The sequence below is a fragment of the Engystomops pustulosus genome, chromosome 7 (assembly GCF_040894005.1).
Source record: "Engystomops pustulosus chromosome 7, aEngPut4.maternal, whole genome shotgun sequence".
In the NCBI taxonomy this organism is placed as follows: Eukaryota; Metazoa; Chordata; class Amphibia; order Anura; family Leptodactylidae; genus Engystomops; species Engystomops pustulosus.
This window is the reverse complement of record NC_092417.1, coordinates 56,476,573-56,537,520: the sequence shown is the minus strand read 5'-3', so window position 1 is coordinate 56,537,520 and position 60,948 is coordinate 56,476,573. Positions and strand designations below refer to the sequence as shown.

The following is a 60,948-nucleotide window of genomic DNA, read 5'->3' as shown; positions in this document are numbered from 1 at the left end:
ATATATCCCACTACAAATGTAGTAAAAAACTGCCAGCTCACCCAAACACGATACCTCAAAGATGGCACTCCGACCTCGGCTCCCCTTCGGTGCACGGAAAGATAATCCACAGCCGTCTAACAGGTAGGTTATGATTAAGACGCTCAGCGTCGAAACGCGTCAACCTTATTCTCTCCTCACGTGAACTCGTGCATCTTTTTATTGAACAAAGGATAATTCAAGACTCGGCGAGGATTCCCTTTGTATAGTGCTGGAGTGCTCTTCTTTTCATTCCCAGACGCTCTCACACAGTGTATTACAATGAGACACTGACGTCCAAGAATTGGTTCAATAAATAAAAGTTGCATTTATTAAAATTATCTTTAAAATCTTCCATTTTACATAAAAATAAACAATTACATATCCAGACAGTGTCAGGTTTCATGCTCCAAGAACATTTTACGTAAAGACCAGTTGCCCAATACAAATTTCTGAAAGACACCACTTGGCACTGCCTCTGTGCGCCTCATCATTTTGGGGTTTGCTTTTTTGGAATCCATCCATCATTTTGAAATGTATGGTCGCCATACCTGGGGAAGGGGGGTGATTGCTTCACCATAAACAGTAACACAGCACATGGGCACAGACCCATAGTACTTTACGACTGGTCCTCTTCTAATGGTTTAGATGAGGCAAACATTCACACTTCACATTCCCATACAAAGGCTAAGGCACATTTACTAAAATGTAGGCTAAAATTAAGGTGGACTGAACCCTGAAGAGATTTCTTATGTTAGAGTTGAGTAACTATAAGACACTAGTACTGGTCTACTGTGGGACTTCGGATCAATAAATACTTACCTTTCTTACTTGCAAAACAGCATCTCCAAACTGTAATGGTTATTATATTAGGGAAGAGGGACTCAATCACAGGTCACTATGATACATGGAGTCCCATCCTCTGCACGGTGGTTGATCTCTGAAATTCAGCCATTTAGGTCCAGAATTCACAAACCAACTACAGTGGTCTGAATTAAGTCTTCCAGTCTTGACCTGGTATTTTCAGTGTGTCAGTAAGAGGGGTAACTAGTATTTTGTTGGCACATTGTAAAAATAAAAAAAATCACTTCACACTTAACGCTTCTAGTTGTATAGTGCCTGCGTTACCTGTATAGGAATGGTATAATGCACCTATTATGCTACATGCATCCCCTGGGTGAAGACACCTGTTAAGTCATGGTAATACAATGGGTTGTCAATCAATGCTGCTGCAAAAGTCTAGAAAAAGGTAAAAGGGCATAGATAATACACCACAATGTTCCAAATGCAGGGCTTATAGATGTAAAACAAGAAGCCCTGGATCAGGATCTACACACTAACACCAGGTACTACCTATATCAGTGTGCAAGATTTGTCTGGAGTGTTCCTTTAACACTAACCGCATCACAAGTTCTTGTAGGAGACAGATGAATTCTTGTATATATTAGATATTTTGAGTGACAGAAACAGGACAGAAATACACTTGGACGCCATAATAAATAATTATTCCATTCTGCACAATAAAGGTGCATCCTATTCTGAGAACTGTAATACTACGCCAGCTGGATAGCTAAGGGTTACACATCACTGCTCCAATGCACGGTGCAGCTAGTTTGTCTTCTGAATTGGTACTGAAAAGGCGACCTGCATATTCATTATGAATCAGGGACACTGCCAAGGCAGAAGGCGCTGTGATATAAGATTGTGAAGAGGGTGCCAGGACTTTACACCCTGGTGCTCTGCAAGTATTTATCAAGGAACATGGAGTAGCAGGTGAGAGAACAGAAGTAACAGATGATGGGGGCCTCGGTGCCCCCCATAGAGTCCACAAGGACAACTGTCTGAGACACCTGGTGTAGATTCATTACAACAATCGTCTGGATAAAGGAAGACAAGCACGGCCCTCCGCAGTCACACGTTTTAGCCACTGACAGATCCTGGCAGAGGTGCTTGGGTATCACTTGTGGTCCATATGAGATTCTAGAGGGAAAAGAATAAAATAAGTTTTATTGCCAAACTCGTCCCATTATCCATCACATTTAACAAGCTTACTGGCAGATGAAAATCTACAAACACATCATTACATTGTTAGAATTTGGTTATTACCCTGAAAATAAAAAGCAGAATCAAAAACGTTTTTTATTTTAGGAAACTAGGGCTGGTTATGGTGCTCACCCTTCATGCCATTCATACAAGTACATAATAAATGAAGGAAGAGACCCAGCAGTAATAACTGTTCAGGTTTCACAAGCAGCAGAAAATGAGGTCAGAGAACAATTACAGGAGAGGAAAGGAGGTAAAAAAAAATAAAAATCTATTTAATCTCATTAATTGAAACGCTTAATAACACCTTTGGGAGTCTGTCATTATCTTTCTGCCTATTAAACTAAACATAGACTGGGTTGAAAGATATGAAAATCTGCAAACGAGATGGCAAATGCCCTGTAGGGTTCTCCTCCCCGAACCCTGCCCTGTGCCTGGCCTTAGTCTTCGCCTATTACTGACATTGCTACACAGACGCGTGCCTGCTACAGTCCGGAGAACAGACCAGAGAGGGATAAAAGAAATGTCAGAATTGGGCAAAGAGGAGAAGTAAGGGGAACATTTATTACTGCTCATGTAACACAGCACCTCCCGAAATAATGAAAACATTTGAGAATATGTCATAGGACACAGGCAACAAACACTTCTACAAGTTGGAAGTTTTTTCATAATATTTTTTTTTTTATGTCATTGTGTCCGAAGTCTTTTTTTTTTTTTAATATAAGGAAGTGTCATCTCTGCATTGATTCACACAAGTTGTCAGCATAGGGAAGACCAGAGCCAACACAGAAACTCTTACTTCTCACTTCCCTCTGGATAAATGCCATGAGATGATTGATCACGGAGACTGGAGGCCAAACACTTATGTACTAACATAGGCTCTGTGTAAACAGGCATAGCCGTGCTGGCTGACATAAGTAACAGGAACAACACACAAAGGGGGAGATTTATCAGAAGCGTCAGATGTGGTGTCAAATGGTCTAGTAGCCCATGGCAACAAATCAAAGCTCAGCTTTCTGTGGAAGGATTAAAACTGAGCTCTTATTGGTTGCCATGGGCAACTAGAACAGTTCTGCTCTCACACACTTCTGATAAATCTCCCCCTTTAAAGTGTCAGAATAGACTGCGCTAAGGAAAAATGTGTCACCTTTCTTATAAGGTGATTTAAAAAAAAAAAAAAAAAAAACCCTCTCACCTGCTTATGTGACAGCTATAACCATGAAATAAAGAGGCTTTGCCTTAAATGGGTTTTCCATTAATTCACAAGAAAAGAAGGAATAAGGAAAAATAAAATAAAGTGTCTCCTAATGAATCTTCACCAAAATGGGTCATTATTCACAGGACACACTGCAGTCAGTGACCCCAGTGTCACCCAGAAATGCCCTGTGACCTTCAACACTTCCCTCCCAGCTGGCAGTGCCAGTGAAGAGCCAGCAGGAGAAACACTGGCACTGGGAGCAGGAGAATGGGAAGTGCACCTGTGGACATTTTTTTTTTATTTCTGGAGCACCTCTTTAATTAAGATTTATCCTCTTATTAAAAAAAAAAAAAAAAAAAGGATACCCCCCCCACAATAAGCTGTAGAATATGGGTATGAAAGTCCCAATGAACTTCCCCATTGTAAATATTACTTCCAGGATAGCCATCCGTATATCTCATAGAGGTGCAAAGTACCTACCAATACAGAAATGTCAGGAAAACAGACGGATCCCCTTTGAACCATAAATATGACTATTAGAGCAGAGGTCTTTGGACCTGGAGAACCACCGATGATCAATACTGGGAAATGTAGTACAAACAAGGATGATGTTGTATTTGTGTATTATATAGTCTCTCCTGTAAGGGTCTGTATGAGGTAACTACATAAACCTCCAGGACTCTCAGTATGAGAGCTGCACAGTCACTGCGGAGGACACCCTCCCTCTTTACTTCTGCAATGAATAGAGAATAACCACTAAATGACAGAAAATCAATCACCGAGGAAGCTATGAAGGAGGATGCTGGCTCCTTCCCGATGCATTACGGATCTTCCATATGTAACAGCAGATTCCCTATAATTCACGTGCAGTCTGCTGCTACTTATAAAGGACCTAAATCACATCTACCTATGGCATCATTAATGAAATGAGAGAGGCCATATTTCACATGATGCTTTAAAAGATTGAATTGTATTCCCAACCTTTGCTAGCCTGAAGCTAAATATAACAAATTGAGTCACACCACAAACCGACATAATAGCAGCCCTCTCCGTACAGACTAACCCATACCTGCGGCACAAAAGCGCGGCCACCTTGGCCATTATTGTCGATGAACCTTCGCCATGACAGTTGGAGTTTGTACGAGACTCCAGGCATTGTCACTTCTGAAAATCTGTTACAATGTGCTAGTGTGACATTGTAACAGACCATCAGTAACTCCACCATATACTGCAATTCAGCTGTATTGCAACATAAAAGCCCTAACACTGAAAAATAAAGAGTTGTGGATTTTCAAATAAAGGGAGTTAAAAAAAAAACAACACACAAAACAAAACCTAGGTATTCTCATTTGGAAACTGAACCACAACTCTCCGTGGGTTATGCCTGGTATTGCAACTAAGCTTTACTAAAGTAATTTGAGCGGAGCTACAATGCAAATACAACCTTTGGGCAGGAGTGCAGTCCTTTTTGGAGGAAGCTGCCACAGGACAAAGAACTAGATTTCCAAAGTAAAGATAGTCATAAAATTGTATCTCTAGTTATCTTGGATAATTGGATAAAGGTGCGATCACAGGTACCGCTCTGACTATGTTTAGAAACAAAATCAAAGCACATGGTTTCGGTAACCAGCACCAGGTTTCTTGTATTGTTTAAATGCAAGACACTGGTTATCAGTCGCATGCGTTTCCATAGAAATGAATATGCGATTTGGCCGAGGTATATCCCCGTGCATTTTGAGTCGGTTTCTAAAAGGAGTCATAGCGGTTCCCGTGTCCGCACCGCAAGCTTCTCTGCATGCAGATATCCTCCACGGTCACAGCTGTGATCTCTGGTCTGATAAAACTCACTAGAAAAACACCCCACACAATACGCTACCTGTAAGTAAGAGTAGCCCTTGAAGCGGTTTCCAGTAATGTAAGTGGGATCTTTAGTTGGATGTCAGGTACCATTGGATTTGCTTTGGCAAATGGATTACCGAATAGATCCAGATTCTCAAGTACTAATGTTTTGAAGCTGTTGGGAAGATAAGGAAGTTTATTTTTGGTGGCAGAAAGAAAACGCAGTTTACTCAACTTGCCAATGGCAAAAGGCAACTGGACAAGCTCGTTGCCGTCAAGCTTCAGGCTGACAAGTTCTCTGAAGTTGCATAACTGAAAAGGAAGAGCCTTTAGTTTATTTTCACTCAGGTCCAAAGACTTCAGAGAGTTCCTCAATGTAGAGTTACACAACTCTACCTCAAACGTCTCCAGAAAGTTATTGTGCAGGATGAGCTCCTGGAGACACACCAGGTCACCAATGGTCTTTGGCAGCTTCTTGATATGGTTACTGCTTAGATCGAGTTTCTGAAGTCTCTTCAAGCAAAGCATCCGCATGTCCACTCGAGCGAGCTTGCAGAAGGAGACCTGAAGATGCTCCAATGAATAGGGGAAGCTCTTTGTTAGAGGATAGTCTTTTTTGCAAGTAATAATCATTTTAGCTCTTGGCTTTTCAATTTCAGAGGTCTTTGCCGGTGTCAAACGTGACAGTGGTACAGGACTGGCATCTGTGCCCTTGTGTGCTAAACTCACTGCGGAAATAAAGTTCTTCAGGTTGGAGACATCAGCCTAAGGATAATATAAAAAAAAATTATAAAGGGCGAGGAATGAAGAATTTAGATAAGTTTAGAGAGAATTTTTTTTTTCCAAGAAGGGTAAGAGCTTTGTCTGGTTATGCAACAGAACTATATTCTACTGACACACAAAATAACATTTTTCCCCCTAAACTCAGCAAACTTATAATGGCAGTCCAATGGTTTAACCAGTGCAGATAGTAGACAAGCCTTCTTGTCCAGCTATTCCTCTGCCTCCATAAAAAGAAAGTAGAGATAGCTGCAACACAAAATGGGAGTCAGGGAACCCCTATTACTGAGAGAATACAAAACTGCAGATGTGGAACTTACAACTATCAGACATTTATATTATAGAAAGGCATATTCTGTGGACATGTACCAGAGGAGAAAAGTCCTTTAAAAAAACACAATGTTTTTCCAGCAATAGTTGTGTCGCACCATTCTGAGGGCCATGTTTTGGGAACTTCTGAGAAAGCAGCTAATAGGGTGACAGCATAACAGAATTAACACCCTTGATTAAACATGTCAGTTTCCCAATCCACATACATAAAGTGAACAGGGGTGACACATCAATCTTAGCAGGTAGTGTGTACGTTGGTCATATGGATGTATTAGGATGTAATAAACTGTGTGTATAGGTCACTGTAACTACAATGCCTATTAGAATGGAAGTGAGGATGTAAAACTCACATTGAATGTGCTTTCTATTTAGGGTTGCACAGCTGTAACACTGAGGCTGCGTTTAGACATTCAACCAGGATTGGGTTTTGAGACAGGGAGGAGGTTGAGCCAATGGCAGATGCGTGCAAATAGTTACATGCGTCAGTGTTTTGCACATTTTAATATGCAAAAAAAAACAGCACCTGTTACAGATAGCATGTGTGTCTGTTAAAACATATTTACAATTAGGCCAAACCCTCCCAGTCTGGTTTGCATTTTGAAACACAATTCAGACGCAACGTGTGAACAATGCCTCAGCCTGAGAATCTGTGTCCTGATTGGCTAGGCTACTAGTGCATGTGTGGAGAGCTCTGCATTATGGGAAGAGGAGGAAACTGCTCTGGCCTCAGTGCCCTTGGCTGATGTCACAATCAGGAAGTGCCTGCCCACTTCAGGAAAAGATGGAAATGATTTTTCAAGGCCTGATTGATATACCAGGATGGTTTGCAGGATAGGAAGATGCCAGAAGCATGATGAAGGTACTGTTGGAATTGTTGCCAATTGCTCTCCAAAACTATTTTTGGCCTGTTATGCTTTAAAGTAAACCTCAGCGGATGTACTGCCCAGGCATCTTAACGTACCTTACTGAGACATATATCCAACGCTGGCTCTCTAAGTCGTATTGTGGCCTTTCCTTCACTTATAAACTTGGAAAACAAATTCTCAATATTCTCCTGTAGCTGCAAGAAAGAATCAGGTGATCAGCATGAATGATGCAAAAAGAACATGATACTGCGAGATGGAAAGAAGCAAAAGTTGTCCGAGTGCCCCAGCATGTAACTGATCACAACTGCACATCTTTCATTAGCCTCCATAGCTCAATGGTTGTTAGTAATACAGTGGTTAGTAATAGTCTACACATCTGACATCTACCTTATCAGTCATAGAAACAAAGAAATAGGAATGGGTAAAGAGATTAAATACCACTATTGATCATGTACCCGCTTCAACAGATAAAGCAGAGCACATACAGTCCAGTGTGTTCCCTCCATGGTGAATATGTGCGCTGGTCAGAAGGGAAGATTCTGCATAACAAATGTCAACATATGACTAGAGCTTCAGGCAAGTGGAATGTTTTTCATGCAGGATTCTGGGGCACAGACGCCATCTAGTGGTAAAGCGAGGATAATACCAGAACAAGGGTCAAAGATGTTTTTACTTGTGAAGTGCATACATTTTGGTATCTTCAGGTATCCCTTCATTCATTTAACACTATACAGGTCCAACCAGAGGAAACTAATGCACAGTGCACAGTACATTTATGGATCTGCAGAATGTTCATTTATGCTAATTTGCAATATATGGGTTAAAATCTGCAGCAAAAATCTCAAGTAGACTTTTTGCACATATTTACAGATTCAAGCTATTGCAGTGGGGATTTCAAAGGCACTCACCATTCTATTTTTCCTTCACTTTGAAATGGACATTACCTTATGTTTTGAATAGAGCACCACCACGGATGCTACAGATGAAGGTGGAGCCTTTGAAACGCGTTTAGCGACATAGCAATAACAAATGGTGATATGCCAATATAAAGTTGTTGCTTGCTTTCAATGCCATATATTGCTTTAAATCCGAGACAGAGAGAAGTGGTGTTCTAAAGCTACAGAACCTTGAGAACAAACTTGCAACAGAAACTCTACTAAAGTGCTGCCAGAGGTCACAATGATTCACCACGCATCATAGTAGTGTGATGAGACGCAATTACCCCCAAAAATAATTGCCATGCGTAAAAGTACGCTTGGCTATTATTCCCGGTAGCGTGCAGGCTGAGCGCTGGATCGCTCACCAGGACACGTGGCAAAGTGATCTGTGTCAGCAGCGCGCTGTAGAGACCCGGAGCAAGATCGCAGGCCCAGGGGAGACGTGGACAGCGGGGCCAAAGCCAATGCCACACACCGCCCACACTGTGCTCACTACACTCTATGTGTAGTGAATGTGTATTGGGTGTGTGTGTGCGGCGAGCGTGCGTGCAGGGAAGATGATTTTCATGTATAAATGGCGTCTGCTAACATTATATACAGCTAAGAGTTAAATATTTTTATAACAGAAAATTTAAAACTCCTATTCTGCTAAAAAATACTCCCCAAAAATAGTAAGAGGAGTATTATTACCCTTCTGTAAAAATGCTAGTGCGACCTCTGAGTGCTGCCATATTTACACTTGTGGTGCATCCGGGACTTTTTAGTATGCATGCGCAGGAAAAGAAACCAGATTATCCATGTAAGTAAATAAGAGACGCCAAAACAAGTTCTACCCCTGGTCAGATTTTTATCTCCCGGAAGTAAACAATGAAGCTTCCTATAGAATGATAGCAAACAGAGGTCTAGGAAACTGTGCGGAATTTATACAGAAAGTAAATTGGTAAAACTGTAGAACTTTTCATTATACAAACAATATTTAAATGGATGAAACTGGACAGCCCCTTTAAATTCGCTCCAGCCCCATGGCATATGTCCATTGTTCTGGTGAAGCTGATATAATTATACCCTGACTTTAAAGCGTATGAGCTCCATGTTCAGTTTTACAAGGCACAATACACAAGCTGTGGGGGGCAACGCAGAGTTTACTACTTCACCTTTACCTTCTATCCTCTCAAAAACCTGATGAATGTTGGTGGGAAAACGATTAGTGACCCTTAAAGGAAACCTACCATAGTCATTCTGACCCACACATTTCTGCACATAGCACAAGACCTCTGTGATAGTACGCGCAGTCCCCTTGGGAGCCTGCGGTGTGCATGCCCTAATGCTCCTGAGGATTCGCCACCAACTCTCAGGACCGAGGAAGGGAGGGTGGGGGGAGGCGGGATGCTACATAGCTGCCCTATTATGCTAATGCCAAAGTCCTGTGATGCACACAGAAGCGCCAAGTGGGTTATTAACGAAGACAAGAATCTATAGTTATAACGAAACGGATGGATTATATGCTTAACCAAAATATGTTCCTGCATCATCTCAGCTACACTAATGTGCAGGTATGTGTGGGTCAGAACGAGCATTTCCTTTAACCAGAGCTTTACAATGGCTCGCTGGCGTTATGGTGGTCCAGTACAGCTTAATTAATACAGGCTTAGGGTGCGTTCACACGTTCAGCTTTTCAGATGCAGTTTTTGATGTCCAAACCAGGAGTGTAGTGGAAAATAAGGAGGAACAGCACATCTCAATGATACGTTCTTAACAATTATGATCACCACCTTGGCTTCAAAAACTGCAAGTGAAAAACCTGAACGTGTGAACGCACCCTTAATTATCTGTGCTTTAACAATTCAATTAAAAGGGGTTTTCAGAGATTTTAGAAAAACCCTGTAGGAGAAGGAGTGGGGTGGCTTACCTGGTGCTGGGACACTCGGATACTTCTGGTCTTTGGCAGATGAGCGCCCTCCTCAGATCATGGGGCATCACATGTGACTCAGAGGAATTGAGGACTTGTGGTCCAAGAAGGCCAGTCATTCACCAAAGTGGGTCCTGCGACCCCCAGGTCAGGCAAAGAAGGCCAAAAGTACGTAGTGGTGCAGGAAGCAGGTAAGTGTTCTGTATACTTGCCACCACTGCACCCAGAATTCCTAGAAAATCCCTCAAACCCCTAAACGCTCTGCGCCGTAGCTCTATGGCACAGAGGTGTATGAAGAGGTCTCACGGGCTGCATATTGCAGCAAACCCCCACTGCTAATAACTGCGGTCGGTTCTTGCACCGATTGTGGCTATTAACCCCTCCGATGCTGCCGGCGGCATTTAATCTGATCTGATCTTGGATCTGATTGTAGCTCCCCTGAACGTCATCGAGTCTGCATGGTTTCTGCAGTTTCGGTACAATGAGCCAGTGGCTCATTGTAACGTATACTGTGCAGAAATGCCATGTACTGCAATACAGTAGTATAACAGTATATGGTAGGAATGATCAGACCATCAAGGGTTAATGTACCATAGAACAGTGATGGCTAACCTATGGCACTGGCACCAGAGGTGGTACTCAGAGCCCTTTCTGTGGGCACCCAGGCCATCACCAGAGATGAGTCCAGGTATCTTCCTGCAGTCCCAGACAGCCCAGGACTTGCTGTGCACAGAGCTATTTTAAAGTGACAGCGCTACCTGGGACTATTTCCTGCTTTATTGGTGTCCTCAGGGGCTGATATCAATGAAAACTGTGACAGAGAAGGGAGTATAAATCACAAATTACATTTCTGTGTTGGCACTTTGCGATAAATAAGCGGGTCTTTGTTGTAGTTTGGGCACTCGGCCTCTAAAAGGTTTGCCATCACTGCACTAAAGGGTGTTAAGGAGGTCGCACTGGTTTCGGACGCCATCTTGACTACTGTCCGCCATCTTAGATACAGCGGCCATGTTCCCTGACCATTGTCAAGTTAATGTCATGATTCAAACTTCATTTTATGTAACCTGTTTGCTGGCCTGTCAGCTAATACCCTTTGACATTTAATGAGAAGCCAATCTGTCCTCGAAGCTGCATAATAATATGATTCTGGAGCCACTTATCATCTTCTTAGTATAAACAATATCTGTGTACAAGGTCTCTGAGAACTGCGCACAATTAATTAACTTTCTTTTCCCAGAATTTGCTGATGACCAATAGCTTTGCAGTATACTATTCACGCCCCTTTGATGATTCTTCTGTTTGTTATATATTATGCATTTTCATTATTAAAGGGGAGAAGATCTTGACTAAGAAATTGACGTATGTCTTGGTCCTTATGTTCAATCATGAAAGGGTTAATTAGGACTCACCTTACAAAAGTCAAGAGGGCTGTTGGGGCCCTGCATAAAAATCCCTGACAAGGGTTTAAAAAAGTTTTTAAATCAATTTAAAAATGTTAAAAACCTAAAAGTTCAAATCAACCCCCTTTCCCTGAACTGACATAAAACGTAAGTTATTAGCTTCAGAAGATAGCAATTTTTTTTTTTTTTACACATTTGTTTAATTTTTTTAAATGTATGAAAACCCACTAAACTTACCTTATATACTCGAGTATAAGCCTAGTTTTTCAGCACAAAAAATGTGCTGAAAAACCCAAACTCGGCTTATACTCGAGTCAAAAAATAAATATATCTAAACTGACCTTTCTGGCGACCCCTGTATATCTTCTGTGCGATCTGTCCGGCAGCGGCGGCAGGCTATATACACTGGGGCAGGGTCTGGCAGGCTATATACACTGGGGCAGGGTCTGGCAGGCTATATACACTGGGGCAGGGTCTGGCAGGCTATATACACTGGGGCAGGGTCTGGCAGGCTATATACACTGGGGCAGGGTCTGGCAGGCTATATACACTGGGGCAGGGTCTGGCAGGCTATATACACTGGGGCAGGGTCTGGCAGGCTATATACACTGGGGCAGGGTCTGGCAGGCTATATACACTGGGGCAGGGTCTGGCAGGCTATATACACTGGGGCAGGGTCTGGCAGGCTATATACACTGGGGCAGGGTCTGGCAGGCTATATACACTGGGGCAGGGTCTGGCAGGCTATATACACTGGGGCAGGGTCTGGCAGGCTATATACACTGGGGCAGGGTCTGGCAGGCTATATACACTGGGGCAGGGTCTGGCAGGCTATATACACTGGGGCAGGGTCTGGCAGGCTATATACACTGGGGCAGGGGCTGGCTGGCTATATACACTGGGGCAGGGTCTGGCTGGCTATATACACTGGGGCAGAGCCTGGCTGGCTATATACTGTGGAGGCTGTGACCAATGCATTTCCCACCCTCGGCTTATACTTGAGTCAATAGGTTTTCCCAGTATTTTGTGGTAAAATTAGGGGCCTCGGCTTATACTCAGGTCGGCTTATACTCGAGTATATACGGTATATGAATTTGACATCACCGCGATCGTACCAAACCAAAGTATAAAACAGGGGTGTTATATGGAGCGCACGGCGAAAGTCGTAACTGAGCCCACAAGAATGTGATGCGAACATGGGATTTTGTCCAATTTTTCCACATTTAGAATTTTTTTCCAGCTTCCCAATACATGGCATGGAATAATAAATAACGTGACATAGAAGTCAAAGTAAAATTTGTTACGCAAAAAAAAGCCCCCACACAGCTCTGTACACAGAAAAATTAAAAAGTTATGGATCTTTGAAGGTAAAGAGCGAGAAATTTGCGAAATAAAACCCTGCGTCCTTAAGGGGATAATGACCACTGTATCATTTTTTTACGCCGGTCATAAAGGGTACTTTTCCGGACACAATGAGCTTACCAGGTGACCCGATCCCATCCTCCAGCAACCTAAAGTTCTAAGCCCAACTACAAATGAAAATGAGGATGCATAAAACCCATGACATCATAAAGCAGACATTTCAGAAACGTCACTTTATTTGGGTGGTTTGACCATCTGCCTGGAAAGCAGAACATTTCAAACTTTGAAAAAAAAAAAAAGAATTTTTCTTAACTTTTGCTAAATTAAACTTATTTTCAGAACGAAACGCAAAAAAAATATTACAACCCCTTAAGGATGCAGCCATTTTGTAGCTTAAAGGGGTTATCCGGGTTTAATTTTTTTTTTATGGCCGGGCTGGGGAGGGATAGTTAAACATAATAAACATTGACTTACCTTCTCCGGCGCCGCCGATGTCCCGCGCCGCGGTCACTTCGTTCCGTGCCCCTGTAAACAAACAGGGGCACGGAAGCCGCGCACAGGGAGCTTCCGGTCCGCGTTGTGGACGGCTCCTCCCATCCGTCTCTATCTCTCAGCGTTGTAAGCGCTGGGAGATGGTGCGCATGGGAGCTTCCAGCCGGCCGGCCACTCCCTGTGCGCCGGTGTAATGAAACCGGCGCACGGAGAAGACGGGCTGCGGCGCGGGACATCGGCAGCACCGGAGGAGGTAAGTACATGTTTATTATGTTTAAATAGCCCTCCCCAGCCCGGCCATAAAAAAAAATTTAAACCCGGATAACCCCTTTAAGGCTCAGCCCCATTTTTTGTATTCTGACCTGCGTCTCTTTATATGGTTATAACTTTTGAACACTGTTACTTATCAAAGCGATTCTGAGATAGTTTTTTTCCCCACATGTTGTACTTCATTTTAGTGCTAAATGTTGGCTGATAAGTTTTGCGTTTATTTTCCAAAAAAAAGAAAGATTATGAATTTTTTGAAAATTTTCACTTTTTTGAAATTCTAAATCATTACATTTTCAGGCAGATAGATTTACCACCTAAATAACTTGCCGAATAACATTTCCCATTTGTCTACTTTACATTTTCATAATTTTTGAAATGTCTGGATAATATATTTTGATGTCGCGCAGCCTACAAATCGAATAGCGATTTTCAGAATTGACTATTTTGGGGATAAATACTGTTCTGAATGAAATTTTACATATTTAGCATAAAACCCCCTACCTATCAACCCATTTTCAAATGTGCACCCCTTAAGCTATCAGAAACAGCTTTTAGGAAGATCGTTAACCCCTTGAGATCTTCTTAGTTTCCTCATTGGCCCCTTTTGTAGGCTATAAAATTTAAGTTTTTTCGTTATTGGGGCCATGTGATGGCATTTTTTTTGCGGGATGAGATGCTTTTTCCAGTGTTACCATTTTGGGGTTGGTATCACCTATTGTTGAAAATTTAGGAACTCGTTTTTGAGGGCAGGAGTAGAAAAGCATCAATTCTGTACTGGATTTTTTCCAGTGTTCTCCGTATATCCTAATAATCCTGTTATCTTTATTCTATGGGTCGATACGATTCCAGACTTGAATATATTTTCTTACTTTTTACTAAATTTGTCAAATAAAACCGTAATGTGGTGAACAAACCATAAAGTGGCATAACATTTTTACTTTTTTGGCTACAGAGCTGGTTGATGGCTTGTTTTTTGCAGGACATGTTGTACTTTGCCACAGTATCATTATGAAGTACATATGATTTTGATCACTTTTTATTGCATTTTTTGTAAGATTGGATAGGTAAAAATGATAATTTTTGGTGGGTTTTCAACATTTTTTTTTTTTACGGCGTTCATCGTACGGATTCAATAATGATTTACTTTTATTCTACGGGTTGTTACGGACGCGGTGATACTATATATATATGTGGGGTTTTTGTTATGATTTAGACTTTTTTTGGGGGGTTATATGTTTCTTTATATGTTATGGGGCTTATGGGCATTTTTATTGATTTATTACTTTATTTTTTATTGAATAACATTTTTGTTTTACTTTCTCCACCATGGAACATGAACAAGCAATCATCTGATTGCTTGTTCATGATAATATTCTGCAATACTGATCGTGGGGGAATGACCCCCCAGAGGCATGTTAGATGCCGCGTTCACGCTGACCGCGGCATTTAACGGGTTACACACCCGCCATCGGAGCGTTGGTGATAAGGGGTTAATGGATGGTCTCATGATTCATTTTTCTGTCTTTGGAGTGTAAAGTTTTGTGCTAAATGTTGGCACAGATTGTATCATCTGTATTATAAGAGGTTATGTTATCCCATCAATAATCTGCACCCTATAAAGATGGGTCCTGCAGAGCACAGGTTCCAGCTGCTGCAGAACTTCTTCCTCCGCTCTATTTAGCATCACACCCTAAGGATAAGGAGTAGGCACTCGCCTTGTATCTGGAGCCAGCCTTGTCCTTGATGGTACAGATCATGAGGTAGATGGGTCCTCTCTGCCCGGAGCCCTTCTCCTCCTGCCTCCCCACTGACAGCACGGCGCGGGTCCCTCTGCCTCTATTCCTCATGCCGAATGTAGGGAGCATGCGGTTTATCACCTCCACCTCACACTGCAGCTTCATGGCGCCGGTAACGTCTGTGTCTGCCTTATTCCGCCGCAGAATCCGCCGCGCCGCTCTATCCCACCATGACAATGACAACTTTGTGTTCCCGCTCAGCAGCTCGGTGACGTCACTGCACCGCCGACTCCTCCAGGGTGATAGAGAGGACGGGCAGGAAAGCCGCCTATGTGGCGTTGTTGTGTTATCCATGCTGCTAAAATATGCACAAGAGTTTGGAACTTGTAATAAAAGAACAAAGCTTATACCGGGTGCATAAATGCGCTAGAGAAAATATAACAGCTCCTTGTAGGAAGTTTGTCTCCTAATAAGAGGTTATCCAGGGTGTACAAAGATGGTGGCACTAAATGTTGTTTGGAAAGAAAGAGGATGATGAGGTGACATAAGAAACCTTGTTTATTTCTGTCTAACCAATCAAAAGTCACTTATTTAATATATACATACATTTATATACATATATAAATGGTTCATACAAAACAAAATATGGTGGAAAGTTGTTCCAGGTCTAATCAAAAGACAAGGGGGCAATGTCTGCGTCTTGAGAAAACAAGGTTTAATCACCAGAAGTAACAAGGGTTTTTTACTATGAGAACTGTCGATATGTGGAATAGCCTGCCTCAGGCGATGGTCACAGCAGGGACAGCGGAGAGCTTCAGGAAGGGTCTAGATCCCTTTTTACACCCAAATAAGATTGACGGTTATGTTATATAGAATTGTTTCCCCTAAACCCCTTCCTCATTCAATCCCTTCCCTTTGTTGTTTGAAGTTGATGGAGAAGTGTCTTTTTTCAACCATAAAAACTATGTAGCATTTGGTGCTGACTGCAGCATCTAAAAAGTTGAATGGCCTTGACTATAGTCACATGTAAGGCTACATTCACTTCACCTCCTTTTCTGGACAGATTGGAAGATGCATATTTACATAATCATGATGTAAACGTATTGCACTAATGTATATACAATGTCATACCTTTCAAATTTTAAAGAAGAAAAAGTGGGTCAGAAGATGCGGCACAGTATGTATGTTGTGACGCCATGCACTTTGCTCTGCTTCCTACTCCAACCCATACAGTATAATTTCACCCTTAGGCCCGTTCCACACTTGCGAGTGTGATGCGATGAATTCGCATCACACTCGGAACGCACGGCCCGAACGCTGCACACCGGGAGTGAACTCAGCATGTTAGTTCACTCCCGCGGTGCAGCGTTCGGGCCGTGCATTCCAGGCAGCATGCATTGCGAGTGTGATGCGAGTTCATCGCATCACACTCGCAAGTGTGGAACGGGCCTTAGAGCCCTCCATCTCCCCCTCACATTGTGTCCTCCCAGCTCCCTATGCAGCCCTTCATATTAAAGCCCCATCTGATTGTGTCCCCATCAGCTCCGCCTCATACACATTGGATTAACCATACACTATATCTTCCAGTCCATGACAATACTAAAGAATACATTTGATTCATATAAAAGATGATTCCTCAGTCAGAGCCTCCTGTTCTCCAGAAAATAGGTCTTCATCTTCCTGCACCAATTCCCCAGAACCTTGAAGAACATCTCTCAACCTGTTAGGGATTTTTATGCAGGGCCCCAACAGCCCTCTTGACTTTTGTAAGGTGAGTCCTAATTAACCCTTTGAGGGAGGATGAGATAGCTGCCGGCAGCGAGCTGACAGAGTAAATGCAAGACACAGTCGGTCTTCCGATGCACTCAAACTGTTTATTTCAAACAGCTACAGCTATATTTTAGCACATACAGATCAGCATTTGGGGTGTTGATAAGGACTTAGATTCTATTGGCCATTATGTTTTTGTACCAGCACATTCTGGGAAAAATGACTAGGCCTTGTTTACAGCCATGCTTATCTACACAATGGCTCCTAGAAGCTTCTTCATAACCAAAATAGGCAAACAACAGTTTAAATGAGAAAAATAGCTGAATTAAAACATTTAACTCTATAGCTTCTAAAAGGGAAGCATACCCCCCCCCCCAAGGTGGCTGCTGTATCTAAGATGGCGGACAGTAGTCAAGATGGCGTCCGAAACCAGTGCGACCTCCTTAACACAACCCCTGCCTTCTTAGGCCGCGGTCACACGTACCGCTAGACGTCCGTTCATAACGCGACGCTAGCGCACAGGGGGAGGTCCTCGGCCCGAACGCACATGCTTTTCCAGAGAAACATTTGTTATGAACATGATAAAGAAAAGAAGGATATGGATAGGAAGCTGGGAAAGGAATATGTAAATACATATGCTGGATGGAAACAACAAAACTTTGACTCCTATGCTTCCAAAAAAGAGGAATTGTAAAAAATGTTTTCCTTTTTCCATGCACAATTTATTAGCATATGTGAACCCCTTACCCCAACTGGATACACTATTACTGTGTCCTGCAGAAAGAGGTTTATGGAGAGGGCTCTCAGGCTGAGGATGAAGGCTCATGGATGAGGGTGGGTGTTTACTCTTCACCCAATAATAGCCAGCCAAAGCCACCTCTTAATTTCTCACACAACCAACATAGCATTTGGAGGTATTACTATAATGGCTGATTGTTTACTGGTAGCTGGTCATATCATGCATGGCATGAAATCTTGTTACCAGTATAAAAATATCAGAATACAAATATAGACATATGTCTATTTTAGAGTTGGTCTTGTGGCTTTGACTACATACTACAAATTGCTGTAGTCCTTAGGATGCAGATCTTTGTCATGATGGATGTTCTGGACAATGCGGTGGTAGTGAGGGCTCTTCCAGTACCCAATCTTCTGCCAAGTAGCTTCAGTGCTACACATAGCCGAAGGAGAGGAGAGAGAATTAGAATGCTGCGGGGGAACGGGGAGATGTGAGTATCTGTGTTTATTTTTTTTTTTACTAAGCAGCAATAATGTAAGAAGGAGGTGAAGGGGGCACTACATGAGGTGGAGCAGTTGGGGAGTAAAATATTGCTATTGGGAGGGGCACAATAATGGGGAGCTGCTGGGGGGGGGAATAAAATGGAGAGCTGCTGGGAGGGGGGCAATAAATGGGGGGGGGGCAGTGGGGTCACAATATGATGGGGAGCTATTGGGTGGGTCACAATATAGGGGGGGGGGTCAATACAATAAGATGGGTGGGCTGTGGCTGCTCTATTATAGTGTCTCTCTCTTCCAGGTGTCTACTAGTGTCACTGTGGTCCTCCCCTATTCGCTGCAGTACTACCTGGTATATTATAACGGGGCACAGTATGTAAGAATGTCAGATTTATCACAGTTACAGAATTTAGAAGACAACATATTTTCTTCAACTTAATTACAATATGAATAAAGATTTCAGTATTTTGAACGTCGCTAGTGCTGTCCATCTGTACAGGTACAATAATAAATGCAGCAGGCAACGCTTAGGTTACCATGGCAGCCTGGGAGCCGCAGTGCAGGCTGGGATACACAGGTTCCTTCGCTCGCAGTGCATGCCGGGAAGCCTGCTGTGGGTTGATTAGCGCCTGCGCAGCTCCGCCTCTTCCTTTTCGCAAGCAGAGAGACGGACACGATGGGTCACCAGCAGCTGTACTGGAGCCACCCGAGGAAGTTTGGCCAGGGATCCCGCTCCTGGTGCGTGTGTGGCGGCTCGCTTAGTTGTGGAGGGTGCCCTGGGGCCCGGCGGAGGAGGTTACCTGCCGTGGCGGGCGGGGTAGAGAGGATGGGAGTAGGCCGCATGGAGCGCATCATGGCGGCTTCTCGATTCTACTCCTTACAATGGGCTCGCACGCAGTCACACCCGGAAGGATGGGTTCTCAGACGTGTATGCGATGATCGGCCTTCTAGCTCCAACTGTTATAGGAGAATGTAGTCACGTGATGGGTGACACCTAGACCTTTGCTTGCAGTCAGTGAATGGAATTTTTCAGACAGTTTCTAAACACATGATCTGCTCAGGTCCTGAGGGGTTTGCACTGCAGACTTTGGTTACTCAGTTCTGCCTCCTGCACGGCGCTGCTTCAGTATCTAATCCTGATTATTGTGGAATCGGTTTGGTTACTCTCTACCCTCTGGCATTAGGATTGTACTGGGTTTTAACTATTTGGGGGATTCTATTCAATACTTGCACAATTAGATGTTGGTTTGTAGTAAACTTCACCTTATCATAACGAAAATGTAATATTGGGGTCACCACCAAGAAAACTCCCTGCAGCCCCCCTCTAAGCGGTGTTTAGTGCTGTCACATCCAATCAAATAAGGGTGGCCACTGCTGCAGTAAATAGAATTGGGGGCTTAGTACTGCCTTCTGATCTTTACCTGAGGGATGATGATTTTTTTAATAAATAAAAATTCTGTTATACTTTTTTTTTTTTTGTTGCCTAAACAATTAACCCTTTTAGTTTAAATATATATTTAGTTTCCCTTTTGGTTTAGGGAACTAATCAAGATCACCTTTGTCTAAAATAACACAATTCCATATCTAGCTGTGTCATATCCATCTATCTTTATTGTAGCATAGTATTAAAATCCAAAGCATGAAACTTGGTCTACGCGTTTCAAACAGACTGTTCTTAATCTTGGCCCTGGTTAAGAGCTGTGTCCGTGTGAAACGTGTTGGCAAAGATTCACGCTTTGGATTTTAATACTGTGCTACAATAAAGCATATGGATTGTGCTAAAAGCTTTGTACTCCAATATTTCTTGTGGCTACTGACTTTTTGGGTACTTTGTATCATTGCTCTAATCTCACTTATTTGAGGACTTGTTACCTGGAAAGCTATATAATGAATGTCAGATGTTTAGTAATTTCATCCCTCTTTATTTCCCCAGCCGTGTGTGCTCTAACAGACATGGGCTGATCCGCAAATATGGGCTGAACATGTGCCGTCAGTGCTTCAGGCAGTATGCCAAGGATATTGGCTTTGTTAAGGTAAGCATGTCGTGTGGTAGAGCACTGCCTGGTATCGGTCTCTTGCAACCCTGAATGGAGTGTCTTATGAATGGCTGATAAATACATTCTCCTTGGAACTACTCAATTAAGGAAGCTGTGTACATATCCTGCTGCCTTTTACGGATGCTCATGTGGGTACCAGAAGTGTTGAGTCCTGTGACATTCACGGGCTTTGACTTGTGTCATCAGGAGCTGCTTATTGTCTATCCTGAGCCTGGTGACTGCTGATGCTTCTGTATTAGCTGCGAGTGTCAGTGAATGGGGTTGCAGTCACAGCCATTTCTCTCATTGTTTTGTGGCATAACAGCCCACCACCAGCTTCCTCTGAACAGCTTAGAGGATCTGTCATGGTGATTTGAAATGCTATACCTCCCACTGGTCCTTACAGAGCAGTGGTTCAGTGTCCCAAATAGCCCTTTAGCTAGGCCTTCTTTTCCCTCTTAAAACATTGCTGCATTTGGGAACTAGCACAATAACACAGGGTTGTAGTGATCAAGTTTGATTGAATTGCTGCTAGGGAGCACCTGAGATGGGTCCATTGTGGCACATCAGACCCATCTCTTGGGAAGTATAAATGTTTATAGGACTAGCTAGAGGGCATTTTAGGACACTAAACCATTTGCCCATAAGGGTGGTGTGGGTGGTCTTAGTCTCCCAAATCATGCTGTCATGTCAACTTTAAAAGGGTGTAGATGAACAGGGTTGTCTTGGATGGGGGCCCCCCCCAATTTTGTATTGGCTTTACTGACTTCATATTTCTTTTGCCTTCCAGTTGGATTAAGATTCCAGACTAGAACAGATCTGGCCATGTTATGCTGACCTTTAACTTCACATCAACACCATGAAGACTTGTGTGAACTGAACACCTTGATTTGTACATTAATAAATTTGTGCAGTCTTCACTATGTCTTGTATTAAGTTGTTTTTCTCTTTAGCAGTGGTAGGCAACATGCAGAGAATTTTTAGTCATGTCAGAGCTATAATTTCTTGTAAAAAAAAATATATATATATATTTCCATTAAAGTGGTAGAGCCCAACATGGGTTAAAGTCCTGGTTTAGGTCATAGCCTGGACTATCTGACAACTGGGGTTTATGGTTTTCTTGAGCAGAAACTACTGGATGGAACCTTTTCAGGGCCTTATGGACAGGGACTGCAGTAAGTTAATGGGGTTGTCAGTTACCTGCTGCATAACCTATAAAAATATACTATATTATTGACTCTACAAATATACTATATGGATATCCAGGTCTTCCCAGTTGCATGTCCAGAAGACTTGTAACTTCTGCTACACTATACACTAGGGCAGAGGTGGCACTCGGAGCCCTGTTTGTGGGCACCCAGCCCATCTCCAAAAGGAGGACTTTCTGCACTCAGTTCTGTCTTAAAGCGACAGTGCTGCTTGAGCCTACTGGAGGAATGGGAAGGTGTGGGCAGATCTGGATTATCATTGTAGCTCTAGCTCCAGGCCTGAAAATTCTTCCTGTTCAAGAGAAGCTGAATTTGTCACCCTTTCTACTGTATTGGTGTTCTTAGGATACTGATTGAAAGCTATAACAGAGAAGGGAGCAAGAAGTTACTGCTTAAATTGTACTTAAAGGAAACCTACCACTTGTAGTGGCAGGTTTCTGATGGAAATACCGGGCACCAGCTCAGGGTGAGCTGGTGCCAGAGCTTATTTTTGTTAGTGTTTTAAACCGCGGTATCGCGGTTTAAAACTTCTTAAACTTTATAGCCGGCGCAGGCAGGTACGCGCTCGGCGCTTACCGTGCGCGTGGCTACATAGGAAGTGAATGAGAGCCGCGCGCATGGTAAGCGCCGAGCGCATACCTCCCTGCGCCGGCTATAAAGTTTAAAAAGTGTTTTAAACCGCGATACCGCGGTTTAAAACACTAACAAAAATAAGCTCCGGCACCAGCTCACCCTGAGCTGGTGCCTGGTATTTCCATCAGAAACCTGCCACTACAAGTGGTAGGTTTCCTTTAAGTGTTGACACTTTGGGATAAATAAGTGGGTTTTGGTTGTAGTCTGGGGACTCGGTGTCTAAAAGGTTCGCCATCACTCCAATACTCTCCTTGCTCCCTGCTGTACATGCTGTTACATGTGATATGATGGGGAGCGCTGAAGTAAAGTGGCTGCTGGTGCTGCATTGCAGGAGCAAGGAAAGGTGGTAACCTCCCCCTACCCACATTGGAACAGGGGGCAATGTGGTTGCCTGTATAATTAATGCTGTATAAATCTAACTGCTAAATTTGAATAAATAAAATAACCCCTTGCACTAGGAATTAACTTAAAATTAAGGAAATCTATATCATACATTACAAAATATTTAACTTCCTCTCCCTCCCAACAAAGCTTCAAATGATAGAAAAACCCTTTTAAAATCCCTGTGTCTAAATAAAAAGATGCTGCAAAAATGTTTTAGCGCACAAAAAGCTCAAACAAATGTACAAAAATCCACTACAAATTTCCAAGCTATTAACCAAGGGTCCCCATACTTTTTACATATGGGGCCATTCACTGTCCCCCTCAGACTGTTGGAGGGCCGGACTAAAGTTTAAAAATAAATAGCGGTACATGTGACTGCATCTGTAATACACTGGTACCCCCCTCAATTATTTAATATACTGCACCCCCTAGTGAACTATTTTATATATTGGGCCAATTAATTATCAAATATACTGGGACCCCTCTCCATTAATTGAATATGCCTTCCCCCCCATTAATTACTTATTTCATAATTATTTCCTATACCCCCACCATTAATTATTTCCTATGCTGCCCCTCATAACCACCTATTGTCCCCCAGTTGCCACAATCTTTTTACTGCCCTTTTTGATAAAAAAATAAAAACCCTGTACTCTCCTAAGTCTTCTATCTTTTTGCTGCGGCCGCGCAGCCTATTTCATGGAGCGATGTGCGCTGGGGTTGTCTTCCGGCCACATCGCTCCAGTAATAGTGCTCGAGCGGCTGTTTCCGGCCGCACCGAGCACTATACAGTGGCAGGCAGGAGCTTCCTGTCCGGATGGAGGCTCCTGCCCGACTGTCGAAGGCCATGGGGGCCCGGTGCCGAACATAGGGGGCTGGATCGAAGCGGGCTGCATGTGGCCTGTGGGCCGTAGTTAGGGGAACCGTGCTATTAACCCCTTCAGGAATTAGCCAGTTTGTAGATTAAGACTCGGCCCCAGTTTTTGTATTCTGACTTGCGTCACTTTATATGGTTATAACTTTTGACATCTTTTACATATCAGAAATTTTAACCCCATAGCACAAAAAGATGTACCCTTGTGTCTTGTTGTGTAGTGGGGAGTATGAAGAGGGCTCACGGGCTGAGCCCTCTTCATACTCATCGGGTGTTTGCTTCAAAATGAAGCAGACACCTACGATCGGTACTGTATTATGGCAGCATATGGTAGGATCAATCCGACAACCTAGGGTTGAAGTACCCTAGGGAGTCTAAATTTTTTACCATTTTTCAAAGTAAAAATCATAACCATTAGCTATTGCCTCGCCCCAAAAGTGCCCGATCTATTAAAACATTTTTCACTGCGTTTAACCCTGTAATGGAAAATGGTATCCAAAGTCGCAAATGGCACTTTTTGCCATTTTGAAAAAAATTAAATGCAATAAAGTGATCAAAACATTGCACAGTTCTAAAAATAAAGCATTCAAAACTTCATCAAAAGTTGCTAAAAATTACACCACCCATAGCTCTGTACACCAAAGCATGAAAAAGTTATTGGTGCCAGAAGATGGCAAAGTTATTTATTTTATTTTTTTTGCACAGTCGGTTTTTCCATGTACTTCCGTTTAGTGGTAAATTTTGGCTGAAGTTTTGCATTTGCATTTATAAGAATTCAAATATGGACAAATTTTTTTTTAAATTTCCATTTTCAAAGTTCAAAATAATTACATTTTCAAGCAGATAGTTTTATCACCTAAATTAGTTGCTGTTCCCATATGTCTGCTTTACATTTCCATAATTTTTGAAATGTCTGCCAAATTTATTTTGTCACATGGCTTACAAATCAAACATTGGTTTTCCTTATTTTCAAGGGGATTCCATAATTGATTTTTTTTTTTTGGGGGGGGGGGCTTATTGTTAATGTGGACGTTACTTGTATGGGCGAACAGGGGAAGCAGGGCCCCTTGCTAGGCTATAAAATGTAAGTTTTTTCCATTAGTGGGGCCATGTGTGGGCAATGTTTTTGCAGGATGAGATATATTTTCTAGTGATAACATATTTGGGGCTGGTTTGCAGTTTTGTTGAAAATATAAACCTTTTTCTGAGTCTGGAGGAGTAGAAAAACATCAATTGTAATTGATTTCTTTTTGTGTTCACCATATAGCCTAATATTTATTCTATGGGTCAATAAGATTACCTGGATATGCCCAAACTACAACCAAAACCCACATATTTTTTTTGCAAAGCGCCAATGCGACAATTTAGGCAGTAAGTTATGACTCCCTGCTCTGTCATAGGTTTAAATCGTATAGGCACCTGAGGACACCAATACAGTAGAAAGAAGGAGAAGTTCGGATTATCATTGTAGCTTCCTTCCAGTGTCCTGGGCTGCCTGGGACTGCAATAGGCCTTGAGTCCTGTCTGGTGAACTCAGCACTTGGATGAACCTGTGTGCCCATAGAAAGGACTCTGAGTGCCACTTCTGGCACCCGTGCCATAGGTTCGCCATCACTGATCTAGTACTTTATACTAGTAACATTCCGGAGTAGATGATTTGTTTTATCACTTTTATTTTGTGGGATGAACTAGGTAAAACACTTAGCAGGTTCAATAATTTTTATCCTACGGGTTGTTACGGACACAGTGATACTATGTGTGTGGGGATCTTTTCACGTGTCATTTTATGTATTATTAGGGATTTTGGGCAACTTTTTATTTCTTCCACCATGGCACATGAGCAAGCAATCATCATGATAGTACCTTGCAATACTGATGTATTTCAGGGTATTAGCTCAGTCAGCCTATGCACATGCCGACACTGAGCCTTTAAGATGCCGTCACATACGGGATCTTACAGGCACTACCTGCGGACAGGCCCGGGGGTTGTGATCAACGCCCCCCGCAAACACTGCATGGAATCTTAAATGGCGCCACTAAAAATTAGAATTTGTCCCACACATAACAAGCTCACACACATCTCTGTAAATGAAAAACTTGTCACTTCTAGAATGAGGGGAGTAAAAAAACAAAATAGGACACCATTGAAGAATGGTGTTTCAAGTTGCCATTGTTCAGGACATATGCCCATACAAAGTGTGACCCCTCCTCCCAGCCTGTAGATAGAAAGCATATTTTGGTAAAGGTTTATATAATTTGTCACTTTTAATGAAAAAACCCCCACATTTTTATTTGTCTCCGAGAGGAGACATGGCTGTGTCTTGCAGGATGTTACCGAAGAAAGAAGACAGGTACTGTATTGACTCGTGTCTAAGCAGAGTTGGAGTTTTTCAGCACATTCTTTGTGCTGAAAAACTCTGTGTATATTGATATACAATGTAAGAATTCTTATTTCCCCGATATGTAGCAGAGCTGACTGTTGTCAGCAGTTGTCACGAACGTGATCACCCACTGATCATTAAATAATGTGAAAGGGGCCTCAAAATCTCTGATGTCATAAAACAGACAATATATTTAGAACCACCTTACATAGGAGCTGAACTGTCAAAGATGACCTGGACGTTCAGGCACCAATGACCCCGAGTCATGAAAGAGGCGGAGGGTCCATGTAGGCACAGATGTTCCCAAGCTTCCAGACACAATAAATAGTACCTAATCTGTGCACGTAGCAGGACACTGGAACATTAGACTGTTCACTTAGGAGGGTTTCAGAGAGGAAATTTACCTTTTGTTTATTTCAAATAGAGGAAGTTTTGGGATACTTCCATTTATAGATCGAGGTACAATATCTTATTCTAATTACATTTGGCACCTCTTTGTGTGAACACAACCTAATTTGTCTAAACACATATACTGAAATTATCCAACCTTCAAGGATTCTTCAATTCTGCCTCTTGAAGAAAGAAACCAAGATAATTTTAACAATAGGGATGTATTAAAAATGTCCGACTCTGTATTCCGGATCTGTGCTGTCACAGAAGGCAGATTTATTTTTATTTTTTTCCAATTTTGCTAAATTAGGAAGTTTCCTAGAAAAACATGCTCTACAGAGGATATTCAGCATATCAGTAGGTCCTTCAGACAAACCAGGAGGTATTTGGAGATGGATATAAGTGGAAATCTGGGACCATTGTGTGCCTAGCAGCTGCACAACTCCACAGGTAGCGGGTTACATTGTTATTGTTAATTAGGGGAAAGAAAAATTAAAAAAAAAAAATCACAGCAGAAAATACCAAAACAAACAAACAAACAAAAAAAAAGGGACACAAATCCAGGCTAAAAAGGTACACGTGCCCTGTTGTCTGGTTTCTTGTATTACTTTTTAGCTTAAACAAGTAGTGCAAGAAAGCAGACCACATGGTGATGAGTGTCCCCCACAGTTTATGGGCACATACGATCAGCTATTTAACTCACTGAGATGCCAACCTTACCAGGGTGTCTGATTGTGCACCCAGCTCCCTGGTACCAGATTTCTATCCACAAGTAGGTTGTCTGGTAGGAGAGAACTCGCCCGAGCACTGCCTTTTCACATCCCAGTCTTCATTTGACTTGCCAATTGAAATATGGAAAGGGAATGCAGTTGAGGCTTAGAAAAAGGTACACAATACACAACTCAATGGTTAAAACCCTTCTCTAGCCTGGTGAATGATACATCTGCCTATTCATGCAGTGGCTTCACTATTTTATAAAATATAGAGAAAAGTTGGGTCATTTACCTTGTAGAGCGTTATAGCAGTGGCAGTGCTGTTCTTATGCAGCGTTGTGTGTGTAATTGTTTTGGGGAAATACTTTAATAGACTTAATACAGGAAGCTTCTGAGCTTCAAGAAGAAAGGGTCCTGATCGTGCATGTATAGTATATATTATATACATATACCATGTCCTGCAACATTTGCTCCTCCTGAAAGGTCAGCACATTATGACTAGAGCAGCAGCAAGACCAGTGGATAAAGAGCAGGGATTCCTCTCATTCACAACTCTATGGTGATCTGGCACACAGGTAGTCATTTTCCTATGCCACTGAGGCACAGTGACCATGAGAAGTGTGGTACTGTATTTGTATCATATGGTTAATTTGACCTCAATGAAAGTTACTGTACAGATCAAGCATGGATAAACCAGGGACACTTACTCGTAGATGCAGACACTGACTGTGGTAATCGTCTTATATTTGTTATCCATGGTCTCTTTCCTTCTAAAATCAACTTGTAAAATTATGTCAATGTGCCTGAAGTGCTACCTTTACAGCCTGTTATACTTCTCCCTACCACCGGCAGAGGGAAGGGGGAGGGACAGTGTAACAACCTGTGAAGTTTCAGCACAGAGGGGCTCCGGTAACACCTTGCAAAGCTCTTCTGGCTTTTCCATGTCCTCGTTCCTTCTAAAATCAGCTTTAAAAATTTTAATAAAAACAAATATAAGAAGAAATATAACAAATATAGGAAGAAATATAACCAATATATGAAGATTATAAGAAGAGCAGTCACAGTCCCTTGTTTATCATGCTTGATTCAGATGGTAGATTTCCTTTAATCTACTCTACTATGCTAAGAATTCATAGGTGCATCTTCTGGTCAAATGCGTCCATAAAATATGCTGTGCAAGTATTTTTTCTGTCGCTGTATGAATAATCCATAAGCTGCAATCGCATGGAGCCACCGGTAGTACCATAGTTGGTGCTGTCTACTTTGTGATCATGTAGTGTTTAATCCTCTAAACCTCCTTTGATCAGAAGGAGAGAAAACATGGCTGCCTTTACTGAAACACTAATACCTCATTTTTTTTTTTTAAATTCTTTGCAATTAAAGAAAATAAACAAAATGCAAATGTGGGGTTGTGCGGTTTTTATTGTTTTTTTTTTTATTTTTTCTTTCAATTGAGAAATACATCATCTGTTTACAAAATAGCTTTTGAAAAATACAAGGAGAACGGGTACTATAAAACAAAGCAAACTCCAGTCATGAGACGATACATACATCATGCGGAAGCAACAGTCTGATCTTCAGGATGTGGAAACTAGAGTTAAAAGTTACAACACAGAAGGTGGTCAAGAAAAAAAAAAAAAGGCCAACATTATCATGGGGGGGGGGGGGGGGGGTACAGGGATGGTGGAGGGGCATAAAAACAAAAATATAAACATCTGAGGTTTTCTATAAAGCTGTGGACAATGAATGGGGGGGTTGGGAGGGACCTTATCTAGTGGTGTAAACAAGCGACTATTTTCACCTGGTGGCGCCGTATCTACATGAAACACACACATAGGCCCTTGTTTGTTCTGTCATATGTTTTACTACAGAGAAGGTGGGAGAAAAATGGGGAAGCAACATACACCTAGGCCAAACTCTGAAAAAGAATAGGAGTTTTCCAGGCTTCCAGAAAGGCTTCAGCCTCCAGAAATAGCGCCCACCTTGTTCACAGGCGGAGCCTGGTAGTAAAGAGCCCTTGTCTGAGGGTAGATAAGCTCAAACACTAGACCCCGACCTAAAGTGGTGCCATTTTTGAGAAAAAAAACTTTTGCGCAAATCCAGGACTAACCGCCATTAAAGCAAAAAGACTCAGAATGATTGCGTCAGAAACAGTACAAAGAAGGTCAACATCCAAGTCTCAGGAAAATGTGGGGAATCGCCATAGTGCCCGCTACTCCAGCAATCACACCTTAAGGAAAACAAAAGCTTGATCTGCCCTTTGATTTATTATCCCCTTAATGTACCCATTTTGTCAAACTCCCTGTACCCTACGTAGCTTAGAGGATAAATCACAGTTCAAGTCCTCAATGGATCACAGTAGGATAAATGTAAAAAAAAAAAAAAAAAGTTGGATGACGCAATAGTTTCAACATTTGCTCCATGACTTCTGCACTTTGCAGCAAAACAAAAATTAAAAAAAAAAAAAAATCAACAAACAAAAGAAAACCCTAGCTCAAACCCGATATTACCGAAGGAATCACACTTCTCACGGGCCATTGTGTCTCGTATGACAAAGGCATACATCTCCTCCTCTGGATAGGATTCCACGCCTTCCCAAGAGCTTGTGTGAGCAGGAAACTAAGAGTACAAGTTATAGGACCTGTAATAATTATGTTAAGGGGGGAATAATAGACCCTTGAAATTGCCCTATCCTGTAGCTTTAGCACTCACACAAAGGACTCCCTAATGATTTTAGGAAAAAAAACCATCAAAGTTTCTCTTTTTTTTTTCATTTTTTTTTTGTTGCAAGGTGAAAGGAGGTTTGGGGAGGGAGGGGGGTTAACCTATCAAAACCACATGTCCAGTGTTGGGGTCCAACATGCAAAATATTCTAGCACATGAATGAAACCGAAAGGACAATAAAAAGAAACCCATCTAAAAGTTCCTCACTACGGTTAAAAGAAACAAAAAACATAAAAGTGCGTCTGCTGAGAGATTTTAGGCCAGTTGTATTGTCAATTTTGCAAAAGATACATGAACTATCATTGAGCACAGATACAGTTATCAGTTTTATCAGTTTGTTTTTTCTCTCCCAAGACTTCAGTCCTTAAGGATAAATCATTATGGAACAGATGGTTACCAGTTACTCATGGTCATCGTACTAACCTGGACTTCCAGACAGGGTGCTTACAGGCCAATACAATTATCTAAACTGTTTTTTTTTTACTTTTTTTTTAAATTTTAAATCACCACTCTTCACATACTCTTCTTCTCCAGCACTTCCAGGAGACCACTGTTCATCTGGCGGAGAGATTCTATATGGACCCTGAGGTACTAAGACTGGGGGGAAACTTTTACCGGTTCAGTCTCAGTTTTATAGAATTCTTGATAACTGGGATAGGGTTAGCCGGTAGTGCGGGGATATCAGACAGATCGGCACTGGACGATCGCTAAGGATAGAAGACAGGATCAAAAGAGGTGAGACACAAGAATAAAAATTTTAAAACATAACCTTCTTAATTAATGAGTAATGGATAGTGTACAAGTGTCTTAAAAAAGGTTGTACCAAGTGTGCACAACAATTTGATCGGTGGGGACTGCTGCTGAAGGGGGATGACGTTCTGACCAATTGATGGAATAGCCGGTTGAGCATGGGAGTGTCATCAACTGCTCAACAGTACTGAATGTAGTGGCAATAGGTATGCTTGATCTGTTACTCCATCAGTTAGTGAGAGTGGGACCCTCTGTGAATAGGGAGCAACAAACTTGGTAAAACCCCTATAAATTAATCTTCATTATATGCATAGGGGCAACTACAGCTTAGCTCTTATTCAAGTGAAAAAAAAAGCTGACCTGCCATTTCCAAGGCTGGTCATTATACAGAAAACCTCAACGACCTGATATTGATGACCTATTCCTATTAAAAAGGTCATCAATATCAACCTTTAAAACGATACCAAAGTGAACATATATTGGACTAGATCCAGGAGAACACCCATTTTTTTTTTGGTAATGTATGACTGGATTTAAATAGTGTTTTTATATTGAAAGTTTTCAAAATTGTTACTTTTATCTAAATTGTAAAATTATAAACATGTGAAGGAGATCTAACACCTTTAACATAACTGCATTCTCAGCAAAAACAGACGGGGCCATGACTGTCAGAATAGCAAAAAAGTCAATTTTTATTTATACAGCCCATCTCCTACCAAAATAGCAAAGCTTGTAGGTGTAGGGGGGTGGATTTGGGAGCAATAGAGACAAGAAAATAGTGCTGTAGTTCCTCTATGATAGATTGTAACAGCCAACATATGGTACCTGAGTAGATGGCAGAGCTCCAGGGACAGGAGATGATGATTTCATCTCACCATCTTGTTCCTGTAAAAGCAAAGATTATAGAACATGATCCGTACAGTCCATGATAAATGGGAATATGCCATCAGACCATAATACATCAGGGATTCAGATGCAACGTATTAAAAATTAATGCAGATACACATTTTACCTTTACAACTTCCATTTCCACTTTCTGTGATTCGTCCACCTCACTGGCAGCAGCACAGGCATCAAGTTCATCCTATAAGAGGGCCAAAATTATCACATTTCTACTTCATCCACCTGTTCTTCCTACAGTCAAACCTCATACACATCTATGTTTGTTTACAATTAAAACATTTTAATTTATTGAGATTGACACATATGTACCTGATAAAGTAAAAAAATATATATCACAATCTATAACCTATGAGAAAGCTAAACAAAAAGTTCATCACTACTAAATGCATACAGTCATATTAGAAAATGTTGTAGGCAATCTATATATTACAAAGACCTCTTCTGACTAGTGCTGCGCATGTGATGATCAAATGCTTTCCGACAACACCGGGGAGCCGCTAGCGCATATTGGGTAGGTAGGTTGGTGGCAGGCAGGAAAAGAAGAGGGCAGCTGCACAACACAACTGAGCGTACAATGCTATTTAATCAGCGCTTCTCCTGTATCATTTGGGAAGTGGTCGAACACTGCTGGATAACCTTGACCGGATTATAAGGGTATCTGAAATTCTACAGTAGCACTGTAGAAAATGAGATAGAGAACAATCCCATGCACGCTGTGGCAAAAACTCATGCTGGAAACAAACTGCAGATCTGTCATCATCTGCAGCACAAAAGTGATCTGTCAGTTATTGCTGTGGATGGCGGTGCAGAAAACAACCTTTGCTAAACACAAGTGCTGACCCTGACCAAAGCAGTATACGCATTACAAACAAGCAGATTGTGTGGAATGGAAACGGGATTACAGCTGCTGAAAACCCACCAGCCATTCCGCAATTATTTACAGATACCCCAACAAGTGCTAGCATCTTTGAGTACCTGCACATGATCCTGGAATGGCTTCTAGTAACAAGAAATATACTGTAAGTATAATAGTAAATTTATATTTTTGCATTGTCCCTTCACAACATTTCATTACAAATACCTCTTCGATTTTGGTTTTCTTGGGACTCTCCTCTTTTGGTGATGAAGACGACCGCTTTACACCAGAGACAGGACTGGGCAATTTTGTAGCTACGTTTGCTAAAGGCTTTGAGACTTGGTTCACCAAGCGGGTTGCGGTCACAACTCTCGACACCACAGGCTTTGGTGTTGAAGAATTGGCTGGCTGCATGGCAGTTTCAGCGGGAATGCTTTCATTGAGGTTGCCTGCAGGAAACACATCTAATTAGATAAAAACTAAATGTGTGAAGAGCCAAGGCTGTATATATAGAAAGAATTCTTACCCCAAGATGTATCGCAGGGATTGCTCGGTGATGCAGTGACATCTGCAGCAGCTGTGGTGGTGGATGAAGAGTTTAATGGTACTGCTGGACTGTTTCTACTAGACAGAAAACAAAAGAACAATGTACGTGGTTAGAAGATGAGCATCCAAGCAGTAAAGTAGATTATATTATATATATAAGTAACAAGATGTTGCTGCTTTTACCCCTGAGACAATCCTGAGACATTCAATGGACTACTCTTTGTGGCGTTGGTGGGAGAAGGCACAGACATACTGTTGTCACTGTCCATTGATAAGTCCAAGCTGTTGTCATTGATGGAGACCAGCTTAACACCTTCCACTGAATGCTGAAAATACAAAGTAAAAATTATGCTGAAATATGGTTAGGTGTCTCTTATGAGATACAAGTGCAGAATAGCACAACCTGGTCCTTAAAAGGGGTTTTGGATTTCTAAATCACAATTGGAAGTTTTATTAGATGGAGTCTGCCAGAAAGAAAACCTAGACTTATCTCTGGCAGCTCCCGATGGCTGAGTTTTGCACTACTGAATACGAGGACAGTACACCGTATACTGTCCTGCACTAACAGGATTACAGAGATGCTAAAGGGTGTTTTATAGATTGTCGTTGACTGTGCATCCATTGACAGAGAAGGTGTATTCACAGCCACATCCAAACTACTGCTGCAATACAAGGTATAGTATAGAACAGCAGATAATACATTGGCTGGCTTCATATTCATTACACTATGCTCAGCAAAAATGAGGGAAGATTACAATAAGGGCCGGCGCCAGCACTGGGCATACCCGGGCAAGTATAGAAGCCCAAGCTTGCTGGAGGCAAGGCTCTACATAAGGAATCCATGGAGATGAGGGGGGCTGTATATAAAATATCCATGAGGGGGCTTTTTGGTATGATAAACTAGGGAATATTTTAGGGAACAGGAGACTTATAGTTTCTGAATTTTTAATGCCACCAAATGAGATCACTGCAAAGGGGCCCAGAGGCTCTGCCGCCAGGGGCCTACTGGAATAGAGCCAGCCATGATTACAATACACACATGGACATCCAGCAGGACAAAGATGCTGTAAAAATAAAAGAAAAGCTTTGCATTCTGGAATCAGGAAGTGACCAGCCAAAATTCCAGCGTATGTAAAATGTTCAAAGCTATTGGTTTGTGAATACTTCTACATCAGTTAGCAGTACACATAATTCTACATGCAACCCCTCCTCCCCCCCCCCCCCAAAAAAAAAAAAAATTAAAAAGGCACCTCTGACAAGTTTAGGCCCACAAGTCATCGGAATAAAGGGGGCGATTGAGACTAGAATGTACGGCACTTGTGTGCGTTAAACACAGCGCTATATAATATGGGTGTGGCTCTTCCTGGTACTGCGGCACAACACAGTTCACCTAAACAGGTAAAGCTGCAGTATGGGGGGAAACCACTAGATCATTCATGGGGGCAGTGATGGTTATCTCATTATTTGGATAACCCAACAAAAAAGTCCTGGACAATACAAACTAAAGAGACAAATCTAGAAGCAGGAAAACAATTACCTTTTTCTTTTTGGGCAATACATGTGTTGGGAGCAGCTGATGTAGGCGCTTTCTTTTCACATGCATTGCTGCGATTTTCATGTCCATTTCAAACATTTTGCTATTTATTGCCTGCCTGTAAACTATACACAACATGTACAACATAAGTTCTAGAACAGAGAAACTATAAAACCACCAATCTCCTCGTATCTAGATGGAGGAAGAGTTACCAGTGTCTGTGAAGGCCTGGATGTCATATGTGAGGTCCACACTGAGATTTTCTGAGTTTTCCATCTTTTTGAACACTAATCCAATAACCCACATGGTACGAAATTCCTCCCTGTAATAAAAGAACAATTTGTAGATGTAGCAGAACTACTGGAGGCTGCTACACCTCACCCGAGGACATGTAATAACTTACTTTTCTGGGTTTTCTCCTGGAGCTGGGAATGACTGCGGGTTCACATGAGCTAGTGTGATAAATTCATTCTTCTCTAGGCTTCCAACAAGGATACGGATCTTTGACTCTACCAAACCCACCCTGCAAGAGCAGAACAACACCAATAAATACAAAAAATAAAGTGGTGGTGATTTTAAAAAACTTTATTAGAAAACACCATATATGCTACTACTAGTAGTCATCAATCATTAAGAAAGATTGTATGTAATACAGTAACTAGGCCAATCTGTTTCCATTCACAGACCGCAAGTAAATCATGGAAAGGTGACTATATAGGCATTGTGGAAGGAGTTGAAAGTCAGCAGTACTCAATGTTTAAAAGCAAACAATAAGGGCGAGGAATGAGAGCAGATACAAACAAATTCCATGCCACATGGTCAGTTTGGATAGACTTTCGGCCTACACCTGCTTTACATGACTGGCTGTCTGCAGGCGGCGACCTATACAAATCAAGAGCGTAGGCAAGGGACAGGAAATGCTTTCCTAATGCACCACCCCTACCCTTCCCTGCTCTTCATTCCCTAGACCCCACCACCGTTCATCATCTTCTCGTCTTATCGTTTGGAATTCATCCCATAGTTTATATATGGTCTTTAACAAGTTAAACTGTTGTTTTGTTTCTTTCAATGTTTATTTGTTATATCGATTGCAATGTATCATATCCTAAAATGCACACACACTCAAATAGCTCCTGTATAAATACATATTTGAATGTTTGCAAGTCATATATATTAGGGCTTATTCCCATGGCCATCTGCGGGGACATACACGCGGCCGCATGTACGTCCCCATAGACGGCAATAGCGGCACGGCGGGAATACGGTGCCACAGATCCAGGCCGCACACCGCAAAGATAGAGCATGCTCCATCTTTCGGCGTGTGTGCGGCCGTGTGCCTCTGTTTTCTATGGAGGGAGGAGTGGTCGCCTCCTCCAGCACACGGCGGTATGCCCGCACATCGAGCATACCGCGTGTGAATGTACCCTTATTGTACTTTATGCCATAACGTAGTGCAACAATCTATAAAGTTTGTTGTTGAACTATAAAAAAAAACAAACAAAAAAAATTAGACAGCACTTCACGTAAAGAAAAAAAGCGGCCCAGTTAGCCCTACACAGAGGTGCATCCAGACGCAGTACACATCACACACAAAATAACAGGTTTGTAAAAATCCCTCCCTCCCAAACTTCCTACTTCTTATATCTCTGTCCCAGCTGAGCACCAGACTGCTCATTCGGGTTATATAGCTACTGCCAAAGAGGCAAACTCCAGCTTCCACCATGTGTATTTACCTTGAATCAGGAGAGCAGGTATCCTCATTCCATTTTGAGGGTAAAGCAATCAAGTAAAAAGTGGTTCTCCAGCTCAAATCCCGCAGACCAAGGAGTTGTTTAAGAAATCTTTGTCTTTATTCAATTCATGTTAAAATCATGTACAGACACATCAGTATTTCTTTAACAACTCTGCGAGATGTGAGCTGGAGAAGCACTTTTTACTTGATTGCTCATTTGGGCTGCCTCTATTCATCAATGATATGGACAGTGCTTGAAGGGATATCTCTGTAAAATCTATGATTAGCATCCTTTTAATAGGAAACGGCCAACATTTGGAGATATAACGAGAGAAACATACCGTATGTAGAAAGCCAAACTTCACTTCTAGGGTGAGGATTGTACTTACCACTCAAGATGCTGTTTCTCAGTCGGAGCACTTGCGAGAAGAATAATATAATGCCTTTGAAGATAAAGACAATGGCTTTTTATTGCAAAGAGTGTAAAACCTGTTAGCTCATCTAACTAGCATGTACTAGGAAGTGGATCCCACAAAAAAAAAAAAGAAAAAAAAAAAGAAAAAGGAAAATTTAAAATAAAAGTGCTTATATAACACAGGTATTACCCAAAGTGACCCAACTGACTTCAACAAGCAACTAGATTTTATAAGTGTATATGAATAGCACTACACTTGCAAAGTCAAGTATTTCATGCTTGATATTATCCAATTACCACCCCACTGAGGAAAATCCAACACGGCACACAGAAGCCTGGCAGATTGTCACATTGGGGCAGCATACAATATATGGCAAAGCCTGAGTTGCAGACTTCCTTACCTGGACAGAAGTCTGTCTGCTGCAACAGATTCCTGCTGAGGAAACTAGTTATAATTTGCTCATTACGTATATAAATCGATGATCCTGTAAAAGTTTGGTCTACCACTAAAAATAGAACAATGCAAAACGTAGGTCTGTACATAAAAAGAGGATGGAGCAGCAGTTTTCTTCTCATGTCACTTACAAACCATGACCTAGTAGTCGCCAAAACCATCACTAAAGTCTACCTAACTTGAAATCCATAGAAAACTGTATGGTTTATTGGTATCCATTTTTTCATCCATGTCAAAATCCTAACTCTTCTGCAAAAAATATGCAGATCCTCACCGGTCTATTTAAGGTAAGGTGGCTTATTTGGATATCCACTTACAATGAAGTGTCTCGTAATTTGGCACTGAAGGCAATAGTCAATCAGTAGTAATCCACCTCCATAGTCTACATCCTATGCATTTCCGAGCTGTCATTACAAAACGTTAACAGTTCAACTTTAGAGAATGTTAAAAACTAAGGGTGTGAAGCTTAGATTCTACTCCTCTTGACATAATGACACTGTCTTTCAAAGGCTGCATCTGGGGTGGCAGCTGTGCCCAAAGACAAGACAATAAAGCGGAGCTACAAAGCAACATATACAAAGAAGCATTTGCATGTTCTAGACTTACTCTGTCTATTTCAGAGATTGTCTGAATGACTTTTTTGTAAAGAAGGAACAGGGCATACTATTTTAAAAGAACCCCCTTCTTATTTCTGGCAGTAGGCGCTCCAGCACCTTATTCAGCAGTAGAATGATCTCCCATGGTCAGCTTCTGGCATGGACACTTTGTACAGGGAACATTCACCAAACAAACCATTTGTACATTTCACTGGGCCTAAATTCTGGATATACGTTTTCTCTATTCAAGAAGAAACAAATGACGCTTTACCTTATGTGATAACACAAATCAAGTTTTTGACTTCTTGGAATGGATTTTGGATGGCATCAGCTAGATGTCATATTGACAGGATGCTGCTCTAATGTCCAAGGCAATATACTTAGATTGGTTTTTATAGTGACAACATATCTTAAATGAAACACAAGTACTATTTTATTAATTATGAGCCGAGCGATTTATAGATTTTTGAAAGGAAAAAGATTTTGTCAAAGGCCTAATTCAGACAAACGTATACTTGTCTGGGCATACAGCCATGCACAGGAGAGAGGAGCAGGTTCTGCTCACCCCTCCCCTCACCATAGAGAAGTGAGCAGCCAGCGCAGTAATACGGCGAAATATAGAACATGTCCTTTATTTCTCCGTGCATGGTCATGGTGGGTGAGACAACATGTGCTTACCACACAGCGACCGGGAGCCACAGGCATCGATGGGGACCAATATCTGTCTCCAAATGGTGCGGTCAGATATCTGTCATTCGTTACATCCATTACATTCGTCCGAACGAGGCCTAACTTGTATTTTATACATGTTGAGAAGTCAAGTAAGCAGACTCATCAGTGACTCTCAGCTTACTCTGCACGTACAGTCAGAGAAAAGGATGTCAGACATTGTGTAATACAAGAGGCTATAAATACTGATTTAAATCTCAGAGCCATGAAGCGACCTGTACAATATACATAAAGGGTCACATTTACTGGATTGTTCCATTAAATAATGTAGGCTTTCCTTGAAACTGTTTTGAGGTTACATGAGTTTTAGCAGATGTAGCGAAAATGAATTGTTAGGTAATGTTACTCATCTCAACTTTCCAAGACCTAAGACTCTTAAATACCAGCTCTCCAGTATCACATAATCGATGAAGCTACAATACACTACACTCCACCACTGCTGTCACTGTGACATTATGAAGAAAGATGGACTCCAACTAATCAAATATTATGAAAATAGAAAACCCCCAATAAATAAGATGTACAGTAAAGCAGATTTCCTAATCTGCAAGGGCCTAAGTCTCTAAAGGGTATCTGTCAGTATCTGTGACCGTATAAATCTGCAGACTGTTAGGCTTTAGGTCCTGGAGATGTGTGTAACCTTTGTGTGTGTTAGTAGCATTCAGGACTGTGAGAAATGCATGTCATATCCCAAGATTGTAGCTTCTCCAGTTGAAAGGAGGGTGTTGTGCTCCGAGCGGCTCCACAACCTCTCCTGTAGCAGGCTTCTGTTTGAATACTAAAGCAGTCACTCAGCAGAATGTAGGGGCTAAAGAGTAGTTCAACGCAATGCTTAGAGAAAAGAAGAAAGTATATGCCCATCCACAATACAATCCTGGAATATGAATCAATTTATGAAATGACTGCTGCGACTAACAAAATACATTATATGATTCAACAGCTTTCCAGGCCTGCTAGCCAAGGGCTAAACACATGACTGTGGTTGGTCCGTGAATAACAGACCAAAAAGTGCTGAGCACGAGACACCGAGCATCATAGTCATATGAAGAATTCCCTGCTTCCCCAGTTATCATTACAGTTTGGCACTGCCATTTTGCAGGCGAGATGGGAAATCATGAATCATAACTAACTATAATGCACCTGTCCCATCCTATACATTTTTGGTCTGAAATCCAAACACTGCACGTTCTGCAATTCACAGACCAATCACAGACTCGGGTTAGCACAAAACCCCATATTAAGTTCAAATCTGCTGACAGGTTTCCAGACGAGTTTTCAGCAATATATAAGCAAATAGCAAAATACAATTTACTGTACATCAAAATTAAGAGTTTAAAATTAAAACACAGACACTTGCACCTGTTTTTTTTCTTTTTTTTGTGGCTTTTTTTTTTTTTTTTAAAATATATATTTATTGGCTAAAAACATACAGAGATAAAAGAACAACAGTACAAGCTCACTCACACAAACCAACCCAAACCTAGTACATGGGATCTGGCATGTAGAATTAAAAAAAAAAAAAAAAAGTTGTGAACAATAGAATATAACAGAAAAAAAGGATTGTTAAAGCGTTATGTAAATTATACTAAATCTTGCCTGCTAGGGGCCTTTCCATGATGGATACGAAGGACTGGCTGAAGGGGATCAAACTAAATTGGTCAGTAAAAATCTGGTACAAGTCTCCCCCAACTTAAGGACACCCGACTTACAGATGACCCCTAGTAACATATGGACCTCTCTGCCCACTGTGCCCCCTGGTGAAGCTCTCTGGATACTTTACTTAAGTCCCAGGCTGCAGTGATCAGATGTAAGGAGTCTATGGAAGTTTTATTGATAATCCTCATTCCATGACGGCACAAAATTTTAAAAATCTGGTCACCGGGACAATTTTTTTTTTTTGTCTGGAGTTACAATTTAATTACAAATCTAAAGAACCCATCTTGTACACAACCTGGGGACTAGGGACTACCTATATTGGAAGGGATTTTGGTGTGTTTTGCAGCACAAGGTCATTTCTATCTATGGGTCCATGAAAATGAGCTGAGCACTTGCTACATTCATGTGTAGTCTGTTTTATACTGATCAAAGACAATGAAAGCAGACATCAAGGGTCTATACAATGTGAATATGTAGAAGGCAATGGCTGCACAGAAAGATACGGTGCCTCTCTAATGCACCTGAAGTACGTGTGAATTTGGCCCAAGACTTTAAATAAAAACACTAAATACCACTACATCCTACATGTAATCCATTAGTCTTGTCGCTTGGCCCTTGCACAGCTCCAGGAAACAAGCAGGGAGTTTAATAGTTGCATTATATGTTTTCATGTGACCAGGTTGATGGTAAGGAAAAGGTACAAAATGTTATGGAAAATAATTAAACTCCACACATACCTCATTAAAGAATTTTTTTTTGGTTTTATTTTTAATTCCTCCCCCACCAAACAGTGCAGACAAATTATTATATACATACTTGTATTTCTGAAAGAAGTTTGGAGCTTCAAAAAGTTTGGACCAATCTGCTTTACCCAGTAAGATCTCATCTGTGATGGCCAATCCTATGAGGAAATATAAAACTCATCTGGATTACAATTCATTCAGTGTCATAGATGAGGGAAAATATATTGTCTGGGAAAGACATGGATTAGACAGTATTCACACAATGCAAATGTACCTTGTTTGAATTCTTCTACCATAACCATTCGAGTCGAAACAGATACATTGTAGGTAGAATTCTGCTGTGGGTAGGCTGGTGTGATGATGGGCATGAGGTGGTATCTGTCACTGGGATTTACCTTTAAAAATAATTGAATAGAAAAAAAGTTACATTTTTGCTTCTGTAAGCAATTAAGGAGCTCTTAAAGTGAGCCTCTCAGCAGTAACTAATCTAATAAACCACTTTATAAAGCAGATGAAGCCCAACAATCAATGTTTCTTTTATGGCTCAGTGTGGTTGCATCATCCAGAAAATACAATTTTGAAGTAATATACAAATGAGCTGTATAGAGTCACGGGAGCAGAGAACATCACCTTTAAGAGCTCTCCGCCGCTTTGACTTCATACACATTGATTTTCTGAATGACATTGGGTCAAAATATAAACAGGATCTGGAATTTGTTAATCTCCTTGTAGTTTGTGAGGTTGCTTTCTGCACACATTTTCCCTTTAACATTTACAGACCAAATAATTAAAGCAATAGAATAACCTATGGGTGCAGCAACAGTTCAATGTCAATGGAAAGGTGACAGCACTACAGCCATGGGGAGAGCCTGTCAGCTTTTTTCACCATCTGTTCCTGGTGTCTGCCACAATATTTTTTCCTCAAGATGTGAAAAATATTTTCTGACCTCTGTTCCAATTGTTAATCAGTAATAGTAGCCAGACATTACAGTACTAAATCATGCAGCGAGCCAATGCCATGACTATAACTGGTAGTTACTTCCAGGTCAGTATCACATAATAGTCATTTATTACTTCACATCTCCCACACAGAAGCTTCCCGCTTTCATCTTTTATCAGCACTTGTCAAAGTGTTTCTGCCCCATGTTATTTGCTTTGATGAATTTCAATATAGAGTGTGATCTAATCTTGTGACCTCCCCACCAAATATTTATTTATACCATTACATTTGAACATGGCTGTTTTTTTTTTTTTTTTTTTTTTTTTTAACTATAACCACTTTTTGACAAGGCCTTAAAAGGCTTTAACCCCTTATCACCGACACAAGTTTTCAGCTCAATGACCAGACTCGATGTTTCAAATCTGACATGTCTCACAATAATTGGTTATAACTTCGGAACGCTTTAACATATCCGGGTGATTTTGAGAATGTTTTCTCGTCACACATTGTACTTCATGTTAGTTATAAAATTTAAGTGATAAGTTTTGCGTTTCGTTCTGAAAAAAAGTGAAAATTTGGCAAAAGTTTGTAAACATTCTTCATTTTCCAAGTTTGAAATGTTCTGGTTTCCAGACAAGATGTAAAACTACCCAAAAAGTTTGATAATTAACATTTACAGAATATCTGCTTTATGTTGGGATGATATTTTATGCTTCCGGTCATTTTTCTAGGATGTTATGAGGTGCAGAAATATAGGTGCGATTTTTCTTATTTTCATGAAAATTGCCAAAACTCACATTTTGAGGGAAAACTCAGCTTTCAAGTGACTTTGAGAGGCCTAAATAATAGTAAAACCACATAAATTACCCCACTATAGAAACTTCACCCCTCAACATATGTAAAACAACTTCTATTAAGTCTATTAACCCTTTAAGTGTTTCACATGGGTTAAAAAATATGGACCTGCGATTTAGAAACTATAGAATTTTTTTGGAAAATACATTCATTTAGGCCAAAACTGACATTTTCAGAATAAATGAAATGATGAAACGCACTGCCGAGCATAGAATGAATGGAGGCACCATTCACAGCAGATTTGTATTGTCACATTGTACGACCTATAAATTTTTTTTTTTTTTGGTAATGCGAACATATGAGGGCTTATTATGTACGAGATGAGATACAATGTATAGATAATTCATTTTGGGAGTCTAGAGCTTATTCATGAGATTTTATTAACTATTTCAAGGGGGACACAAACAAAATCATCAATTTTTATTTTGGATTGTTAGCATTCCCCCCCCCCCCCCCGCTCACCGTAACGTAAAAATAATATTTTATCTTTATTCTCTGGTTCACTACGATTGCGGTGATACCTCATTTATATAGTTTTTCTTATTTTTGCTAAATTTTCCTGAGCAAAACCAATATTGGAGAAAATCACATTGTTTTTACTATTGACAAATTTTCAGGGCCATAAGTTCTGTATTTTTCTGTTGTCAGACCTGGTTGAGGGCTTATTTTTTGCGAAAACAGTTCTTTTCAGTCGTATCATATTAGGGAACGTAACTTTTTTTAATCACTTTTTTGGACAATTTTTGCGATGGTGTTTGATGGAAAATTGTATATTATGGGAAGTTTTTCGAGTTTTTTTTTAACGTAGTTCACCGAGCGGGTTCAATATTGATTTAGTTTTATTGTACAGATTAATACGGACGCGGTGATACCAAATATGTACGTGTTTTTGTGTTTTATTTACTTTATTTGCATTTTATGTGTTACTGGGGAGATTATGGGACTTTTATTTAATTATATTATAAAAAGATTTAATTTTTTTTTTTAACTTTTTTTTACACTTTCTACTTCTTGGCTTGAATAAGCGATCATCCGATCGCTTATTCAAGCCTTTACACTGCAATACACTTGTATTGCAGTGCATAGTGTAAGTAACTGAGCATGCTGAGCATGCTCAGTTACACACAGTCGGGTCCTGCCAGGAGGCGGAACCCGACACAGAGAGGAGCCGACAGCCCCGGGTCACTCGTCGGAACCCGGGGCTGAGGCAGGAGGGATCGGATCCCCCGGTAAGCACACCGGGGGGGGTCCGATCCACGGGGGTCATGCTTGACCGCGGCGTGTAAGGGGTTAAACACCCGGGATCGGAGTTTTTCCGATCCCGGGTGTTAGTGCCGGGTCTGGGCTGTGATATCACAGCCCGACACCGGCACTATACTGACCCGGTGTCCCGAAATCTTCTTCTGATACGCCGCCGTAGAAAGGCGTACACGTCAGAAGAAGTACCCTTAATGACCGCCGTAAAAAAGCCGATACGGCGGTCATTAAGGGGTTAAAGAGGAGTGCTTGATCAAACGCCGCAGTGTTAGAGTGAGAGGTTTCCGGTAATGCTATCAAACACTGTGGCGGGGTACAGTGTAATCATCGGACAGCTTGCAAAGCGGTCCGATGTATACATAAGGGGGCGGTCCGAGGCGCTGCCTATTCCCTGGACCGCCCCGCTAGCTCCATAGGCCGGCAGTGACGGCCATGCGCTAGGTGGCAGTCACCGCCCCTAGCCACGCCTCCTCAGGAATATGTCGGACAGCTTTGCGAGCTGTCCAACAATTACATCCTACCCCGCCGCAGTATTTGATAGCGCTACCGGAGGTTTCCGGTAACGCCATCACTCTAACATTGGGGCGTTTGATCGAGCACTAGGAGCTGCTTACTTTAGTAAGCAGCTCCTAGTGCCGATAAATTGGGTGACAGGTCCTCTATAGTGAATTAGGGAATTTTCATTCTCAATGGTCTAAAGGCCATAACTTTTTTTATGCAATACCTTGACCCCTTAACCACCTGGCCCTTTTTTGTTTTCTTTTCCATTTTTCACTAAAATCTATAACTTTTTTATTTTTACACGCAAAGAGCTCTGTAAGGGCTTGTTTTCTGTGTAACAAATTGTACTTCAAAGTGATGGTATTTAATATTCCATGCCGTGTACTGGGAAGCAGGGAAAAAAAAAAGCCAAATACAGTGATATTGGTGGAAAAAATCGCGCTGTTTTCTTGTAGCCTTGGATTTTACGGCTTTCACTGTGTGCCCCAAATGACATCTCCGTGCGGTCACAGGGATAACAAATTTGTATAGGTTTTATTATATTTTCATACATTTTCAAAAATTAAAACCTCCTTTATAAATAGTTTTTTGATTTTGCCATCTTTTGGCGCTTATAACTTTTTCATACTTTAATTTACAGAGCTGTGGATGGTGTCATTGTTTGCGACTTTTGATGAGATTTTTAATGCTTCCATTTTTATGCTTCTCCATGCACCAGCCGCGCGCCGTACTATTAAGGCGTGTGTAGAAATCATGACACATAAGGAATGTAAAAAATTAAAAAAGTTAAAAGGACCTTTGTTCCATTTTTATTTTAAATGTTTTCCCTTCAAAGCACAGTACTGTATATACATGAGCATATGCCGAGTATTTCAGCACAAAAAATGTGCCAACTTGGCTTGAGTTAGACTCGAGTTTACGGAGAAAAAAAAAAAAAAAAAAAAAAAAAAAATAGAAATCTGTACTCCCACAGGTCTTCTATCTTGAGCTCTGGCTCCCCGCACGCTGCGCTGCACACACCATGACGTCAGTCGCATGCTGACAGTGTGTACGTCACTGGCACACACTATGATGTCAGCAAGCGGCTGACATGGCATATGTGACTACACTGCGCGGGGATCCGAAGGCGGGGCTGAAGACAGAAGAGAAGACCTGCGAGGGGAATCAGAAAGGTGAGTACAGAGGTTTTGTTTTTAGGCTGGGCAGGGGGCTGCTGTCAATATACTGAGGGGAAGGCACTGGCTATAGACAAGGGAGCAGGCAATATAAACTGTGACCAATGCATTTCCCACCCTTATTCTAGAGTCTACAGGTTTTCCCATAGGTTCCCTATAGGTTTTTTTTTGTGTTAAAATAACGTACCTATACTTGACTTATACTCAAGTATATAATGTATATATTTTTTTCAAAAATAACCTTTATAAATGAATCCCTAGGGTTCTGATATGGTCATGGGCAAATAGGGCAATTATAGCACTGCTTTTTATAGTGTAAAGAGGTTTTTTTTTCTATGTAACACTATTTCAGTGCTATGCAGTGAAGGAAATAGAAGGCAGAAGTGGTAAATAAACCCATTCTGCTTTCTCTATAGTGTCTCCAGTATATAAGGTATAAAAAGGTTTCCACAGTTTTTATCATGTTTGATTTTGATGCAGTGGCATGGATTCTGATAACCTTGCTAGCCTGAAGGATTCAGCAATAACAGAAGTAGGCATTGATCCGGTGGTTTGACATCCAGGAGTGTCCTCCCTGCCTCAGGAGCTTTCCAGGAAAAATGCCATAACTCTATAATGTACAGCCCTATGTCATAACAGAGTATTTTATAGATACAGGTCTGTTCAAGTAGCTACATCAAAACAAAAAAGTTGTACCCTTTTGCTATCCAAAGTAAATAAGTTTAGTAAATACTTTTATGTTATTGTTGCAAATATATCAATGGAACTGAAGATGCAATGAAAAAAAATCCAGATACTAAGTCTTCTCCATGCGGATCCCCATCAGAGTGGGCAGAGGCATGTCTATGCACACTGCCCGAACACACTGTATGTATGACGCAGTAGTGGCACCGGCTGCTGCCGCCATAATGTGCGCGCAGGCCGAGCACATAAATATTTATCTGCACGCACTGCCAGGAAGCCGAAGGGAGAAGAGGAAGCCGAAGGCAAGTATAGAGTATATTTTTAATGGGGCTGCCTGGCCATGAGGGGAGTCTTCCAAATCTAGCATGCAATACTGACCCTTGGATCCCACACAGGTAAATTAAGGTTACACTCTTCTGGTTGCTTCAACAAAACTGGATTCGGCCATTCCCTGCAAAGGAGAATAGATTAACACACTACAGTTACACAGATTTAAGAATACACCATTGGTAGCTTACACCCACCATGACGAGAATGCTGCGCTGGGCAAACTCCGTCAGCTCCACAGAGATTAATGGAGCAGAATGGTCATGTGGGACAGTCTGTTCCATTCATCTTGCAGAGTGACAAAGGGTTCTGACAGAGGTACCTGTGAGCCCCCGTTCTTGTGATCTGTGGGGGTCTCATCACCGAGACCCCCCACCGATCAGCAAGTTAGGTTCTATCCTGTGGATATGGCCTAACTTGCTTGGTGGGAAAACCCCTTTAAACAGTTGGACAAGGAAGTCCAGTTAATTAATAGGCTATCACAGAAACCCAAACAGACCCCAATGTAGCCAATGAGGTCTTTTAGCACAACAAAAAGAAGCGCTTAGCATAGAGATCAACTTTCCCTAATAAAGAGATTACTAAACTACAGACAAAATTATACATAGTCCAACAACAAATGTCCATCCACATAATCTACTACAGTTCTACTACTAAAATTTACTTTTCTGTAAATACATTGCAGAGATCAAACAGAAGAATTTCATCTAACGGATGTATAAAAGTCTACATGAACAGAGCAGAACATACATACCAGTGGCCCTTTATAAACTCACCATTTAGAAAATACAAGGAAAAACTTATGGACAAGCGTGGATGCTATTGCATTTGGATATAACTGGCATGTCCTTGCCACCAACATAGCCCATGAAACGCCACCAAGAAATCCTAAGATGTTGGAATATATGTTATGGCCTACATAGGAGAAAACAAAGAGGGGTATAAGCAGAAATTCTAGAAGCAGCCTGTGAACTAAAAGATATTGCTGAGAATCTTACGCTTGGCCCATAGTTTGATCGCTCTCAATGTTAACCTGAAGTTATCAATGTTCGGTACTAAATGGAGGATTTCATCAGTTACTCTGCAACCTGGGGAAAAATAAACAAAAATCTATGTTAAAAATGCAAACTTAATAAGGACCTTATTTCATCCTAACTGGCAGGGCCGCATCTGCCATGAAGCATCAGATTGCGGACCCTTTTAAGGAGCGGCGGATCGCTGCCGGTAGAACAGACTTGCCAGACCGTGGCAAGTCCGTACTTTTTTGCATTTTTGATACAGGTGATTTTTCTACATGACATGGATCAGCTTTACCAGGGCGCCGTCTGATGCTACACACTGCACAAAACTGGCAGCAGAAAGCTTTGTCTAGTGTATTGCGGGGGTACTGAGTGCAGCTCACGCATCTAGTAGCTGTAATGAAAGATAGAATCCCCAAAATTTCTGCCAATTAGATACCAATTTTAACTCCAAGACGTAACATACATAACCTTTGCGAGTAATGGCTCCTATACGTCTTAGGGCTAGATGGCACCTGCGTTTTGGCTTTCATTTTGTAGTTTCTGCTAGTGATACTTTGCTTTTGATGTATCGGGTTTATTTAATGGATAACATTTACAGATCCGATTAAAAAATGGATACCTTGCTTGTCAGTTGCCATTTTTCAATATTTTCATATATGATTTTTTTTCTTATTCCTTCTATATGCTCATATAATAGAGGGTCTAAGGAAAGATGTAAAAAAACAATGCTAATGGACTCCAAAGCAAGTCCATTGAAATCAATTGGGAAAAAAACCCTGATTTTTACACCAATGTTTTTAGCCTAGTGTTAACACAGCTGCTTCCACTTATGAATAAAAACCTCTTAAAGCAGTCAGACGTATGGCAACATGTTAAAAACATGCGTTTAAACGTGTCCCCACAATGCCATGTGTGAACGCACCATCATGGTTTCAGTGTGAAAAACAAAAATTAAAGACAAAAGGATACGACCCCCCCAAAAACTGAAGATTACAAACAAGCTATTTTTTTAGTTATTTGCTAAACAGAAGGCTGTGTCACAGGAAATGTTTCAGCTGCTCTACTTTAGAAAAAAAAAAAATTCAAATAAGTTTCAATAAACGAAAGACGGAAAGCTAAAATCACCACCAAAATGTTGAGGATGATAACACTCTTTCCTCTTGTCCCAGCAGGTCAAAACCTAAGGGTGGTGGCATACGTGGCGGTTTGAACCCGTTTTAGTCATAGACTGTACTAGGATCATTCTATGCAGTCAGTTTTGCATGGGGATAGATCATTTGTGTTACAACCTCCCCCCGCCCCCCCAACACATAGTTGCAGACTGTACTCCAAATTAACTATGAACTTGAATCATTTTAACTGAGCAAAGTTGTGTCATTTCCAACACTGTTCATGGGCATGAGAATGTTCATGAGGACTTGCTGTGAAGAATAATATATCACATAGTGCACTTACCATTAAGACTCCGTATACACCTTATGTCTAAATTCTTCAGCAGGCTATCATCTCGGAGGTCCAAGTCCTCAGGAATAGTCTGAAGTGCAAGTCTTGCAAATAAAATATCAATCTGAAAGAAGAAAAATATTGGAATGGCAGAATAGAGCAAAGTACCGGTAATAAATACAAGTGGAAGGGTACATTCACACGGTGGTTGTCAGGAAAATTTGTGCCATAGTCCCCATACTAAGTCAAAGAAGGCTTTTGGACCTTTTCTTCCCAGATTTCAGGGACAGTCTCAGCAGAAAAAAATAAACCTTATAGTCCAAGAGGAATCTTGTAAGATTCTATTGGAAATACAGGGTAGGTTGATAAATATCTGTGTCGGAAAGGCAAATTTTCCAGAAAGTTCCACCATGTAAACTTACGTGAAAAATATAAATATATTTGTATCCAAAAAAAATAAATAAAAAAAATAAATAAATAATAATAATAATAAATACCTCAATCCCATCAAAGCAAAGTTTGATCACAGGTACAAAAGCTTCTTCAACAGCCTATAAAATAGAGGCAACATATTAGACTTGTACGTAATAGATGTTGGTATTGAAGTGGAAATTTGCATACAGCAGGTTTAGAGTCAGCATTAACATGGTTTACTGCAAAATGAATGGACTTATGTCAAATGGTGACCAAAACAGAATTACATCCTGAAATAACATGGTTTAAACAAACCAAAAGCTAGTCTTGCACATTTCTCAGAAAAAAACAACAGATTATTGTCCTGCAGCTTTAGGAATGTCTTCAGTCAAGTGTAAAGTGGTTGAAAAACATGTGCGATTTCTTCTGAGAACCTGTCCACACCTGTCTACAGTGAATAAAATGGAGCCTCAAAAACAGATAAAACTTTTAGACAGGTGTGGTACCATTTTTTGAATGAAGCATTTATGTTTTGCAAAAGCCGAAAACTTCAGTCAGACTCAAACTGGCGGCAGTCACTAGCACCTATTTAAACATATTTTTTCTGGTAATAGTAATAACAATCTTTATATATAACTGGATCCCCTCTGACAACTTACAGAACTGTAATAGGACATATAAAAAGAGTATGCTCTAAAGAAGCCCCCTATTTATGTATAAAGCCAGAGAAACCTCCTGTCTGCTCCATGCGACAGTCTTGATATTTAGATTTCTCTTGATCTGTACATTACCTTGAAACTTTGATGCTTTAACATTAGTGACATTTTAACAGGTGACATTTAAAACTTCAATTGCACCACAAGAATAAATGACTAGAAGAGCAACACTTACGCGAAGGTCCTTCACTTCATCTTGCAGCTTCAATTTCTCATAAAAAGAAGAAAAAAAGTCGCTTCTGTCGACATGTCTGGGTGCCACACATAAAGCATCAATATCAGCACCTAAAACCATAAACATTACACATTAATAATTTGGTCAAGCAGTTAACGTAGAGTAAGGTGTTGGTAAACTATGTAGCTTGGATTCATTACTTAAGAGCATGTACCTTTTGTATGGACACCCAATCTGTATGACCCAAAAGTAAATATCTTGCCTCCTACATTTTCAATTACAGACTGTGGTAAATTCTGGAAAAGGGAAAAAAATATAAATAGGAAATATTTATCATTGCGTGTAAAGAAAGAGAAAAACTCCCATTAACAGTAGATATTAAGACTGGCACCTTACCCTGATTTCGCTGATCTCACGAATCCATTCTTTAACCAAATTGTTCAGTTTCCCCAAAATTAAAATTCTGTAGAAGGAATAAAAAAAATAAAAAATAAAAAATAAAAAATCAATGTTGAATATAAACATCTCAGAGTCTGAATTATAAAACCCAACATAAGTTCTGATAATTATACTATGCATCCGAACAAACAATGAAACCCCCCCCAACTTATCCAGCTGCAACCTCAAAGAAACCTCTTCTACAATATGAAGATTCATATAAGATTTTAGACTGGATTTTACAAGGGCTTCATGTGCTTAGATTCCTACAACATAACCTTCAGCCAAACCTCAACATTACATTCATCATTCCTGGAGAGGTCTGGCAAGCTCATCACCTACCAAGTCTTTTGTAAGCTGTAGGAATATAGAATGGTAATACATCTTACCTCCTTTGTAATTCTTCCTCCTCTTCAAATACACCAAAAGGTTTCAATGTTTCTATCAGTTTCTGTGTGAGGGTGCAATCGGTTTCCTTGGGAGATGCTAAACTGATAGGGGATGTGATGCCATAGTTCTTCTGGGCTTGCTGCTGTGTTCCCTGGTTTATCAGTGGACTGGTACCAACGATTTATTAAAATAAAAAAAATATATATATATTATAATTAGAAGCCAATCCAAGAAAAAATACTTCTTACAGACTAGATTATGATAAAAGCCAAAACTGAACAAGAAATAGCGATGCAATACATTGACCAAATGTGAAGGGAATCTTTATTTATACAAATATAATCACAATGCAAAACACACACAGATAAAAACACTAAAAAGGTGCCCGTGGAATGGCACCTGAGTGTGGACAAGGAGGAGTACAAAGCTCCTACACTAATGACCCCAACACCTTCCAAACAAGTTACCAGTGAAATATGTAGATGAATGACTGCCCAATATAAGTTAGAAACCCCTGTGCTGCCACAACCGCATGTAATAGGATGGCATAAATGTGTGTAATAACACCACCAACAGAAAAGACATGGGGCATAAAATGCAACTGAGAAATGCCAGTATATAGTAGATTATACTATACCACCATGTAGGAAAAACTGGAGGTGGTGGAAGAGTAGGCAGCTGGTGAGGACAAGTAACAGGTGAAAAGGCAAAGAGTGTGGGGAAGAGGACCCCAGGCGTTTCGTCACACCATGCGACTTCCTCAGGTAAGTATGTATGCATGTATATATACTCTAACATGCTCCTCCCCCAGGAGTATATAGTATATGCAGACATACTTACGTTTGATCACTTACCGCTGAGGAAGTCACATGGTGTGACGAAACATGTGGGGTCCTCTTCCTATAGCTGTTTTTTGTTACCGTTTATATCAGCTCTAGAAAAAGGGGGTTGATTTGAATTTTTATGTTTTTTTTAAATTAAATCTTACTACTTTCAGACCAGGTTGCTTTAACCCCAGGTTGTCTGATTGGCAGTATATGGGGATTTTTCCCATCATCTATTAAAAATGTTCAAATTGCAAGAGAGACTCGGGTCTTTGAACGACCAGAGGCTGATAGCAGCAGATCACCGCTCCCCGATGGCATCACGGGGAGCGACAATCTAAGCTAGAATGGTGGTGCACATGCCCCATCATTTTTTTTTTTTAATGCCACCGGCAATCGAAAAGCTAACACCCTAGCACCGATCGACGGTGTTACCAATGGGTGTTTGCTGCAATATGCTCCACCCGCAGTGTGATGTATTACTACGTTGTTAAGGGGTTAGGGGTCTCTTTTCACCTGCAAATGTTAGAGGAAGTAATGATTTAGGTCCATATTTCACAAACAACTTCTTGAAGATTCTCATATAAAATGCTATATATCAGTGATGGCGAACCTTTTAGCGGCCGAGTGCCAAAACTGCAAACTCAAAACCCCCCTTATTTATCGCGAGGTGCCAACTAAAAATTAAAGCAGTAACTTATTGCTCCCTGTTCAACAACTTTCAATCATATTGGCCTCCTGAGGACAGCAACACAGTAGAAAGATGGAAAATTTGCATAATTGTAGCTTCTTTCCAGTGTCCCTCTGTACACAGAGAATCGTGGGGCCAGCAGGAGGTCCTCCAAAGATAATCCGGCCCTGTCTACTCATTCTCCCTCTTTCTACAGTCCAAAGTAGCGAAGTAAGTATCGAAATATGACTGGAAGCAGCATCTAAGTTGTTTGGAACTGCAGGAAGATTCTTTGAGTCCTGTATGGTGTGCTGGGGCGATGGCCCGGGTGCCCACAGAAAGGGCTCTGAGTGCCGCCTCTGGCACCCGTGCCATAGGTTCGCCTCCACTGCTATATATGCTCTCATATAAAGATGAAGAAAGAAATTAGTAATCAAATTACATAAGGAATCATGGAGGTGGAGAAAAGTAACACAGGGATGTCCCTTCCTGACTTTTATAATGTTCCCCAGGACTAGTCTCGGTCTCTAATCCGTGATCCGAGTGGTTTTGCTCAAAAAATAATTATAAAATTCAGGACCTTGGGAAAGCTGGGTGAAGTACATAAACAAATTACATGGAGCTACCTGAACTATCCAGACAGAACTAATCAACCTCAGCTGGGCAACACATACACATCAGCTGGGGTATGGTGGAAGGATTGATTTCTTCTGCCTGTCAGGGACAACACAGTGAATATACACTCACCGGCCACTTTATTAGGTACACCTGTCCAACTGCTCGTTAACACTTCATTTCTAATCAGCCAATCACATGGCAGCAACTCAGTGCATTTAGGCATGTAGACATGGTCAAGACAATCTCCTGCAGTTCAAACCGAGCATCAGTATGGGGAAGAAAGGTGATTTGAGTGCCTTTGAACGTGGCATGGTTGTTGGTGCCAGAAGGGCTGGTCTGAGTATTTCAGAAACTGCTGATCTACTGGGATTTTCACGCACAACCATCTCTAGGGTTTACAGAGAATGGACCGAAAAAGAAAAAACATCCAGTGAGCGGCAGTTCTGTGGGCGGAAACGCCTTGTTGATGCCAGAGGAGAATGGGCAGACTGGTTCGAGCTGATAGAAAGGCAACAGTGACTCAAATCGCCACCCGTTACAACCAAGGTAGGCAGAAGAGCATCTCTGAACGCACAGTACGTCGAACTTTGAGGCAGATGGGCTACAGCAGCAGAAGACCACACCGGGTGCCACTCCTTTCAGCTAAGAACAGGAAACTGAGGCTACAATTTGCACAAGCTCATCGAAATTGGACAGTAGAAGATTGGAAAAACGTTGCCTGGTCTGATGAGTCTCGATTTCTGCTGCGACATTCGGATGGTAGGGTCAGAATTTGGCGTCAACAACATGAAAGCATGGCTCCATCCTGCCTTGTATCAACGGTTCAGGCTGGTGGTGGTGGTGTCATGGTGTGGGGAATATTTTCTTGGCACTCTTTGGGCCCCTTGGTACCAATTGAGCAGCGTTGCAACGCCACAGCCTGAGTATTGTTGCTGACCATGTCCATCCCTTTATGACCACAATGTACCCATCATCTGATGGCTACTTTCAGCAGGATAATGCGCCATGTCATAAAGCTGGAATCATCTCAGACTGGTTTCTTGAACATGACAATGAGGTCACTGTACTCAAATGGCCTCCACAGTCACCAGATCCCAATCCAATAGAGCATCTTTGGGATGTGGTGGAACGGGAGATTCGCATCATGGATGTGCAGCCGACAAATCTGCGGCAACTGTGTGATGCCATCATGTCAATATGGACCAAAATCTCTGAGGAATGCTTCCAGCACCTTGTTGAATCTATGCCATGAAGAAATGAGGCAGTTATGAAGGCAAAAGGGGGTCCAACCCATTACTAGCATGGTGTACCTAATAAAGTGGCCAGTGAGAGTAGCGTACACGGAAGCATAATTAGGGTAACAGAAGAAGCACTGGAGCAGCCACAGGAGTGACAGAGGTGGATTGTCATAATTTTATTTCAGCAAAACCACTGAGTTCAGGGATTAAATGAGAATGCTGTAGCTAGACTGATGCAGAAACATATCTTAAGGCATGTTTAGTTCAAATAGTTCATCCACCCCACACACACACACTGTGCCTGGCAAGTGTCCCAGCTTACATCTGCGCCCTCCCACTTGTAAGATCAATCCCCAAACTTTTTCTGCCTATGTCTAGTTACATCACAATGCGGAGGCAGGGCTGGGACGCCAAATGCATGGAGCGGGCAGGGCAAACTGACTGGAGGAGGTGGGTTACTTGATTGCGTCATACAAAAGAATAAAAGCAAATTTATCACTCATGCTGCAACCTATAAATACACGAAAAAGACTCCCCTCCTGCTTGTGGACTTGTAGTTACAGGTTCCCTTTAAACCTGTACAAAATACCATTGTCAGGTACAAGACTGGAATCACACACTCACTTTTGTGATGCATTTTGAGATGCAACCTCTGCTACAGGTTTCAAAATCTACAATGAATATCTATAAACCCAGGTGCAAATGTATTATGTGCAAATTAACATGCGTCTTCACTGTATATGAGAGTTACTAAATTTCAGATCCATAACATTACAGTATGGCAGTATATGGGGATTTTCCACATCAACCATTACAATGTGTAAATCGCACATTGTAATAAATATGCTAAAAAGAGACAGACACCGGTCTTTGTATGACCAGAGGCTGTCATAGTAACAGGTCGCCGCTCCCCCTTAAAGGGATTGACGATCTAAGCCAATATGGTGGCGCCCATTTGCTCAAAGGGTTATAACCCACGATTGATGCTAGCAATATGCAACCCTCTGCAACACCCAAGTTTTATGGAGAGGGTTCAACCCTCTCTATACACCTGCAGCCGACGTGTGACGTACTAATACGTCACATGTAGGCGGTAAGGGGTTACAGCTTCAGTCAAAGCCTTGACTGTCTGTGGTGCAAAGTAACCTTGGGGATAGTGGAGGGAACAAAACAATATCCCAGATGTGCTGGACTGGATTCAGTTCTGGGGAACAGACAGGTCAGTACATAGCACCAATGCCTTCATCATGCAAGAACTGCTGACACACTACAACCCCATGAGGCCTAGCATTGCCCTGCATGTGAAGGAACCAAGGACCCACAGCACCTGCACATGGTCTCACAAGGTGTCTGAGGATCTCATCCTGGTACCTAATGGCAGTCAGGGTACCTCTGGCAAGCACATGGAGGGTTCTCCAAGGAAATGCCTCCCCCACCTTTACTGACCCCCTGCCAAACCAGTCATGCTGGCGGATGTTGCAGGCAGCTGAAGTTGGGGAGAGAAGAATCAGCATTCATGCTGCAGATTTTCCCAATATCAAGTAGGACTTTATTAATCATAAGAGAACCAACTACACGTTGACACGTCCGAACCTTCCTCAGGTTGAAATACATTAATTTTTAAAAAAAAAAGAAAACTGTACTTTTCAATTCTTTCTAACGGGTTGCTTCTGCATGGTCAATGCTCCCGGTACAAAGCAATGTTGCCTGCTTCACACCAGATTATGAGATATGCTATCCTCAGACCTACGTCAGGTGAATGCACTTTGATGTAAATATATGTTCTTTTGTAAATTCTATGCTTGAATCTGGTGCTTTGCTTTCTTCTTCCTCACATTTTTCCAGCTTATATCCCCATCAGTCTGGTAGCCCATGCTAGAGCCAGACTCATGTGCTCAATGTGAACCTGCTCATGTGAAGAGCACTGGCAGATTCAAGCCCCATCTCTGTGTTCTCTGGCAAATTCCACTCACCCTGCTCGGTGTCGGGCTATAAGTTCAACACTGACTTGTGGACGTCGGGCCCTCATACCAACCTCACAGAGTCAGTTTCTGTAAGTTTGAGCAGACACATGGATATTAATGGGCTGCTGGGGATCATTTTGAGGGCTCTGGCACTGCTCCTCCATGTACAAAGGAGGAGGTGGTGGTCCTGCTTGGTTGTTGCCATCCTACTGCCCCTTCCATGTATCCTGGTATCTGCTCCATACTCTGGATACTGCCGACACAGCTTCCTTTTTGCCACAACTCACATTGATATGCCATCCTGTATGAGCTGCATTACCTTAACAACTTAGGAGGGTTGTAGATACCATCTCATGCTACATATAGGGTGCAAGTGCAAAAATGCAAGTGACCATAACAGAGGCCAGAAAAAATTAGAACAGAAATGTTCTGTGGTCCCCACCTACAGAGCCACTCCTTATATGGGTCTTACTGGGCCTATCAGTGTTGATTCATAACTGGACAGGTTAAGCACAAAAGTATGAATGATTTGGAGTACATTGTGTTTCTCTTTTTTTTTTTTTTTTGCAGTGTATGAACAATAAGACCAATTTTGCTGTTTATTCATGAGCAGAGAGACAGCTGGGGTCTCCCTGGCTCCACAGTGGGTTCTGCAAATTTGATAGAAAGTGGGATTAATGCTATGAGACTATTTTTCAAATCTGCAAACAGAAAAATTGACAGTAATCTTAACAGATCCTTAGTAGCATTACAGTTAATGAACAACACGTCTTATTGATGCTGATAAGTGAAATATATGAAAAATTTCAGTGTGAGCACTAAGGAGATCAAGCCCCCTCAAATAAGCAAATAGTAGTAAAAACAGTGTCACATTTTTATTTTTCTAGTTAGTGCCTTTAACTCTCTGTATAGTCGGTGGACCACCAGTAGTCCAGAGCAACTGATTGCTGCAGGAGACAGGTGCCTGCCCTCCATCAGGTAGATAAAGATGGCCTATGAGGAGAGTCCAACAAAATAAATTCACAAAAAACTAAGTCTGGATGTCCACATTTCACCTGATTACTACGGGTGAATCTCCTCCCCACTGTGTGTGAACAGGGCCTCTAGTTCTAATTGGAGAATGGCTAGTGAGTCAGATGCCGTACAAGAGGAAAACACCGAAAACCTGTGCAGGGCTCATTACAGTGATACAGACCTTCGGTTTTCGGTCCCGTGGACAATAATCAGAACAGATGCCAACAGATTCCACGGACAGACAGACTGACAGAGCGTTATCATTTCCTGTCACCGCTTTTATTTTCTCCACGGGAGTATAAAAAATTAAATACTGATGCTAAATGGAAACCTTCTGTGACTTTTAAGCACAAAATAGATTTCATTCTCATTAGAAGGACTTGGAAAATGCATTTCAATTCTAGGATTGTAACTGAACTCTGCTGCACTATTGAGTGAGCCCTCTTCACTGAGCATGGCACAGCCACTCCCCCTGTTACTGCCTTCTAAAGAAGGGACTCATAGAAAAAGGAAAGTGCTGTGCTAAGTGAAGAGATCTTACCAGTCCAGCCACAAACCTGGAATATACATTTATTTTTCACAGTCCTGCTGCTACTAGCAACACACACAGGTATGTTAACACAGATCTCCAGAACTGCTACCTAACACTGGCTGCAGTACTATTGAAACAAAAGGCTTCCACCAAATCAGTATGTTGTCAAGCAGATATACAACTTCCAGATCATGTTTCCTTCATGTCCCAACGTGGTGGCATCATCAAGAAAAGAAAGTGAGATGTAAATTGGTTGTAGAAAGTCACAGAGAAGGAGTTTAGTACAGAAGTCAAGCTCTCCCCATTTCAGAACATCCCTCTGCCACAACTGAAATCATGTGCTGGACTTCAGAAGAGGCGGTTAGTGATGTCCCTGGATATAAGACTATTAAACACAGGGACATTCTGACTCTAGGAGAGTTTGACTTCTTGGCTAAAGTCTCCACCTTTTTTTTCAGATAATGGTATGCAGGGTTTTAAAAAAACAAAACCACAATCTGAAGTGTTTAGCTTCAGGATCTGAACAATTCCTGCTGACAGGTTCCCTTTAAGCAATAGTGGTTGACTCTGGTTATTTTCCTCCATAACTGTAGAGAATGGAAATCAGTAGCAGTGATGCAAACTTGGTGGCATGTTTAAGATATCAACAATACAGAAGAGATAAACCTGACTTACACATAAGGCAACTGTCTCTACAGTTGCCACATGCTATACATCCCAATAAACATATGATACATGAACCCTCAACATAACGGATTTCCTCATGAGACATTCAGATGACTTTGTATACGACATGATACAGGTTAAAACGGTTCAGTTTGTAAATGTAATGTTAAAGGGGTTCTGCGTGTGCAGAGGATTGGATGGAGAGACTAGGTTTTTTTTTTTTTGTTTCCCAATTATGGCGTTTCAGAAGGTTTCACTGCAAACTAGTTGGCCTGCCAGGAGCATACTGTTGCCTTATGTACCGCAAGGCCACATGCACACAACACAATTAAGAAGCAACTTGCAAGAGTAACCTCCAATCACAGATGCACCCTATGGGTTTACGTTTAAGAACCAACAACAAATGTTTTGCTAGTTAACAAAGAAAAACATGTGGTGCTAGTTCCTGAACACAAAAGTTAGGTCTAAACACTTCTCCGTTCATGAGTTACCCTTACACGATGTGCTTGATTTGTGTTTCTAAACGCAGCGTGTGAACACAGCCGAAGTGCTGGATTCATATTTTTCCGTGGTCACGGACGTGAAAAGTGCTGTGCCACGGACTGATCTCCGTACAAAATATTGATACATAAACAAAAATCTTATTTCCCCAATAAGCAGCAGTGCCAACAATACAGTGTCGGCTCTGTGTACCATAATCAATATTATGCACTTGGTCCAGTCCCCAGCAGAGTGATCAGTCCGTGGCACAGCACTTCTCACATCCTGGACTGATCACAGACTAATGTGAACCCAGGTTAAGTTACTGATCCGTAGAATGAATGAGCTGTCGGTAGCTGTGGATGCCCCAGCCACATGAAGCGGGTGCTCTCCTGAAATTAGACCCCCACTGGTTATTGGACAATACTAGCCGTGAGTCATCATCAGACAGGATCTCCCCTTTATTCAGACTGAAGATAATGACTGATCACATATACTTCCATCCTATCCATACAACCACAGCCAGACACTAAGCAACACAGGGGTATTGATTTGTTGCCATGGATAGACCCGTGGGGTCAGCCAGGTAATTGGATGTATGTGATTGGCCCAGGGCTGCAGGAACACAATAGCAGGTTATGGAGTCAGGTGATGGCAGCCATTGCATCAGCCTGGTAGTACAGAGCTGTATGATCAGAGGGAGATGAGGGAGCAGCAGCCAGCACTGCAGCACCCCGCACCAGCCAGCCGCTGCCTCACCGCCGGGTCCCCCCTCAGCGGATGACGTCATACCCGCTCACTCTCCACACCCCAATACTCACAAAGGCATGGTGACCTCACTCCTCCCGCCGCCCACCGACCCTGGGCATGAGGAAGCCGGCGCACTCCCACAACAACCCCGGCTTGGACAACAACAATGAGCGACCGGAACCTGCCGCCTAAACGCTTCCCGTCTGTCCCAACATGGCGCCCGCCGCTACCACAGCAACGTTCTGGAATACGTCAACGTCGCGACGTCTGTGCGTCCTCTGCTTCGCCACGCCCATTGTTCTGTCTTGACATCATGGGAGATGTAGTTCTATACTCAGCAGCGACACCTATCGCCCGCTGAGAGAATTACTTCTCCTTCTTATACACGCAAATATGTTCACACCTTCAGGGTTTTATGAATATATAGGCAGGGACCTTCCGTGTAGCATCATGTTCTGCGTCCAGTGTAAGTAATTGGTGAGCTAGGAAGCGCTGCATAACTCATAACATAATGTTAACTCATACATAGTCTCATCACTGCTGCTTATCTAAGCTTTAGTGCCTGAATTATATGATGTGTAGGGCGCCACCTACAGTAAATGACCGGGGAGGGGGGGGGGGGGTTGCATCCGATCATTATAAAGATAATACATAATAAAAAAATAATAATAAAGAATATGTATAAACAAAATTTTATATATTTTTTAATAATACAGATACAAGCGGTGACTAATTATTCTGATAAAATAAATGGATAAAAATTGGCTAAAAAGTCAGTGTGCCGCTGTATTGCCCAGGCTGCTCTACACTGGCTATTCACAGGCGCGGTCCCACTACTGATCGGCATGGGGGTTTTGACCTGCTCCGTTTCCGACCTGGGCCGGTTCACCCCTCCTTAGACAACCTGGTGGTTCCGAGCTCCCCCGGTGTCACCATATTGATACCGAACTTAGTGCGGACACCCGATCGACATAGCGCAGGGTAGACCAGAACTCCTGGACTCAAGTGATCCGACTGCCTCAGCCTCCCAAGTAGCTGGGATTACAGGCACACGCCACCGCGCCCGGCGACTGCACAGGCGGCTCCCATAGACTAGAGGCTGCGATGTGTGTGACGTCACCGGAGCAACAGCGACACCTAGTGCTAGAGATGTGCACTGCTACTGCTGACTGCTCCAATGTGCTAGAGACCTCAGCACCAGCGACACCTAGTGCTGGAGATGTGCACTGCTACTGCTGACTGCTCCAGTGTGCTAGAGACCTCAGCACCAGCGACACCTAGTGCTGGAGATGTGCACTGCTACTGCTGACTATGCCAGTGCGCTAGAAACCTCAGCACTAGCGACACCTAGTGCTGGAGATGTGCACTGCTACTACTGACTGCTCCAGTGTGCTACAGACCTCAGCACCAG

At 41.7% G+C, this 60,948-nt stretch overlaps 3 protein-coding genes across 7 annotated transcripts; 1 reads left to right on the top strand and 2 right to left on the bottom strand.

Moving 5' to 3' along the window:
• Positions 1 to 322: 322 nt before the first annotated feature.
• Positions 323 to 15,499, bottom strand: LRR1 (leucine rich repeat protein 1). 4 transcript variants are annotated; one of them, XM_072115992.1, is made up of 4 exons: positions 15,161 to 15,499; positions 7,170 to 7,268; positions 5,136 to 5,863; positions 323 to 1,998 (listed from the first exon to the last, which is right to left on the bottom strand). In XM_072115992.1, the coding sequence occupies exons 1-4, from the start codon at positions 15,344 to 15,346 to the stop codon at positions 1,743 to 1,745; spliced, it is 1,269 nt and encodes a 422-aa protein (XP_071972093.1). In that variant the 5' UTR covers positions 15,347 to 15,499; the 3' UTR covers positions 323 to 1,742. The 4 variants fall into 4 exon arrangements, with proteins under 4 accessions (XP_071972093.1, XP_071972094.1, XP_071972096.1 ...); XM_072115993.1 differs by having other exon boundaries at positions 7,170 to 7,262; XM_072115995.1 differs by lacking the exon at positions 15,161 to 15,499 and adding an exon at positions 7,560 to 7,617.
• A 3,266-nt stretch (positions 15,500 to 18,765) lies between these two features.
• Positions 18,766 to 21,146, top strand: RPS29 (ribosomal protein S29). The gene is made up of 3 exons (XM_072115991.1): positions 18,766 to 18,925; positions 20,121 to 20,220; positions 21,014 to 21,146. The coding sequence occupies exons 1-3, from the start codon at positions 18,864 to 18,866 to the stop codon at positions 21,020 to 21,022; spliced, it is 171 nt and encodes a 56-aa protein (XP_071972092.1). The 5' UTR covers positions 18,766 to 18,863; the 3' UTR covers positions 21,023 to 21,146.
• Positions 21,147 to 28,210: 7,064 nt separating this feature from the next.
• On the bottom strand, positions 28,211 to 59,804 carry PAPOLA (poly(A) polymerase alpha). 2 transcript variants are annotated; one of them, XM_072115989.1, is made up of 22 exons: positions 59,609 to 59,804; positions 50,781 to 50,948; positions 50,350 to 50,416; positions 50,168 to 50,249; positions 49,954 to 50,063; positions 49,146 to 49,199; positions 48,661 to 48,772; positions 47,182 to 47,271; positions 46,960 to 47,098; positions 46,235 to 46,307; positions 40,719 to 40,839; positions 40,518 to 40,602; positions 36,241 to 36,294; positions 34,523 to 34,642; positions 34,332 to 34,441; positions 34,123 to 34,244; positions 32,769 to 32,911; positions 32,566 to 32,663; positions 32,265 to 32,488; positions 31,293 to 31,364; positions 31,106 to 31,165; positions 28,211 to 30,237 (listed from the first exon to the last, which is right to left on the bottom strand). In XM_072115989.1, the coding sequence occupies exons 1-22, from the start codon at positions 59,614 to 59,616 to the stop codon at positions 30,142 to 30,144; spliced, it is 2,208 nt and encodes a 735-aa protein (XP_071972090.1). In that variant the 5' UTR covers positions 59,617 to 59,804; the 3' UTR covers positions 28,211 to 30,141. The 2 variants fall into 2 exon arrangements, with proteins under 2 accessions (XP_071972090.1, XP_071972091.1); XM_072115990.1 differs by having other exon boundaries at positions 32,566 to 32,660.
• Between the last annotated feature and the right edge of the window lie 1,144 nt (positions 59,805 to 60,948).

Coding starts and splice junctions, on each gene's coding strand:
- LRR1 (XM_072115992.1), bottom strand. CDS start 15,346: ATGAAGCTGCAGTGTGAGGTGGAGGTGATAAACCGCATGCTCCCTACA. Junction 7,269..15,160: donor AGGCTGGCTCCAGATACAAG/GCGAGTGCCTAC, acceptor TCTTTCTTGCAG/CTACAGGAGAATATTGAGAA. Junction 1,999..5,135: donor AGGGCTACTCTTACTTACAG/GTAGCGTATTGT, acceptor TTTTCCCTCTAG/AATCTCATATGGACCACAAG.
- RPS29 (XM_072115991.1), top strand. CDS start 18,864: ATGGGTCACCAGCAGCTGTACTGGAGCCACCCGAGGAAGTTTGGCCAG. Junction 18,926..20,120: donor GGCCAGGGATCCCGCTCCTG/GTGCGTGTGTGG, acceptor TTATTTCCCCAG/CCGTGTGTGCTCTAACAGAC.
- PAPOLA (XM_072115989.1), bottom strand. Junction 50,064..50,167: donor ATTGGGTGTCCATACAAAAG/GTACATGCTCTT, acceptor TTATGGTTTTAG/GTGCTGATATTGATGCTTTA. Junction 30,238..31,105: donor GAGCTCTGCCATCTACTCAG/GTACCATATGTT, acceptor TTCTATCCTTAG/CGATCGTCCAGTGCCGATCT.